The sequence below is a fragment of the Vicia villosa genome, linkage group LG2 (genome assembly GCF_029867415.1).
Source record: "Vicia villosa cultivar HV-30 ecotype Madison, WI linkage group LG2, Vvil1.0, whole genome shotgun sequence".
Taxonomy (NCBI): Eukaryota; Viridiplantae; Streptophyta; class Magnoliopsida; order Fabales; family Fabaceae; genus Vicia; species Vicia villosa.
Window position 1 is genome coordinate 219,110,309 of NC_081181.1, and position 55,764 is coordinate 219,166,072.

General features: G+C 39.1%; 4 protein-coding genes and 1 non-coding gene across 6 annotated transcripts; 1 reads left to right on the plus strand and 4 right to left on the minus strand.

Annotated features, from left to right (window-relative positions):
* The first annotated feature begins 2,749 nt into the window (after positions 1–2,749).
* Positions 2,750–15,412, plus strand: LOC131653975 (xanthine dehydrogenase 1-like). Its single transcript, XM_058924340.1, has 14 exons — positions 2,750–3,071; positions 4,300–4,399; positions 4,513–4,621; positions 4,768–6,276; positions 6,753–6,995; positions 7,822–8,136; positions 8,629–8,868; positions 10,285–10,569; positions 10,693–10,914; positions 11,828–11,989; positions 13,360–13,494; positions 13,708–13,944; positions 14,528–14,701; positions 14,935–15,412. The coding sequence occupies exons 1-14, from the start codon at positions 2,930–2,932 to the stop codon at positions 15,175–15,177; spliced, it is 4,116 nt and encodes a 1,371-aa protein (XP_058780323.1). The 5' UTR covers positions 2,750–2,929; the 3' UTR covers positions 15,178–15,412.
* Positions 15,413–15,757: 345 nt separating this feature from the next.
* On the minus strand, positions 15,758–17,769 carry LOC131653976 (extensin-2-like). Its single transcript, XM_058924341.1, has one exon. It carries the CDS (start codon positions 17,715–17,717, stop codon positions 15,915–15,917), a length of 1,803 nt encoding a protein of 600 aa, XP_058780324.1. The 5' UTR covers positions 17,718–17,769; the 3' UTR covers positions 15,758–15,914.
* Positions 17,770–18,102: 333 nt separating this feature from the next.
* Positions 18,103–18,175, minus strand: TRNAK-CUU (transfer RNA lysine (anticodon CUU)). Its single transcript has one exon. It is a non-coding gene; the product is annotated as a tRNA-Lys (tRNA).
* Positions 18,176–24,018: 5,843 nt separating this feature from the next.
* Positions 24,019–25,823, minus strand: LOC131653977 (ADP,ATP carrier protein, mitochondrial-like). The gene is made up of 3 exons (XM_058924342.1): positions 25,317–25,823; positions 24,860–25,231; positions 24,019–24,496 (listed from the first exon to the last, which is right to left on the minus strand). The coding sequence occupies exons 1-3, from the start codon at positions 25,683–25,685 to the stop codon at positions 24,200–24,202; spliced, it is 1,038 nt and encodes a 345-aa protein (XP_058780325.1). The 5' UTR covers positions 25,686–25,823; the 3' UTR covers positions 24,019–24,199.
* A 7,561-nt stretch (positions 25,824–33,384) lies between these two features.
* Positions 33,385–37,594, minus strand: LOC131653978 (uncharacterized). Of its 2 annotated transcripts, XM_058924344.1 has the most exons (3): positions 37,456–37,594; positions 35,961–37,315; positions 33,385–34,244 (listed from the first exon to the last, which is right to left on the minus strand). In XM_058924344.1, exon 2 carries the CDS (start codon positions 37,290–37,292, stop codon positions 35,967–35,969), a length of 1,326 nt encoding a protein of 441 aa, XP_058780327.1. In that variant the 5' UTR covers positions 37,293–37,315; positions 37,456–37,594; the 3' UTR covers positions 33,385–34,244; positions 35,961–35,966. The 2 variants fall into 2 exon arrangements, with proteins under 2 accessions (XP_058780327.1, XP_058780326.1); XM_058924343.1 differs by lacking the exon at positions 33,385–34,244 and having other exon boundaries at positions 35,762–37,315.
* Between the last annotated feature and the right edge of the window lie 18,170 nt (positions 37,595–55,764).

Consider the following 55,764-nt stretch of genomic DNA (forward strand, 5'->3'; position numbering starts at 1 on the left):
TGCGTAACCGACTTGTGTACCATTCTCTTGGTTGTGAGACCATCTGTTATCTGTGTTTGAGGTTTGATGTATATTTCCTTTCCCTTATCAAGATAAATAAAGTTCAGTGGTGACTCTGTTGTTTTTTCCCAGTAGCGACACCAATTGATTCACCGCCTCACGCTACTCTTTTGCAAGAACCTCCAGATCTTCAAAGTCGTTCACTCAATCGAATCCAATTGTGTAACTCTTGTCGAAACCCCCAAATTAACACCTTGATCATGGAGGAAAAACCCTCATCGTTTTTCCGATGAAAACCCCAAAGATTCTCAACCTAATACACTAGTTACACCAACATAAAGTGGACGTTATCGACCTAGCCTATATGACACCAAAGCAAAAAATGATTATGTGTAATTTGCTATTGTGTGTGCATAGATGAAAGGTTGAAGATGATGAACGATCTTTGTATGTATTTATAGTTTCATCAACTTTGAAATGATGCGTGTATGAAGTATTTATAGTAATGCAAGTTTGAGGCAAAAGGAATGCTTAGAAATTGAAAAGAAATGCAAATTTTCAGAAAAACACCTCCATGTGTCAACGCATATAAGTCATGTGTCGACACATATCAGGTCATGTGTCGACCTGTATGTAACATGTGTTACAGGTTTTAAAAATACAACGCATGTGTCGACTTGAAACACATATGGGTCAACACATAGGAGCAAATTTTGTAGCATGTGTCGACCTGTACCATGTTATATGTCAACTCATAGAAACAAACTCTATAGGATTTAATATTGAAGCACACGTGTCAACCTATACAATAAATGTGTTGACACATACACTTGTGTTTTTAGCAAAAATTGATCTTTAACACTTGCAACTGATTTTTAAAGCTATGAAGTTGATTTTTGATGCATGGTACCTTTTCCAAACTTGTTATAAGTGTATTTGAAGATCCCTAATGCAAAGGTGCACACGATGACTCAGAGATACCATCCTATGTACAGAAACGCTAAACCTTTCCTAGTTTTGACATCATGCAAAATATCTAACGAGCAAGTGCACTCACATCAGGTAACTGAGTAGAAGCTTGTGGTTGAGGACAAGGTTGTGCCTCTTCAGTTGCCTGACGACCAAATCTTTCAGTGGAGTCACTCTGATATGTAACACCTGGGGAATTGATTGTTCCTTACTTATGTTATGTTGCATATCTTTCCTTTGTTTTGGAGATGAACCATGTTTAATTTTGAAATTGTTGTTGAGGTCTTTAACGCCAAATAGTTTATAAAAATTTCCCGATGCGTATTGAAAGGTTTTATTAAAAAACAAATGGTTCATCTCTGGATGATGATTTTGTTTGAGTAACATCCTACTTAGAGAATTATGCGTTATTTTTGAATTATTTGAGTTAATTATTGAGTCGGGAAATAGGGTGTTACACAAGGCATCCATCTTAAAATTGGCTGCAACCGAGACTATTTATGGAGTTTGGAAGTATTAGAATGATAAGTGCTTTGTTAATAATGTGGATAATACAAAGATAGTGGATAATATTATAGATATGATAGTTTATAAAGTGTGGTATAATGAGAAATTAAGAACACATATAGTTCGATTGATGATGGGCTGGATCCTTGCAGATCGTTTTATCGGTTTGGTGGGCTGGATCCTTACGATCGCCTTGTATTAATCGTTTTTTAAATTAATGCAAAGTTTCTCTGATTCCAAAAAAAAATTAGCAACTTTTATATACTTAGATTAAAAATAAAATAGTAAAATAAAAAATAAATTTAATAAATTAAATTACTAAATCATTCTTCATTTTGACTTCAAAACTTTCTTGGCTAACTTAATGACTTTTATATATAGTATTTTTTTTATAGTATAAGATCTAATCATGTAACTATTTAACCTCTTTTCCCACTTTCTTTTTATTTAATTAGTAAATAATAATAATAATAATAAAATAATAATATAATTAACTTTACAAAATGGAAAAAATTATTAACACATGTAATAAATAATAATAATAAAATAATAATTATTAGCCATAAAATATGGCAAAATTTATTAAATAAACATTATCTGAGAAATATAAATAAACCACTTTTAACCTTTTTTTATTTTTCTTCAATTAACACGTGAATTAACAAGTAATTAAGAAGTAAATTATTATTTTTAATACTTTTATATAAATATTTCACACGTAAAATAATATTATCCCATATACCTTATGAATTTGTTATTAAATATAAAAATAATTTAATTCTGCTATATAGTTTTTTAAAATATAAAATAATTTGATAAATATTTAAAATATAAATTATTAAATTATTTTCACCACTATTGCTTTGTTTTTTTTTTTTAATAAGCAATTTGTATGTAACGAATTTCGAATCTAAGACTTTGAGAGGAAAACACTCTCAAGACCCAAACATTTATCAGAAAGTTATACCTCGTACCCTATAATTGCTTTGTGATGTATTTCTTTTATTCTAATTTTTTACTTTTATGTTTTCTCTTTTACTTCATTTATTGATAAATATTTATAATTTATTTACTAAATTTATAAATCAATTTTATTTTTTTTATCATCAATAATACTAATTCAATAACACATGCATTACCAAATTACCAAATAAAAATTATATGATTAGGTTACCGCCTTTTTATTCAATGGATTGTAACTAATCAATCTCAGTATCTCACTCTCTATCTTTGGATCGAGTAAGTTTGAGAGACATCCTTTTGACTAGAGACTTGGATTACGACTAGAACTCAACAAGATACCTTCTGACTTGGCTTCTTTCGTCTTCATCCTAAATAAAATAATCACACACAAATCACAACAGTTTATTATTTTCTATATCTGTCACTTATTTCCTATTTATCCATAACACCATAGATAAACAAACAGATAAAAAAAAAGAAAAAAAAGAAAATGGGATCATTGAAGAAGATCGATGAAGTTGAACACGATTTGCAGGTTTCTTCAAACGATTCTCCTATATTATACGTTAATGGAGTTCGTAGAGTTTTACCTGATGGATTGGCTCATTTGACCTTACTTGAGTATCTTAGAGGTATTCAATTTTACACAGCACTTCGTTTTCCTTTTCGTTTTCTTCAATTCAAATCAGCATGCTTAATCGGTTCGGATTTCTTCAGCTTTTACTTTAAAGAGATGATTTGAGCTAGTTTATGAATCTAATGAGTTCAAAGAATATTTGATTTAGCTTTTGGAAGATTCTAAAAGTTGAATTGATTTTGGAATCATTGGGAGGTGTTTGGATCTTGGTAGAATTGATTCTATTTTCGGAATTGATTCTACAAGCTTTTACATAAATAACTTTACATCCAACTCACTTTAACCAAAATCAATTCACTCATAATCATCACCGCGGAACCAAAGGCATGTATCCTATTTCTAGAGGTGATCAATTCACTCATAATCATCACCGCAGAACCAAAGGCATGTATCCTATTTCTAGAGATATAGAATTGATTCTGAAATGATATTGAGGTGTTTAGTTCTTCTAAATTAGAATTACTTCTGCTTCAAAATTGATTATACTTGAGCGATAATTTGTAGTTTTTGAGTTTAAATGTGATTTTTACATTGAAATTTGTTGTTCAACTCACTTTTACATAAATGTATCCAAACATAAATCACTTTACATCCAAATCACTTTTAATCATAATTAATTAACTCCGAACCAATTTTTCCCATCGCAGAACCAAACACACACAAAATTAATGATAATATATAGATAACTCAATTTCATATCAATCATTTCATGAAATTTACTTTTAAGCTGTATTTAGGGTTCTTTTTGAATTGGTTTATATGAACTTACCTTCTAATATAAGCATTGTTTGCGAGTTTATGCAAACAACCTATAACATGTCCATAAGTTTTTTTAGCTTATTTCGCTAAACTCTCGTCATAGTTTATGGAAACATCTGATAAGGACTATTTTATATCTGGTTATAGAAATAGTTTATAAATAATCATAGTTTATGGAAACATCTGATAAGGACTATTTTATCTCTGGTTATAGAAATAGTTATAAATAAGCACTTTATGTGATAAACACTTAATAAGATCATTTTTTTAGCTTAAGTTAAAGTCGTTTGGTTCATGAATTAGTTTAATGAGTTAATTGGCAAATTTTGTCTCGAACTAGTTTTGAGCTGATTTTGGTTGATTACCAGCCCTACATTTCAGGTTTTAATTTAAATTTTGTTTTTTCTTATCATATGTGTAGAAGCTAAACTGATTATAATTTTCTATTCTCTTTGGTGTAAAAGATGTAGGTCTTACAGGGACTAAACTAGGCTGCGGTGAAGGTGGTTGTGGGGCTTGCACTGTTATGGTCTCTCATTATGATACAAATTTGAGGAAAAGCTTGTAAGTTTTTCTTTCTCACGCTGTGCTTGTGTTTAATGCTCCTATTACTTTTGAAACGGTTCGTTCTTGTATTAAATCAAGCTTATGATTTTAGTTTGAAAACGTTCTTTCAGACACTATGCTGTCAATGCTTGCTTAGCACCTCTATATTCTGTTGAAGGGATGCATGTGATTACAGTGGAGGGACTTGGAAGCTGCAGACATGGATTGCACCCTATTCAGGTGATGCACTGCTATTGTTTAAAATATCTTTTATATGTTTGGTTCTCATGTTGTGATTATTTATTGGCTTTGCTTATTATCTTATTATTTTAAATTTATATTTAGTAATCAAGACTTTGAACATATTTGTGTGATATCCTCTCCAGGAATCTCTGGCTCGTACTCATGGTTCACAATGTGGATTTTGTACACCGGGTTTTGTTATGTCCATGTATGCATTATTGCGGTCAAATCAAACACCGCCTACTGAAGAACAAATAGAAGAATGTCTTGCTGGAAATTTATGCCGGTGCACCGGTTACAGAGCAATAATTGAAGCATTCCGCGTCTTTGCCAAAACTAGTGATATCTTATATACTGGCGTTTCTTCATTGAGCCTTCAAGAAGGCCAGTCTGTTTGCCCATCAACTGGGAAACCCTGTTCGTGTAATTTAAACAGTGTAAATGATAAATGTGTAGACAGTGTTAATGATAAATGTGTAGACAGTGTTGACAGACATAAACCTACTTCCTATAATGAAGTAGATGGGACCAAATATACAGAAAAGGAACTTATTTTTCCTCCTGAACTGTTGTTAAAGAAACCAACCTTCTTAAATTTGACTGGATTTGGCGGGCTAAAGTGGTATCGGCCTATAACACTTCAACACGTATTGGATTTAAAAGCCAAATATCCTAATGCAAAGTTGATAGTCGGTAATACTGAGGTAGGAATTGAGATGAGACTAAAAAGATTACAATATCAAGTTCTGGTTTCTGTAATGCATGTGCCAGAACTAAATGTTTTGGATGCTACAGATGATGGCATAGAAATAGGTGCTGCAGTGAGATTATCCACTCTGTTGAATTTTTTCAGGAAGGTTGTGACTGAGCGAGCTGCTCATGAAACTTCATCTTGTAAAGCTTTTATTGAGCAACTGAAATGGTTTGCTGGATCACAGATAAGAAATGTTTCATCAATTGGTGGGAATATATGTACTGCCAGCCCAATATCAGACTTGAATCCTCTCTGGATGGCAGCTAGAGCAAAGTTTCGAATTATTGACTCAAAAGGAAACATCAAAACAGTACTGGCAGAAAATTTCTTCCTGGGTTATCGCAAAGTGGATTTGGCGTATGATGAAATCTTGCTCTCAGTATTCTTGCCATGGAATAAGACCTTTGAGTTTGTGAAAGAATTTAAACAGTCCCATAGAAGGGATGATGATATTGCAATTGTAAATGCTGGTATTCGTGTTCATCTTCAGGAACATAGTGATAACTGGGTTGTTGCCGATGCATCAATTGTTTATGGTGGGGTGGCACCATGTTCACTTTCTGCCATTAAAACTAAGGAATTTCTCATTGATAAAATTTGGGACCAAGATCTGTTGAAAAATGCATTGAAAATTCTACAAAAAGATATAGTAATTAAGGATGATGCTCCTGGTGGAATGGTAGAGTTCCGGAAATCTTTGACTCTGAGTTTCTTTTTTAAATTTTTTCTATGGGTGTCACATCAAATGGATGGCATCAAAGAGTCTATACCGTTATCCCATCTATCTGCAGTGCACTCAGTCCACCGCCCACCAGTTACAGGATCTCAGGACTATGAAATCATGAAACAAGGGACATCCGTGGGTTCTCCTGAGGTTCATCTATCTTCAAGACTTCAGGTTCGTTGAGCTTATAATGGAAAATCACATCGCAAATTTGTTTATATTTTGTGATCGAGCATCATTACCAATGCTATTATATAGAGTGACGATAATCACGTAAATACACACACAAACACCAAATCTCATAATAAATATAGGCTGTCACAGATATGTATAAAAAGAAAGATATAATGGATGTTTTGTCCTAAAATAATGCTAATACATATATAGAGCACTGAGAAAATTCTAATCATATCAATCAAGGTTTTACTAGTTTTGTTACTTGCTGTACATATTAATTGCTTGCATCCTTTTTTACCTTCACTCTCTACCTCTCTCTGTGTCTGTCTCTCTCCCTCTCTCCCTATATGTCATGTTTTCAATTGGTATTCTCTATCTTTCAGTTAGGTTTGGCTTGCATGGTCACTTTATCAAATTGTCTTTTTCTTTTTAGTAGAATGCTTGGCTAAATGATTCTTACAACTTACATTCAGGTCACAGGAGAAGCTTTATATGCTGATGACATACCAATGCCTCCAAATGGCTTGCATGCTGTCTTAGTTTTGAGTAGAAAACCGCATGCCCGAATACTTTCAATTGATGATTCCGGGGCCAGGACTTCACCTGGATTTGTGGGCTTGTTTCTAGCGAAAGATGTACCAGGTGATAATATGATTGGAGCGGTTGTTGCCGATGAGGAGCTTTTTGCCGTGGAATATGTCACATGTGTGGGTCAGGTATCTAGCTTACTGAATATTCTGTCACTTCTGGTCTGTTTATTATAATTCTGAGCTTGATGGGAATGGAATTCTCCTGCTTCCTTTGTATGGCATTTGAAGTTTGAACCTGTTCTTAACGGATGGTGTCATGCTATCCGTTAAAGTCACTTTGCAAATGTTGCAAAGTCACTTACAAAAGAAAAGAAAAATAAAATATGCATTAGATGTCAATATATATTGTGTACATTCATAATTTAGGCTTGTCTTGCATGCTAGAGCTAGTGAGGAAACTTGTATTATTTTGGTATACAACACTTTACGGTCTATATATTAGAATTTTAATTCAGCATATACAAAGAACACCAGTATGTTACTACTTTTCCTTATTCAAGTGGTCCCAGTTCACGTCTCTTCATTTGTTGACTTCAATTGTCGCACATTTCACTTTTCTTTATTTGTTCACTGCACGCGCTGCCTACAATTCTTTTCACACAATTATATTCCTACAAAACCTGGTTGCTGAACAGAGTTGGAGCCTCTAGAATACTCTACACAATGATCTTATCAGCTAATTATACAACAAATTGTACTTTTAGTCTTAGATCTCGTAGTAAATAGTATCATGATGAATTTCTCAATTCATTGTGTCTACCTATTCTCATTCGTTCTGAATGCCTACTTGACCCCGTGCTAATAATTGTCTTTCATTTATGGTATATACATGAACAAATCTTGAAGTTGGTGGATGGCATATAACGTATTGGTTATGAATTCTTGTGGAATATCTAGTCTTGCATTAGCCTTTTGCCATTATTAATTGATTGGTTTTACATCTATTTTCCAGGCAATAGGAGTTGTTGTGGCTGATACTCATGAAAATGCAAAGATAGCTGCAAGAAAAGTTCACATTGAGTATGAAGAGCTCCCAGCTATCTTGTCAATACAGGATGCCATCAACGCTAGAAGTTTTCATCCCAACACAGAAAAGTATATGAATAAAGGTGATGTTGATCACTGTTTTCAGTCAGGCAAGTGTGACAGAATAATTGAAGGGGAAGTTCAGATAGGAGGTCAGGAACACTTTTATTTGGAGCCACACGGCAGTTTTGTTTGGACATTAGATGGTGGAAACGAAGTTCATATGATATCATCCACTCAAGTAAGTTACACAATTTTGTGGCGAATGCCTAAACTTTATAACATGTATCTTTTGGAAACTGAAGTTTTCTTAAATTTTTTTATGTTTCATTGTATCCATTGCATTATGAAAAGTTTAAGAGAGGCTGAAATGATGTTCAAGAAGTAAAAAATATTAATGGGCAAAGCTTTGTCGTTGGTGTAATTAATCTTTCTTAGCTACTGAATATTTTTTGCTTATGCTGTGCAACAGTAAATGTGGTACATAAAGGGAAATTTACTGAGATGGGTATTGAACAAAAGTTTTTATATCAGCAGTTATCTAAAACTCTTTGAACAGGGGAATAGAATTTTTCTTTGAAAAAACCATCTTATGAGGTGGTGGTCACAGGGATATTCATACTATATCTTATGATGACAACTTCACTGAAAAGGATTATCAAACTAGACAATTTGATAAACTCTGGCTTGAAAAAAGTTACTGCATTGTGTTAATATCATTGTGTTATTGCAGGCTCCTCAGAAGCACCAGAAATATGTTTCTCATGTTCTAGGTCTTCCCATGTCAAAAGTTGTTTGCAAAACAAAGCGAATTGGTGGTGGATTTGGGGGAAAGGAGACAAGATCAGCTTTTATTGCCGCAGCAGCTTCGATTCCATCTTATCTATTAAATCGACCAGTGAAAATCACACTGGATCGAGATGTAGACATGATGATATCTGGGCAACGCCATAGTTTCCTAGGGAAGTATAAGGTATTGCTTTAGTTACATAGATAGATTTAATTCATATTTTCCATCCTACATTAATATTTATTGTAACATTAATTTGATAATATCTTGATATTTCTGAGTGACGTTTGATATGGTGCACATAATAGACTGTCTAAAACCCTACTTTTTCAAGTAGTGACTCCCATTGGCCCTTGTTTTGCTTTCTTACAACAACCATGATTTATCCCACTACTTGGTGTTGAGATGAATGGGTTACTTTATCAGTCTTAAGCCCATTTGACTGTCTTTTTAGTACTTTCTCTTAATAATTACTTAGGTCTTTATTCACCCAATTTAAATGGATTGTCATCAATTTGATCCTTCATCATATGATCAAATTACCTGAGTGGAGTTTCCATAGTTTTCTCCCAAAGAAGTGCTACTCCAAATTTCTGTGTATAACATTGCCATCAACATCCTCATCACTTTGTTAGATATATCAAATATACCGAAACTATACAGGTTCTAGTATGATGATCTTATCAACCTTCACCTCCTAGTCCTACTAATCAAAATTCCTTTTATTCCAAAGCCTCTCAGCACGACTCAATTTAGATTTTCTACTATCAACTTGTTAACTAGGACTGTGACATCCCACAAAAATAAAGCATCTTGGCATTATAAAGAACCCACCGTGGTAGGATCCCGGAAGAGTTGTGTTAAGAGTCTCACATCAAACAATTTAGGACCTGAATATATGTTTATAAATGGTGACACACCTCACTTTACAAGTCAGTTTTGTTGGGTTGCTGGGATGAGTTATGCCAAACTCAAATTCTAAGATGATATCAAAACCAAGTTTAAGATCCATTTATCCACTTGCTATGCTATCGGGTCACCCACGCACCGAGCCCAATAGTGTTGAGCGTGAGGGAGTATGTTAAGAGTCTCACATCGGACAATGTACGATTTGAATATATATGTTTATAAATAGGGGCAAACTTCACCTTATAAGCTAGTTTTGTAAGAATGAGTTATGCCTAACTCAATTTCTAAGATGTTGAACCCATTGTAAGTCAGTTATAAATAGCCTTACCTCAGATTTTGTAAGAGTGTGATTCCGCAATTCGAACCTTTGCCGTGTAGTTACAGTGACAAGAAACTCCAACCGTTGGGCAAAATTTTCCCTGAATCCCACAAAAATAAAAAAAAATAAAAGTGAGGTGTAGCTTTTGCGTCTTAGGTGTTTGCATTTTTCTGAATAACAAAAAAGATTACAAGAATGAAATGTTGGAAAGTAAATTTGACACAGGAGAATTAATTGACCTTATTTTGTTTCTCCCACCCTTGATTTCTTACATCCAAATGTTCCTGCCCATTGTTTGAGGCCTTGAGTTGATTATCAACATTATTTATTGATGTGGTTGAGTAATTAAATAGAGACATTATTTGATTCAGATTGGATTTACAAATGAAGGGAAGCTGCTTGCATTGGATCTTGAAATTTATAACAATGCTGGAAATTCACTGGATTTGTCACTTGCTATCCTTGAACGTGCTATGTTTCATTCGGATAATGTGTATGAAATACCAAATGTGAGGATAATGGGAAGGGTTTGCTTCACTAATTTCCCTAGCAACACTGCTTTTCGTGGATTTGGTGGCCCTCAAGGCATGCTTATTACTGAAAACTGGATTAATAGGATTGCTGTGGAACTCAATATGAGCCCAGAAGTGATAAGGGTGAGATATACAATTTTGGTTTATTGTCAATTTATCATTTTTGAGTAACACTTGACATTTTACTGTCATCGTACATAATGTGGGATTTTCCTGTCAATCTTCTTAAACCAAGTTTCTTTTTAGGAAATTAATTTTCAAGGTGAAGGATCCATATTGCATTATGGTCAGATAGTTGAGCACTGCCCTCTATCCCGGCTATGGAGTGAATTGAAGTTATCCTGTGACTTTGTGAAGACACGTGAAGAAGTTGACCAATTCAATACTCACAACCGCTGGAGGAAGCGTGGCATTGCTATGATTCCTACTAAGTTTGGTATATCCTTTACGACGAAGCTTATGAACCAGGTAAATTCTGAATTCTATCATGTTATTTAATTAAAAGAAAGTGATTTCAACTGAAATTCTAGGTAATTCAGGGATGTTTAGAAGGAATTGTGTCAACTTTGTTTTATATGTTGATGTGGTAACAATTATCTGGCTTAAGATTGGGTAGCTGCTGTAAGGGATAGGTTCAGAGGTTATTTATCTGTTATAGATGTCTCCTAATTTGGTTTCAATATTTTTTCAATTCTTCAACTTTTCTGTCTTCAGTTTTATACTGTCCGTAATCAAGCTTTCTCGAATAAGTGTTTCATTTGAACTCTTGAGCACCGTGCCTTTTAAATAGGTTAAAACATTACCATATAGTGAAAATTTGTTTATTATTCCTTTAAGTACCAATATACTTTATCGCACCTCCCTTGATACCAAGAAAGTAGATAGGGAGAAACTTCTTAATAGTTATGATCAAGAGTAGGAAAAATTGTAGTATGAGGCAGAAAATAAAGATTCTGGGTTACATAACAATTCAAAATTGAAAATATAAAATATGACGGTTGAGTACACCATCGTTAGGGTAAGGGTTATATATGCTAGATTATTCTATCATACTAAGCTCAACCCTAAATAAAAACCCCATGATGATAGTAATGTGACTAAATACAATAAGATCTACGTTAAAATAACGTAGAATGTAAAGCAAAAAATAACCTGTAAACCAAAAAATGGTAAGAGCTTGATAGGTTAAATGCCACACTTCTATTATCTTTTGTTTCAAAATTCATTTGAAAGTGACTGGGTATTGATCTACATTACTTATAATTTTTGTTCTGCTTTTCCTTGAAGATATTGTTTTTATTCATATTCCTATTTTATTTATGAAATAATTGCATTTTTAGAACAGAGATAACATGCTTGCATGTTTTCTCAACAACTGTAGGCAGGAGCTTTGGTTAATGTCTATACAGATGGAACTGTCCTAGTTACCCATGGTGGTGTGGAAATGGGGCAAGGTTTACATACGAAAGTGGCTCAGATTGCGGCATCAGCTTTCAATATCCCCCTTAGTTCTGTCTTTATATCAGATACAAGTACTGATAAGGTACTAAGTTACTCTTAAAAAGATATTTTGAACTTTTCATGTGAAAGTTATGCACGCATGATTCTCTTCTCTTCATAAACATTCCAAATTTTTGATAGGGCTTATTATATTTAGGGCCCGGTTGAATTGGCTTATTGTTAGCTTACTTGAGCTTATCTACTACATAACCACTTGTAAGTGTGTTTGGTGAACTCATGAAAAATCTTTATGATTATCCCATAAGCTTACCATCTCTTCATAAACTCTGACCAATAGCTTACCTATTGGTTTGTGCGGACCTTATGCATGTCAGATGCATAACACACTTAACTGATCTGCGTTCAATCACGCCTTCCCTTTTTCACTGAAATTTTATTTCACAATTTTAAGCCCTACCCCATACTCCATAGGTGCTACTTTCTAGTGTATTCCAAGTTTCCAACAAATCCACTCCAACCCCTCTAATTTCCTTTAAGTGTGGACACATTCGTCTCTTCACCCAAATGCATCATGTAGTCTCAATTAAGGAAGCAGTCCTGTTCGTTCTATCCTAACACTGAAATAACTTTATTAATTCAATTTTTATTTATACCATGCGATATTGGCACACAGTGCTTGGAAAAGAAAAGTGTCATACATTTATGATATATTTATACATGTAATTATTAGTCTTTATTTAATCATTTCATTTTCTATATTTATTATTCTTTATGTATTTAGTTTGATTTGCAATGTTTTTGTTTAAATAATAATTTTGCATTATGGAGGTTGGTGATTATTTTTAAAAATAATACAATATATTATGGTATTTTATAAATTATTAGTATATTTTTGATTATGGTTTAATTTTCCTTTTTTTTTATGTTTAAAAATTATAGTATCTTATAACTGCTTATGTATTAACGATTCCAATTTTTTAAGTACTTTTCAATGTACATATCAAAACACAACTAGCCTATTCAATTAAGCACTTATGATATCAGCTATCATGTTCTAGACTATTGTGCTATAAACAATTAGATAAGTTGTGTAACAAAGATGAAAAAAAAGAGTACGTCTTTTGCATCCTTGCTGATTATATTTCAGAATTTTAATATAATATGATTCAATGTTTTTCTGTTTCATTCACTCGGAAGGTAATCAGACCCTATAGGTAGAGGAAGACTTAGAAAAACTATTAAGAAAGATTTCGACATAAATGAATTTGATAGAAACATGGTTTTCGTCTTGTTGATAGAACATTATGACGTAGTTTATCCATGTGATGTAGCCGACTCAACTTAGTGGGGAAAGGCTTGGTTGTGGTCATTGTTGTTACCCTTTATGGGATCTGGGGCTATTCTTTCTGATGCTAAATTGCTGTCATGTCTTCATGCTTGCCGTAAAATTAGGTTCCTAATTCTTCGCCAACAGCGGCTTCTGCAAGTTCTGATATGTATGGAGCAGCGGTTTTAGATGCATGTGAGCAAATAATGGCACGCATGGAACCTATTGCTTCCCAACATAAATTCAACACTTTTAGCGAGGTATTCTTGTATTTTCTGTTTTTGCTTCTCAGTCTATGAAGTGATCCACTCAATAAATGTCTATAACAGCACATTAGTCCATTCTATTACAGAAATGGCTTATGTATGTCAGACTGTGTGAGTGTGTAGCTTTTGTGATTGTCTCTGCTGTTACAAAGTGCATTGTGGTTGAATACTGCTGAAAACGTTTTGTTATGCTTTTGTTGTTTTCAGCTTGTTAATGCATGCTATGCAGAGCGAATTGACCTTTCTGCCCATGGATTTTATATTACACCTGATATTGGCTTTGATTGGATCACGGGTAAAGGAAAACCTTTTAGGTATTTCACTTACGGGGCTGCATTTGCCGAGGTTGAAATTGACACTTTGACTGGAGATTTTCACACCAGGGTGGCAGACATAATCTTGGATCTCGGTTATTCTCTGAATCCTGCAATAGATGTTGGACAGGTGCTTTTCTTTTATGATTGTTCATTATACTTTTTATTGATTTCTAAATAAGCGAGGAATTTTATTCAAGATGGAGAAACAAGAGAGGACAGGAATTCTACTAAACTAATTGAAGAATGTTGAAAGTAAATAACATATGGAAGTTTACTTATATTTTAATAATAAATGCATTTTTTCTAGCATCAATAATTTTTATTGTTGTATTCATCATTTTTTAATCAAGATGCTTGTGTTGACTTATAGTTGATTTGCAAGATATTACTTGACCAGGAATCCAGGATAACATAATGTTTGTTTGTATAAAGTTAGCTTTACTTCATGAGAATCGTAAAAATAAAAATCAAAAGCTGTTTTCTGGAAGTCTTTGTTGCTGGATGTTTGGTTCTGGATTCTTGGTTGTATGAACTTTTTTTGGGTAAAGATGAAAGTTGGCTTCCTGGTTGTAGAACATTCAAAACTCTCTAAACTTCTTTTGAATTACAATTTCCTACTTTCATTTTTTCCTCCCTATTTTTGGAAATTTTGTTTGATATATTATTGCAGAATATATTGATATTTAATTTATTGCTATTTATGCTCACAGATAGAAGGAGCTTTTATTCAAGGTTTGGGTTGGGTTGCTTTAGAGGAACTTAAATGGGGAGATGCAGCTCATAAATGGATCCCCTCTGGGTGGCTTAACACTTGTGGACCTGGAGCTTATAAAATTCCTTCTATAAACGACGTTCCCTTGAAATTTAACGTCTCACTTCTGAAGGTATATTCCTGAATCCTAAACATGTTTCGCTTCTTTCTTGAGGTAGCCATATGGGGCATGATAAGTGTGGGTGATACAAATTGAAGTGATTCCATTGTGCTATGTAGCCCGATGGCTCAGTGGAGTCATAGGTTAATGGGAATCACATTTTGATTGTTTGCCTATTCTGGTTGCGGAAATTGAAGATACCTACCTACATGTTCACTTATTTTGTTGTATGATCTAACTTGCAGGGTCATCCAAATGTAAAGGCAATCCATTCGTCTAAAGCAGTTGGCGAACCTCCGTTTTTCCTAGCATCAGCTGTGTTCTTTGCCATAAAGGATGCCATCCGAGCTTCAAGAGTTGAAATGGGGCGCGCTGACTGGTTTCCTCTTGATAGTCCAGCAACTCCTGAGAGAATTCGGATGGCTTGTTTAGATGAATTTACATCATCTTTTGTTAATTCAGATTTCCATCCCAAACTTAGTGTCTGATACTCTCTATTTATTCATTTGTCAAGTTTTTTGGCATATTAACAAATGAAACTTACAAAGAGAGCATCACATCACATGTACTTACACTTGATAGAAAATAAGTTATATATTATAGGGGCATGAGATCACCAATAATGGACTCAAGTCTAGAAACTGTCCAAACTCTCACACCTTGGTAAGATGTAGCATCTGCTGCACTGCAGCAAAGCAATGACAACATCCACTTGCATCGGTATGTTATCTGTTTGCTTTATAAATTTAAATTCCCTTCACCACTGTTCTTACCATTACAAATGCATTTTCATTTTTATACTGTCCCATGTGTGAATATGAAGCTTAAGATTTGCTTGATTAGATTACCATTATATATATTTCAATTTAAACTTTAAGACACACACACAAATAGTGTTTTCTAGTCATGAAAGGAATCACTTGAAATGTTTGGATTAGATTATTTTTTATGGGGAAAATTTTACTAAACATTAGATTTCTTTCGAAGGAGGGTGGTATTGATTATATCATGCAAATATGTAAGGATTAACAGAAATTACAAATAATTTAAAATATAATATGAAGAATGTTCAGGACAAAACAGACTTTTGAATTAACAATGAAACATAATGACACAACAGGTCTACATTCATAACAATGCTATTTGATGTAGACCCTGATATAAATGAAATAACAACAATGTATGGAATAATTTTATTGAAACAAATTAAGTTGATTCAGCTGCATTAATAGACTCTTGGAGGTGGTGGTGGAGAGTTGTAGAGGTAGGGAAGGTGATAAGCTGGATGCTTGTGGACATTAGGAGTGGGTGGTTTGTGGATATATGGTGGAAGATGGGAAGGTGGAGGAGGAGACTTGTACACATATGGAGGAGGTGGTGAAGGAGATGGTGGGGGAGGAGACTTGTAAATATATGGAGGTGGGGGTGACGGGGATGGTGGTGGTGGAGATTTGTAGATATATGGTGGAGGAGGTGAAGGAGATGGTGGTGGTGGAGACTTGTAAACATATGGAGGGGGAGGGGAAGAGGATGGAGGCGGTGGAGATTTGTAAACATATGGAGGTGGTGGTGAGGGGGAAGGCGGTGGTGGAGACTTGTACACATATGGGGGTGGCGGTGATGGAGAAGGTGGTGGTGGGGACTTGTAGACATATGGTGGAGGAGGTGAAGGGGACGGAGGAGGTGGAGACTTATACACATACGTAGGCGCTAGTGAATGAGAGGGAGGTGGAGGAGATTTGTAGACATATGGTGGGGGAGGTGAAGGAGAAGGTGGCGGTGGTGACTTGTAAACATATGGAGGTGGCGGTGATGGAGAAGGTGGTGGTGGGGACTTGTAGACATATGGTGGAGGAGGTGAAGGGGACGGAGGAGGTGGAGACTTATACACATACGTAGGCGCTGGTGAATGAGAGGGAGGTGGAGGAGATTTGTAGACATATGGTGGGGGAGGTGAAGGAGAAGGTGGCGGTGGTGACTTGTAAACATATGGAGGTGGCGGTGATGGAGAAGGTGGTGGTGGGGACTTGTAGACATATGGTGGAGGAGGTGAAGGGGATGGAGGAGGTGGAGACTTATACACATACGTAGAGGCTGGTGAATGAGAGGGAGGTGGAGGAGATTTGTAGACATATGGTGGGGGAGGTGAAGGAGAAGGTGGCGGTGGTGACTTGTAAACATATGGAGGTGGTGGTGTGGGGGAAGGCGGTGGTGGAGACTTGTACACATATGGAGGTGGCGGTGAAGGAGAAGGTGGTGGTGGGGACTTGTAGACATATGGTGGTGGAGGTGAAGGAGACGGAGGAGGTGGAGACTTATAGACATAGGGAGGCGGTGGTGATGGAGACGGAGGAGGAGGAGATTTGTAAACATATGGTGGGGGAGGTGGGGGAGAAGGTGGTGGTGGTGACTTGTAAACATATGGAGGGGGTGGTGATGGGGATGGTGGGGGTGGAGATTTGTACACATATGGAGGTGGTGGTGATGGAGAAGGTGGTGGTGGGGACCTGTAGACATATGGTGGAGGAGGTGAAGGGGACGGAGGAGGTGGAGACTTGTAGACATACGGAGGCGGAGGTGATGGAGAGGGAGGTGGAGGAGATTTGTAGACATATGGTGGGGGAGGTGAGGGAGAAGGTGGTGGTGGTGACTTATAAACATAAGGAGGGGGTGGTGATGGAGATGGTGGGGGTGGAGATTTGTAGATATATGGTGGAGGGGGTGAGGGAGAAGGTGGCGGTGGTGACTTATAAATATAAGGTGGAGGTGGTGGAGATTTGTATGTATATGATGGAGTTAATTTGTGATAATTGTGTGAGTGTTCTGCCTGCTGTGGGACTGTCTTTGAGGATGGATATTCTGCATGCTGTGGGACTTTTTGTGAGGATGGATATTCTGTATGCTTTGTAGGTGGTGAAGAGTAGTACTTTGGCTGAGTTGCATAATAAGGTTTATCAGCAGCAACATTAATATGAACACTGATAGCAATTAGGCAAAATGCCAATGCATAGGTGAGTGAAGTTATCATCTTCTCTTTGAAATGTGTTTGCTTTGAAATTTAAGTATGCATCATCCCCTTTATATAGTGTTAGCTTCTTTCAATTGTGGCCTTTAACATCCTTTGTTAATGCATCTTAAATCATATGTATGCTGCTCCACTACTCTTTTATTTAAAGCACATATGTATATTTTAAGTTGAAGACTTAAAAGTACTGGTTGTCCATTAAGGGAGTTCATATTTCTCAGTCTCACAAATATAGAAGAGAAAATTAACAAAGTCAAGGAAGAGGGTAGGTAATAGCATGGCTGGATATAAGCATTTGGCACATTACTTAATATTCTTAAGAAAATTATAGGAGTCAACTTTCATCATAATAAATGTACACGGTTATTTTTAATAAAAAATATTTAATCGCCCACCGTGGGGCTCGAACCCACGACCACAAGGTTAAGAGCCTTGCGCTCTACCAACTGAGCTAGACGGGCTAGTTGTGTTGATTGACTGCTTAAGTTTATTAATATATAGAAATCTATGTGTAAAACTGAGCTAGACGGGCTAGTTGTGATGGTTGTCTGCTTAAAGATAGAACTAGGAGATGAAGATCATTTGAAATTTAGATTTTTTTTTTGATGAAGAGTGAAAAAGTTGAGAAAAATATTGCAAGAGGTTGAAGTTATTCAGCTTCTGAGCTAATCAATGTGTTTTTTATGAAGAGTGAAAAAGTTGAGAAAAATATTGCAAAAGAGGTTGAGGTTATCCAACTTCTGGGCTAATCGATTGGTTAATTTGTGATGATGAATAAATTTTAGGCAATTTGATAATTTTCAGGTGATCTTGATATAGTTAATGTAGGACAAGGAAATTATAGAGTGTAGTTTAACGTGGGTGAAGAATGTGAGAATATTTTTGGCGAGGGATCTTGGATGATCTTATATCATTACTTTAAGGTTTGTGAATAGTCTCCAAACTTTGATCTAACATCAGAATATATAGTCTGCACAACGGTTTCTGTGTTAACTTAGACTATGCATAGAATTTTACGATGAAATCATTCTACTTACTTTAGGAGAAGCAGTGGGTCATCATGTGAATGTTGACATAAGAACAATGGATGCGTTTCAAGGTAAATTTGCGAGAATGAGTTGAGATGATTTGAGTTTCTTTATCGTTGGTCAACTATAGTTTTGGGACAATGGTTCCACGTCTAATACGTGAGCTTCCGCCTATTGTTTAAGAGTTGTAGAAAATATGGTCATGCTGCAAGAAATTTCACTCTGGCTGTACCGAAAATTAAAGTAAAATAAAGTCATGCGACGCAAGTGCAACAAATTTAACACGATGTTACCACTAATTTGAATGTAATCGAGGGTGACAAGGCATCTATCAAGAGAAAAATCAAGGAGAGATATTAATGGGGAAAATACTTATGGTGATATGCTTGTAGTTTCAATAAAAAAAAAAGTCAAACACATTTTAGTTATGGCACATGAAATATAACATACAAGAATAATATTATGAAAATAATACAAGATTTTGAATAATTTTTTTTCGTATTTTTGAATTAAAAAAATGAAACAACAGGTCAACTATGCTAATGGAGAACTTGGAGTGGTGCACCATCAATGTGAGAAAAAACATGAAAAACATAAACTTGCAGATAGTATAAAACGACAATGTAAAGAAAATATTATTGAGAAAAATACAACAACTACACATGATTTGTCTCAGCTCCGTATAGCTCTTAATTTATAAGTGAATTATTGTTTGTTCATGGTAAAAATATGAGGTCTAATAAGGTTTGTTCCATTTTAACCGTTGAGAATTAAATGTGAGGAAGAAATCTCACATTGGTTAGAAAATGAAAAAATGAATATTTTATAAGTGAAAGAATCCACATACCTATCATCTTAAGGTTTTTAGGTGGATAAGAGGTATTCAAATTTATGACATTGACTGGAAGAACATATTTTCTCTAATGACAAAAATTAATATTGTTCGGATATTATTTTCTCTTGTTGCTCACTATGGCCGGAAACTACGTCAATTTGATGTTGTTCCATTAAGAAACTAGAAATGGATGTAGTTGAAGAATTGATGATCTTGAAATGGCGGTGTTGATCTTCGTCATTGCGGTGTGGCATGGACCTACATGATTAACATTTCAACGTCCAAGTCAGTTCAAGATTCAAGATAGTGAAAAGTAACTGATTTTATACCTTGGATCAAATAGAATGAATTTGAGATGAATTGAGCCTTAATCATTTTGGTTTTTGGCCGACCCATAACATAATGTAAAAAGAATGCTTTCTTATTCCACCAACCTTTGGTCTAACTAGTGGAACTAACATTTTAAACAAGATCTTATATGGATTGAAACAATCACAACAAGTCTGGTTTTAGAAGATTAAAAAAGAACATGGTATTTTGGGGCTATAAGCAGAGTCAAGGATACTAGACTTTGTTCTTTAAAAATTTAGAAGAAGGAAAACTAATTTTACTTATTACTTATGTTAATGATATTATTGTTAACGATGATGATTTGATTGTGAGATAATCGCTCAAAGAAGAGTTTTTCTAGTGGAATTTGAAATGAAAGACTTTGGACAACTCAAATATTTCTTTGAATTTGGATAGTCTATTTAAAACAAGACATCTTTATCTCTTAGAGAAAATATGTGCTTAATTTTTTTTAGGAAATACAAATTTGGATGCAAGTCAACAAGTGTTCTCGAAAAAAAATCATAAGATAAGCCTTGAGGAGGAAAACTCTAAAGTTGACAAGTGTCATTATTAGAGATTAGTGTAAAGTTGACAAGTGTCATTATTAGAGATTAGTGGTAAAGTTGAATTGCTTGGCACTTACTAAGCTGAACTTGACATATGAAATTAGTGTGGCTGTCAATTTATGCATAATCCCAAGAAGAGACACTTACATGTTGTAAAACGCGTTCTATAATATTTCAAAGCCACTAAAAAATGACTCTTATTTAAAAGATATGAAAGTGTAACTATGAAAGCTTACACTAGTGTGATTATGCAGGTCTAATTAGGCATTGCAATAGTGCGGGTCGAAAACAGTTATTACCTTCCATAAACTCAAATTCTCAAATAATCCCCGTTCCTCGTCCAAAATCTAAACGAGAATGAGAAATTAAAACTCAAATCCGACCCAAACGGGTTAGGGTTGAGTTCAGGTATCCCTGCCCCGCCACCTTTCATTTTTTTAATAGAAATACTTATTTCTTCTAAAATCAAATTATATTATAAATAATAAAATAAAACAATTTCAAAAAATTCCATATATATATTTTAAATAATAAACCACATATTTAATATTCTAAGTTATATTTCACCATTATACTTAAAAAATTTAATATATCAAAACCTTATTTTACTTCTAATATACTAACAAGTGCTATATGACACATGTTATTATTTCCTTTAATTTAAATATTTTATCTATTAAATGTACCCCACTCTTGTGACCCATAAAGTTACTCCATTAAGTAGGTTTGTCTTTGGTCTATCTTAAAGTAAATTTGCAAAAGTTATTAGAGCAAGAGAAATCTACATGTCATCCCCTAAATTAAATATGGCATCCCTTCAAACCTATAAAAAGATTAAAATGTCCAACTAAATATCATTATTATATTTTTGCAAATTCACGTAGTCAATCAGATTTTTCAAATTTTCAGAGCATATCGGAAATTTCCTTTGCATACCGGAAATTTGACGAAATCAAGTTTTACAGTATTTTTTGTGAAATTTCTGGTACATTCATTTACTAATATTTATAACGGATTTTTAAAATTTATGGTACCTATAATCATATCGAAAATTTTGAAATTTCCGGTATTTCTATTTTTTTAAATTACTAATTTCTTGATATTTTTTAAATTCCGCAGTGAGGACCAGAGGCAGGGATGGTTCTATCGCGAGACGAACCACAGATAGAGTCGGTGCTCTTGTTAGAGCTGTTGATGAGGCGCCCACCTTAGAGTTACGTGTTGGATGCCTTCCTCCGACCAGTTTCTAACCGGAAACGGATGACGGAGCAGCAGGCAGAGAGGGGGTTCTGTGCACCTCGCCGTCGGACTGGTTGAGCATCCACTGCTGTGGAGGAGCAGGTGGTTCAGGTTGAGGTTGTTGAGTTTGAGGATGCGGTGCTTGAGTTTGGGGAGCAGGTAGCAGTGGTTCGGGAGCGGGTGACTGAGGTAGAGGAGCCGGTAGCTGTGGTTCGGGAGCTGGAGACTGAGGTAGAGGTTGAGGTGGTTGATGATCAGATAGGTCAGTAGTGGGTAAGGGTGTTCAAAACCAAACCAACCCAATAGAAAACCGCAAACCAAATCAAACCAAACCGAAACCGCAAAAAACTGCATTTGGTTCGGATTAGTTAGGGTCATGTTTTAACAAAACTGCACGGTTCGGTTCGGTTTGCGGTTTGTATTTTGTAAACCGAACCAAACCAAATCAAACCGCATTATGTTACAACCTAATTTTTACTTAACTCACATCCAACCCAAGCTTAAATCTATTATACCTTAGCCTTATGATTACGAACAATTTTCTCGTCCTTACACATATGGACCGATGCTTGAGCAGGTGAGGAGGATAGTTGAGGACTTCATATGATGGACTTTGCGGGATGCTCCCTGACGATGCTGGACGCGTCGCTGTTATCAGCTTTTGTTAAGAGGTGGCACCCGGAGACATCATTCTTCCATCTTCCATTTGGGGAGATGACGGTGAATTTGGATGATGTGGATGCCCTATTTCACCTTTCCATTGCTGGTACATTTTTTACACCAGTTCATAGGGACCATGTGGCTAGACATTTGCCTGAGAGGTGTTTATGCCAGTATGGTTATATACAGGGCATCCCACGTCTGGTCCTAGAGACTCCAGCAGGTGGCATTGATCGATGGTTTCAGAGTCACATCATCAGCCCCCCGTGAAATCACTGATAGAGCCGTTGAGGTTCAGCAGCCTGGACTGTGTTAGGATGGATACCTGGAGTGATTTCATAGTGTGTCACACCCTAGGGTCATACCACCTGGCGCAACATCTGATGTTACAGGACCTTCAGGTATCAGGGCTTCTTCCGATCCACCACAACCTCCACCTCCCGCAGGTGATCAGGACAGACGCCTAGAGTTCATCGCCGTTCACTTAGATAGCCTCATGAGTTTGGTGAACCCTGATGGTGAGGTTCATAGTATTTTAGCTAGGTTGAGTGATGTTGTCCGTGGAGGGCCTATGTAGATTTATTTTTTTATGATTATATTATATGTATATTTTGTACGGACATTTTTTATTGCATAATCTTTTTTGCTATTATATGTTTCAAGTAGATAAAAAATAACATCAATAACAAACAAACATAGTTAACATACTTCAGATGACAAACAACAAACATAAACAGTACTATGATACATGAAAAAACCTAGGCACTAACGGATGGCTCTTGGCGTTTCAGACACTTCATTATATCGTTCACAGATCTTTGAATTTACGCATCCAATTCGATCAGACCTTTAGTTATCCTACGGCGAAATGATTTCCACATGGCCTTCACATCGTCACCATTCTTTAACTTGATTAAGTTGTATTTCACCCTTCCATTTGTATCTATCCAATCCTCCCGAAATTCGATCTTTATCACCCTTCTGTTATCGGAATCAGGAAGCAAATTGTTCAACTTTTCTTTCAAGGTGACAAAGGATTCGGCGTCATCTGGAATCTTAGTTTCAACAATAGAGTTGCGGACATTGAAATACACAGATACTTTAATCAAATATTGAGGAAGAGACATTTTGTTGAGATATGCTATCCAATAACCCTAAGACTCCTATTTATATAAGTGGTGGTGCATTCTAGACCATACATATGTGTCGGTGCAACTCAGGACCCTCCAAAAGCGTCGGCAAAATCTCAACCGTTGAAAAAACCTAATATTAGAACATACCGGAAATTTCAGTTATAATGAAATTTCCGGTATTCCCTAGAAATTTGAAATATTCGGTATACCAGAAATTTCATTATAACGGAAATTTTCGATATGTTTCACCGGAAATTTTAGTATAACTGAAAAATCTGATATCTTTGTACCGAAAATTTGCAGGCTTTACTGGAGGTTTTAGTGGATATTTCGTATGGAAATTACTTGTATCTCAACAAAGGTAAAAGAAAAAGGAGGGTACCATGTATAAAAAATAGGGATGGCTCGTAGATTTCTCAAATAGTAATATAGATCAACTTATCAACATATTCTCTCAAACACATTTTTAACATGCTCTCAGTTCTTGATAAAAATATATATATATTCCATTCAATCATTCAATCATGTGAGTTTCATTCTTTATTTGGATACATAAAATCTAAGAAAATTTCAGCAAACCATAGAGTAAATTCTCAAAATAAATAAATAATGAATTTAACAGCCTAAACTGGTTTATTTATTGTTTTTTTCATCATTGTCTTCTACTTTATAGGTTCTCTCTTCTTGAAAACTAAGCTCCACCAGAACCATATTTCTTTCCCAACATAATCACCTGAAGTTTATCATAACTTGCAAGCACACCAGCACCAGCAACTGCTCTAAGTATGTTTGCACCAGCACCTTTGAAGAGAGATTTTGGACCTTCACTTTTCACAATTTGTTTGAAAGCATCCATTGAACTCTTGTACTTCACTGCTTCACCTGATGTCATCATCATTCTTCTACGAACCGTGTCGAAAGGGTAAGATGCAACACTAGCTCCAACTGTAACTACCCATCCTAGAACAAAGCTAGCAAGGAAATTATCCTGAAATATTGTAACAAATATGTTAGAGCCAGCCAGGGTCGTCTTAAGTTTTCAGAGACTCTGTGTAGGTTTTGTCCCGTTTTAAATGTGGCACCATAAATAAGGGCCCTATTTTTCCACGGTTTAATCGTGACAAAAATTTCAGAAGGCCCTTTTTAGCCATGGTTCAATTGTTCGACATTTTAGGCCATGTGCGGTAACCCGCCTTACACGCCCTCAAAGACGGTTTTGGTTATAGCAGTGAAGTTCGGCCAATTATATTAACGTCTTTGATATCAGAGTGACTATAGTAGTTTTCCGACACAATCTTTTAAGGAACATAGTTATAGTAATGAGAAATAAAATAAAGTGTGTCACTCTTACCTGAAATGATCCTACTAAGACCACTGGTTTAAGAGAATCATACATTCCGAAATACAATCCGCGGTAGACAGTAATTCCAACAATCGAAACGTTGAAACCGCGATAAAGGCCAACAATACCGTCTGATTGATATGTCTTCTTGTAGACATCAACCAGGCCATTGAACTGTCTCTCTCCGCCTTTCTTCACTGACTTCGCGTCACTTGAAAGACGCGTTCGGGCGTAATCCAATGAGTAAACAAATACGGAAGATGAAGCTCCTGCTGCTGCACCAGATGCAAGATTTCCCACAAACACTTTCCAATATCCATCTCTCTCTTGCTTGAAGTTAAATAGCTTCTTGAAGTAATCTTTGAATGCAAAGTTGAAGGCCTACAAATTATTAATCATGTTTCAATATGTTTCTTGTTTAGCAAGAAATAGATTCGTTTAAACGGATTCTCAAAAATCGACAAACCTGCGTTGGGAAATATCGGATAACATTGACCGTGTTTCCTCTCCAAAGCGAAGCAAACCCTTCGTCTTTGATTGTTCTACCGAAACAATCTCCAATTCCTTTGTAAGGTTCGGAAAGTCTACCAGCCTTGATCAACTCGTCTTGATTTTGAATCAGAAGCTTCACGCGTTCGATAGGAGCAGCTGCAGATTTCGAAACCGCTGCAGAAACTCCTCCCATCAGAAAATCAGTTGCAAAACTTGCAAAGTTTTTCTCTGATGGTGATGGAACAAACACTGCATTTGAGGATGAAAGGTTGGATCTTAGATGAAGTTGAGAACCAAACTTTTGTGCTAGTGTTGGATATTGGTGCCTCCTATTATCAGCCATCGCCAATGCTTTGATTGCTTAATAATGAAATAATTGAAAATGTTGAAGATTTATGAACTCTTGGAGACTTGAAAGCTGTTATTATAAAGCAAGCTTATGGTGCAAAAATTTGAATTGACTGGTTAGAATAGAAGTACAAAATTATTATTTTTAGTTTTCACAACCCGTATCCGGCTCACTGTATCCAGGGTTTTAAAAAGGTAACTGTCGCGTAAAAGTTTTTGCGATTTCGATCAGTACAGGTGTGATTGCGGTCGTCGCAGTGTGAACTAACCATAATTTATTCTTAAATATAAAAAACGGTGATAAACGTATCGGTATCGGCACTTGCAGAAACTGTTTTGTCGCGGTCGTTTTCGCGGTCGCGGACCGTTTTTTAAAACCCTGACTGTACCGCCTAATTTGATTTGGGGTCAGTTCTGATATCAAGTGGTTCCAACCTCGTCCCAAGCGACCAGTAGTTCTCCCTACCAAGTCCTGCGCCAATCACCACTGGACCATCTAACTATTCCTTACAAAAGTTAGTTTTCATTCCTTATAAAATGGAAAGGAAGTTCCATGGAAATTTGTAACAGTCTAGATTATTTTGACTTGGGACAAGTTTGGCTGCGCTTAACTTTCAATTATTGAATTCATTCGGGAAAAGTAATTGATACCAATCTTTGGATATTAGGGATAACCGGTAATACCCACTTCTAGAAGCAGAGGTCACAATAGAAAGAATGTAACCTGTTGATAATAGAAATAGCAGAGGAACAAGAATTGGGAAGAGAGAAATATAATTGATTGATAATGGTGTGTTTTCCTTTTCATTCATTCAACGGATATATAGAGACCATTGGTTACAATTACCACTCACATGTCACCACTACTAACAACTTGTGACAACTCACTTAATTGACAAAATAAGGAAAATGACAAAATAGATAAAATTGCTAATGAAATACTATAACAATACCCTCCCCTCAAGAACACACATGTCCTCATGGGTGAAAGTTAGGAAACTTTTTTAGCAAGTCATAATAAAACTCCCAAGTAGCTTTCTCCCTAGGAAGATCCTTCCATTGAACTAACACCTTAGTAGCAGCAATGCGCCCACGTTTCACCATTTTTCTGTCAAGAATTGCAACAGGGATTTTGGAAACGGCATGCGTTTCGACTGGAAGATGTTGCACAATTTGGCCTTGCGGGTTGGGGCACAGCTTCAGTTGAGAAACATGGAAAACATTATGAATGGAAGCAGATGGAGGGAGCTGTAGTTTGTATGCAGTAGCGCCAATGCGATCTTCCACGACAAAAGGACCGTAGAATTTCGGAAGTAATTTGTGAACACCATGAGCTTTCAAAGAAACTTGTCTATAAGGATGAAGCTTCAAATAAACATAGTCGCCAATAACAAACACACGGTCGCTGCGATGTTTGTTAGCCTGTTGCACCATTCTGTTTTGAGCTCGCTGGAGATGAAAATGAAGAAGTTTGATGGCTTCTTCCCTAGCCATCAATGATCTGTCAACATTCAAATTGGAAGAAGTGCCATGTAAGTAAGGTAAGTGAATTGGAGGGGGTTGTCCATACACTACTTCAAAGGGAGTGGTGCGAATGGCAGAATGGAAATTGGTGTTGTACCACCATTCGGCTAACGACAACCATTTGAACCAATGAGTCGGTTGGTCGGAACACATACACCGCAAGTAAGTCTCTAAACATTTGTTCACGATCTCCGTCTGCCCGTCTGATTGAGGGTGATACGCGGATGATTTGTGCAATGCGACTCCTTGGAGTTTGAAAAATTCTTGCCAAAAATTGCTAAGAAAAATCGGATCCCTGTCAGATGTAATAGTTTCAGGTAATCCATGGAGTTTGAACACTGAATCCAGGAAAACTTGCGCAACATCCAAAGCGGTATAAGGATGGGCCAAAGCCATAAAGTGAGCATACTTACTAAGGCGATCAACTACCACAAAGATGACTTGTCTGCCAGCTGACTGGGGTAATCCTTCCACAAAATCCATGCTGATTTGAGTCCATATTTGATTAGGAATAGGTAAAGGTTGTAATAACCCCGGGTACGCAGCGAGATCTGGTTTATTGCGTTGACAAATGCCACAATTCTTAACAAAAGTAATGATGTCTTTAGTCATGCCATGCCAATAAAAAATGGCTTTAACTCGACTTGCGGTGACATCTCGGCCAGAATGTCCACCTACAGCAGAGTTATGCAACCATTGTAAAATTTTTTCCTTGATTGTAGGATTAGCGCCAACAACTAACTTTCCTTTTCTTCTTAATTCATTTCTGACCCAAGTGAATTTAGCATGAGACTGTGGGTTCTGTTGAAGATCAGTTATGATTTTATTGAGGTGAGGATCCTGTTTCCAATCAATTTGGATAGATTCCCAAAGGTCATTGCTTGCATTAGTGAGAAGTAAGGCCAGCATTTCAGCACCTGCCTTTCTTGACAAAGCATCGGCAGCCATGTTGGAAGATCCCTCCTTATACAGAATTTCAAAATCAAAGCCCAACAATTTGGAAACCCACAACTGTTGAAAGGGAGTGTTAAGTTTCTGATCCCACATATATTTGATACTTTTTTGATCTGTCTTGATTGTGAACGGAGCATGTGCTAAGTAAGAACTCCATTTTTGGACTGCGTATACAATGGCTAATAGTTCCCTTTCATACACAGACATGGCCTGTTGCTTGGGGCCCAAAGCTTTACTAATGTATGCAATAGGATGCTGGTCCTGCATTAGTACAGCCCCAATTCCTGTGCCAGATGCATCAGTCTCAATAGTAAACCTCTTTTCAAAATTGGGTAGACTTAAAACAGGAGCACTAACCAATGCCTGTTTTAAAGTGTTAAAGGCTAGTGTAGCCTCATCCTTCCATACAAAACTATCCTTCTTCAATAAGTCAGTCAAAGGTTTTGCAATTTTGCCAAAATCCTTCACAAACCTACGATAGTAGCCAGCTAATCCTAAAAATCCTCGTAATTGTTTAAGATTAGTAGGAATATTCCAAGAAGTGACTGCCTGAATTTTGTGAGGATCAGTAGAAACACCCTCCTTAGTTATAAAATGGCCTAAGTACTCTACCCTAGGCAAAGCAAAACCACATTTAGGTTGATTCAGAAATAACTGATTTTCCCTAATGGTTTGAAAAATCAATTGTAAATGAGAAAAATGGTCCTCAAGGCACTGGCTGTATACTAGCAAATCATCAAAGAAAATAATAACAAATTTGCGAAGGAAAGGTTTGAAGACCTGATTCATGAGAGCTTGGAAAGAAGCGGGTGCGTTGGTTAAGCCAAAAGGCATTACCAAATACTCAAAGTGTCCGCTATGAGTTTTGAAGGCTGTTTTATACTCTTCACCGTGAGCCATACGCAGTTGGTGGTAACCTGATCTCATGTCGAGTTTAGAAAAAATGGTAGAACCATGTAACTCATCCATTAAGTCTTCAATTAATGGAATAGGAAAACGATCCTTGATTGTCAAATCGTTTAGTCTTCTAAAGTCAACACAGAGACGCCATGAGCCATCCTTCTTGCGGACCAGAATTGTTGGTGAAGAGAAAGGGCTATTGCTGTGTTGGACAATACCTTGATCCAGCATATCTTGAACAATTTTGTCAATCACATCTTTCTGTACCACTGAAAAACGATAGGGACGTAAGTTGAAAGGTTGGGATCCATCCTTAAAAGGAATCTTGTGATCAAAACCATTGCGAATAGGAGGTAAAGTAGTAGGTTCAGCAAAAATATCTGCATACTGATGAATTAGCTGAGCAATCGAAGCCGGTAAAGGACTTGGTTGATCTGAGGGTGCCATGGTATAACAAGTTGGTATGTCTAAGGAATAAGAGTCAGTGGTAGTGGATAAAAAACATAGTTCAGCACCTTTGTGGACTGCCTGTGCAAATGTTTTGTTATTGATGACCTTGAGATGTGGAGTTCTAGCACCTCTTAACACCAACTTCCTGCCACTTGTGGTGAATTCCATTTGAAGTTTATCAAAATCCCAAAGTATGGGGCCCAAGGATCTCAACCATTGAATACCCAAAATGAGGTCACAGCAAACAAGAGGTAACACAATTACATCAGTGGTGAATTGAACTTGTTGAAGCTTCCATTTAAAATCCCGACAGATAAAAGCAGCCTCTAATTTGTGGCCACCACCACCGGTTACAGATAAAGGAGAGATGGCTTCAAGCTTACACCCTAGGGACTTAGCAATTTCCAAGTCTAAAAAGTTGTGGGTGCTGCCGCTATCGAGGAGTATGTGTATCAGCTTCTTGTCATGTAAACCCGTAACACGCATCGTTTGAAAATTTGCAATTCCAGTAAGGGCCTGTAGAGATAGTTGAGGATTGTCAAAAACTAGAGAAGAATCATTTTCAACTACCGTTGTCTCATCAATAGAACCCTCCGTAGGGGACTCATCATCATCAATCTCAAGTACTAATAACTGAGAGCGTTTATGTTTGAGTTGGTGACCAGGGGTAAATTGTTCATCACAGAACATACAAAGGCCCTTAGCTCTACGTTCAGCCATCTCATGAGCAGAGTAAGTGCGAGTTTGGCGTTGGTTATTTGGTCTTTGGTTGGCATTTTGAGTCAGGGTAGGTAGTGTAGCAGGAGATGAAACAGTGGTTGTATTGGGTTTGCTCAAGATACCCTGGTTTTTTGTGAATAGTGAGAAACGAGAAGTAGGTTTATAAGGTGAAGAAAGGGAAGCTTCGTGGAGTTTCGCCAAGTTTGCAGCATGAGCAATTGTGGTGGGATTAAACATTCTAACGTGCATCTGTGTATGATAATCCAAACCAGCTAAGAAAATACTGAGAGAATGTTCAGGAATCAGAGTAACCTGAGTGAGAGCGAGTTCGAAATTGTCAATATACTCTTGAACTTTCCCAGTGTGTTTTACCTGGAGCAACGACGAAAGGGGGTCTTCATAGATATCGCCGAATCGAGCTGTAACATCGGTGATGTATTGTTGCCAAGAAGGATAGATGTCGAACTTCTGACGCATATAGTTTAGATGCCATTGCAAAGCTAACCCATCAAGGTGAATGGACGCCAATCGCACCATTGACGTTGCCGGAGTTTCGTCCAACAAAAAAAATTGGTCACACTTGTACAACCAGTCGCGTATGTTCTTCCCATCAAAGCGAGGAAACTCCACCTTCGAGATGCGAGTTGCATAAATGTTTGGGGCAGTGTTACGATTGTTGTGAGATCCTTGCCGAGTGTTAGATGTCGGTGAACCTTGATCTGCTTGAGCACGCAATAATGAGCGTAATTCTTCCATGTCCGCATTTCGCTGAAGTTGTAGCTGTGTAAGACGCTCTTCAAGGCGTTGCTCAAGTTCGTTCAAAGAGCTTGACGGAGACGCCATGGAGTACCGGACTGATACCAATTGATACCAATCTTTGGATATTAGGGATAACCGGTAATACCCACTTCTAGAAGCAGAGGTCACAATAGAAAGAATGTAACCTGTTGATAATAGAAATAGCAGAGGAACAAGAATTGGGAAGAGAGAAATATAATTGATTGATAATGGTGTGTTTTCCTTTTCATTCATTCAACGGATATATAGAGACCATTGGTTACAATTACCACTCACATGTCACCACTACTAACAACTTGTGACAACTCACTTAATTGACAAAATAAGGAAAATGACAAAATAGATAAAATTGCTAATGAAATACTATAACAGTAATTGTTCAATACATATTATTATATTATACTATTATTTTCAATGACATGGTGCTATTGTTAGTTTTGAGTTTTGACACGGCTCTTTGACTTTGCTTATAAGGAGAATGGTGACAGAAATATTGAGTTATCACACATAAAATTCACTACACATAAGTTTTAGAATAACTCAGAGCATAAATTACAATGAGTAAGAATGTAAAGAAATACATAGAAGATCTTGTTAATGTCATAATTCATAACATCGGATAGATAGTGACTTCAAGCAAAACATTCTTCTTAGTTCCATTACCCTTCTTTTTATGTTGCACTGAGTCGTTTCAAATTTTTGTGAGGCTGTGTGTAAGAAACCGAAGTAAGTTTCAATTGAGTAATGAAATTTTAAAAAAAAAATCTTATTTAACCGTAAATTAAATGTAGAATATATGTTTGGAGACCTTTTTTGCTGTAGTTTAATAATGAAAAAATGTGAAGTCATATGCTCTAAGCCGTCTTGCACACCTTCAAAGACGGTCTAAACGTTGTTCATATGAAAAACAACAGCATTGAAAAGGTTAGTGAGTTATAGAGGATATAACATAAATTTGAAGGTTAGAAAAACACAAGAAATAAGATGTTTACACCTTACATTGTGTTTGTTTCAAATGAAACTTTAAGTCACTACCAAATTTTAAAGAGATCAAAAAAGAGAGATTGACACAAAAAACTTATCTTGGTTCATCCTTACAACTTGGAGATATGTTGAGGCTCTCACACTTGCTAGATTTTTACTATAATTCAATTAATTATAATATCTCTAAGAGATTTCATAGTATAATTGACTTATATCTTATATTTCTCAAACATTATAATTGGATCTATTTGTCATCTAAAATAATTTGGCCAACATTTAGGCTATGTTTGCGAGTTTGGAGGGGAAGATTTTCGAAAAAGTAATTTTTTGAAAAAATGATTTTGTTTAGAACGATAAAAGAGTTATTATCATCACTAAATTTTTAATTTTCAGAATAGTATAATAACCTAAAAGATATTTGAAAATTTTATGTAAGCCCTCCAAAACCCTCCTTCAATACAATTTTTGAGTTGCCCCATTTTATGGTATTTTTGGTGTTATGAATAAAATCAAACCCTCCAAAACCCTCATATCCAAAATCTTTTTATTCTTTTCACACAATTTTTACTATTTTCCAAAAAGCTCTCCTCCCTTCCCCTCCAAACTCGCAAACAAAGTCTAACTCTTTTGAAAAAATAGAAGCAAGTAAATAGATGATTGATTGGGTGTTTAAAAATATCACTCAATACAAATGTTTAATCTTTCAATATAAAATGTATACAATAAAATCACTTTTCTTTAGGAACAACTTTTTCCCTAGATGCTCTTTCTTCCAAAATTCTTTTCTTTTTTCTCAAATATTTATTCAAAGTATTATTCAATGTTGTTTAGTGGGTGAATAAAACAATTAGATATCCAACCTTCATATAACTTCCTTTTTTCAACAAGTATGATACTTTTGAGAATAATTTAGAATATCACTTTGAAATGGCCCTTCTGAAGTGATATCCAATCTTTCTCTATAGTGAATAGTGCACGAATCACTTGATGAATGTCAATGGTTTTTTCAAAACCTTTAACAATAAATCTTCTACGACATTCAATCCTTGTAAACTTAGCAAGATACTTGATGAATATCAATGGTTTTTTCAAAACATTTAACAATAAATCTTCTACGACATTCAATCCTGCTAAACTTAGCAAGATCTTTTGCGTTTACTTTAATGTCGTTCGTTGATCAAAATATGTTTCTGAAGATAACGAGTACCGAAGACCAAGTGCTGAAAATTCTAAAGACGAAGTTCTGAAGACTTTGAAGACTTGAAGTTCTGATGATCCAAGGTTTATATTCTTTCTTCTAACTCATGCTCATCAGAAACCTCTGAAGTCCAAGAAGAATATAAGATAACGTTAATGTGGTACTTAATTCACTATAATCAACCTGATGACATATACCACAAAGACTACATATCAATGTCTTCTTGAGAAATTATGACTATACCCTAGTCTCTCAAGAAACACAATCAACTTACAAGTTGAAACACAAAGAGTGTGTTTACAAGATGCTTCTTAAAAGCGGATTACACAAATAAAATATAAAGATAACACAATAGTGTTAAGCAAGTTAATGAACAAAAGTTCCTTGCTTTTCACCCCAAATGAACAAAGTTTCAGCGTATTCAAAAAATCGTTCGTTTGTTCAATAATTCGTCGTTATTGCAATCTTCCAAATCTTTATTATATATGCATCAAAAGATCCGTTGGAGGGTGAAGTTAGAATTGTACAATCTCTTAGTTGTTTTCTCCATAACGGTCAATAGAGAGTGGTAGACAACATTGTACATTCGTACAGTCCTTGCGTCGCCGCACAACATGCGTAGTGGAAGGAATATCTAATTTGTACCATGTACTGTTTTGTCTCACGTAAAAACCTCTGATCTTATCTTCTAATCTTCAGAGGCATCAGAATGTAGAGTGGTGAAGCATGTTTAGAAGGATCAAATGTTGAAACGAAGTCTTTAGAATCTTTAGAACTAGTTCTCTAGAACCTTGTCTTCAGAGTCTTCAGAACTTATGCCAAAAATTAGATCTTGAGAGTCTTCAGAAGCTCCATTATTAGAGTCACAATCAAAAGCGATGACTTGCATTCTATCAGAAGCACAGTCAAAAGAGTGTTCCAGATCTTGGTTTATCTTTGTAAAGCACGCTTTGTATCTTTCCATAGTCAGAATGTGTTGATGCCAAAAACGGATGACGCCACGCGTCATACTATCAAAGTCAGAACCTGAAAGCAAAAGGTACACACTAGATAAAAAACCATTAGGGTACAAAATTATTCTCTAAGATATCATGAATTATTATCATCAAAACTAAAGGCCAGATGCAAAACCAAATTTTCTTCTTACATAAGGAGCTAAGGCCCAAACTGGTGTCAATTCACTCCAAATAACCTAAGGTATAAAAGTCATATCACGAGATATTCACTGTACACTTTATGATCTCCACTTTTCTCTATACTCATTTTGAATTTTGAACTAATTTGGATATTAGAGTGTTAACCTTGCAGATCCACCCCCACAACACCATATCGCAGATCAGCACCACCAGTTCATAATTCCACATAATCAACATACTCGTAATTCTGTTTCTTGAACAACAAAATTCATAAATTCTTTTTAACTTTTTACACTATTCATAAATTCTTTTTAACTTTTTACACTCACTTTTTCATTAGTATGACATGTTTCTATGCATAATCAAAATCACCCACTTCAAAAACTGTTCCTTGATTATAAATTCTAGGATCAGTTGTTTTGTCTGATATTTACTTCAAATTGAGATTTTATACACATTCATCATTTAATCTATATCTATCCATCCCAAAGGACTTTACATGACAATTATGTTTCGCCAAATATTTCTTTAAGTTTGCAACAATGACAAATTGAACATATATTGAATTTCATATAATATAACATTGTATAAATAAAGTTAATCAGGTATTGTGATTGATGAAGATATTGTTTACTAACATTGTATAAATGAAGGTATTGTAGCTTACCTTATACTTCCAAGTATATTATCAATTTCATTATCAATATCATATGTATAGAGATAGGCAAACTTGGATCATCCTGGTACAAGGAGCATGCTACCAATTCTATGGCGAGATTGACTTTATATTCAAACTGTTAGTGGACCTTTACTTGAACAATTTTTTCGATAAATTTTAAGACATGTTGTTTACACTAATCCTTGATTTAAAGAAATGAGAGAGCAAAATTAAAGAGAGATTTGTAAACATTTTGATTGAAGAGTAGAGTTAAGAGAGGATACTTAAGATTTGTAAACTTAGAGACAAAATACAAATAGTTTAGTTTCCTATTATTAAAGGAGAATATGATTAAGATTTAAGGAAATAAGAAAGTAAAGTTAAGTGAGGTTTGTAAGCATTTTAATGGAACAATTTATGTTAAATCAGGAAGATACTCGGGCACCTGCATGGGTAAATTTATTTGATACGGTATAAAGTATATTTAGATGTATATTTAAACTTGAAATAATTACTTATACATGATACATCTTTGAAAATTTATAAGCATTTTTCATATTTTTGATAAACAACAAATTTTGCTTTAAATGTTCCATATTTTGGTAAACATGAAGTTTGGATTTAGAAAGAGGCTACAACATAACATTCTTTATTCAACCAAAGAAAGTTTATATTCTTCTTCGTCCTAAAAATGTCAATTATTACTAAATCTACTTTTAAATTCATGGCAACAGTTCAAAGGGAAAATGTCAAGTGAACTTTTCATCCATATATAGTTCAAAATCCAAGAACAAATAAATACAGCATTCATTTTCAAGAGCAAGAACTTATATATATATAACTAACGTGCTAAATTAGTCTAACTGTTCTAACAAATTATGAAGCATCATAAGCAAAAGGGTTTCATTTCATACATTATTTATTTCTGCAACAATGATCTATCCTTACCGGGAGCTACTGCTGTCTAGCCAAGTTGATATGTTCTCTCCCTTGCTGCTTGTTGATACCGATGGTTGCAGCGTCTAAGGACATCTCGGACCTACTGAAATCTGCCTCCTGCTCTCTCTGCTTCAGTTTCAATATCCTGCGGTCATTTTCCAATTTCATTCGCTTGTTTTCCATCTTCATCTTCTCCATCTCCCTATCCTTCTTGCTGCAGTATCTTAACCACTTAAACCGTTGTTTCTGAAGCTCAAGAGCCTTGACTTGGTACTCTGCATTTTGCTCTTGAAGCTGCAACAGTTGTGCCTTAATCCATTCTCTTCGCTCCCACGGTGACTTTGCAGGGTCTTGAAAAACCTTTGCCATTTCAACCTCAAGTTTCTTCATCCTAATAGATGGCGGCCAAGAGTGGCCATGGCCATGGCCATCCTCCTCACTTAATTTATCTCGATCACGAAAAAACTCCTCCGTCCTCCTCCCTCCATCCCCATGAGCATTAATATTAATCTCATCATCCATCTCATCGTCCTCACTTTCATTGTTATCGTCATCATCATCCTCAGAGCCATCGTTATCTCTTGAGTCCTTCCCATGCTCCAACGAATAACCATGCAAGTCAAGATCGTGGCTACTCGGTACCCTTTGTCCATTATGGTAAGCACACATTTCCTTATAAAACAAATGTTTCGAACTCAATATCTTCCTAACATCATCTTTCGCCTTACCAGACAAATTCGTCATCGAATCCATCAACGCAGGATTCTCAACCACCTGACAACAAGTTCCCCTACCAAGTATCTCATTCAATCTCTTATACCTCTTATTCAAATCATTAAACTTATCCTCACACTGCTGCGGCGAAACATGACAACCCTTACTTATCATTATCTTCGAAACCGTTTTCCACTTACCCTTCTTCTGTAAAACAGCTGACTTCCTCTTAACACCATCTCCACCACCAATCGTCCCATCGTCACCAACGCAACTCACCACCGCTATAAGCAGCCCAACCACATCATCCGTCCACTTCATTCTCTGCCACGGAGACCCCTTTTTTCCTTTACCACCGTCAAAAAAATTCTCGCAATTCCCATCTTCCGCCTCATCGTCTTCGCTCATATCATTATCATTCGAGCTAACAATTGCTTTTCCTTTACCGAAATTCAACCCAACATTCAAATTTTTCACATCAATTAAACCATTTTTGTTATCATTTTGATTTTCCAAACCAGTCATGATATTCATATGGTGTTGTTTACCATGCCTATGAAATGGAGATTTAATGTCCAAAATACCCCCACCACTCAAAAAACCACCACCTAAACCTGAACCATTCATAACTGAAACACAATTCTGAAACCCTAATTCCCAAATTCCGAAATAGAATTAGAAACAGATACTGTTACTATGGTTAAGTATAAGTGAAAATCTACAACATAAATTAAAAGCAGAAATTAATGAACTAATGAGAAAAAGTTGTAGATCTGGTTTGAGATTTTACCTTGTTGAAAAGTGCTTACGATTAATCAGTGGTAGCATAGAAAAAGAGTGTGTTGGGGTTTTCCTTCATCTTCAAGTTCTACTTTTCCAAGTTCCAACACTCTCGTACTTGTCAAGAAAAGAAAAAGCTTTTTCATATAACATTGTTTTTTCAACAAATGAAAAAAAAAAAAAGAAAAAAAAGAAGCTGTTTTAGAAATTTAAATAAATATTTTATTTTGTTAAAAATATAAGTCATATAAATAAGTAAATTATTTTAAAACATTATGAGGATAGAAATATTACTACTTGAAGTATAATAATTTTAACATTTAATTTATAATTTAAATTAATTTTAGTACAAATGAATATAATTATAACAATCATAGTGAAAAATATGTAGATATTAAAATTTTAAAAGCACAATTATGAAAATTTTATTTCAAATCTCATCAGTGACGGTAGGTTTCGGAGTTATTCGCTCAGTTCCACGGCACGATACAACAACACCCACAATATTTCCACCTGAGATGCCAAGGATCCATCGTCTCTTCCTCAAAGCGGTGGAGAACAAGTCATGTTGGATTCTCCATCTACACTGTCACCTTACGACCCTGTCCAACCTAGGGCATCTCAAGGAGTTTTCAAACCTCTCTCATTCTTAGGATCTGCTCCATAATTTTAGTTAGGTGAACTTTCACTCTGGCCTCTAGTGTCATTGACGGTACCTAAATCAGAAGCACTCCTTGGTTTCCAACTAATGCAAGCTAACCTCAGCTTACAGTGTGATAACGAATTACTCCCTCCTTTTTTATTATAAGTCGTTTTGGAAAAAAAATTGTATTTAAATATAAGTCGTTTTACAATTCCAATGAATAGTTAATGCTACTTTTCCTATTATATCCTTAAATATTTATTATTCTCTCTCCTTTCAATTATATAAATTTATATTCCACATGTCATTAATGAAGGATAATTTTATAAAAACCTTCATAATTTATCATTTTCATACAACAATTATTATTTTTCTTAATCTGTGTGAAAAGTCTAAAACGACTTATAATAAAAAACGGAGGGAGTACTAAATAGTGTTTACAATATGGTTTATCAACATAATTCGCAAGCTTTAGAAGAAAGATTACTTCACATCAAAGAAAGCTTGTATCACAAAAATCCTGAAGGGGGAAGAGGCAGTCAAACTCCTCTCGAGGTCTGCCTCCCTCAAAAGGAGGAAGAACCAAAAGAGCGGCCTCCTATCAAAGGGAAAAATAAAAATCTACTCTCTGTTAGTTTTCTGGATAGCCAGATCCTGAAGTCGCTTGACAAACCTTCAAAGCTCTAGAGTTACGATGGAACTGGGGATTTGGATGAGCATGTGCAGCATGTAAACGATCATCTAGATTAATACCATGATGATGAAGTTGCAAAATGCAAACACTTTGCACTAGTTCTAACCGGGCCGGCTATGATTAAGTTCAAATCTCTGCCCGTGTGAGAGTTTCACAACTCTTTTTAACCGCGCGGAAGAGGCGGCCTACAATAATATTCATGCTCAACGGAATCACCCAGGGTAAGAAGGAAAGTTTACGGGTGATTAGTCACCGTTTTAATATGTTTTATCATCATTTTAATAGTATATTTGATATTTGATGTTTTGTCAGTCATGCATATTGGATTTATATGTTTTTTATAACTTTATCTATGGCATGAGGATTTCAACGTTTTAGAATGATCCATGTTTCAGATGATCTTTTGAGAAAGGGCTTACTCGTTTTATAAGTTACAAGAATAATAAGGAAAGTTAAAATGGACTAGGAATTCTACCTATACGCGTCTCCAAACACATCCAAACCTCCAGGCAAGCAAAAGTGAAGTTGCACTAGTGATATGTGTCCCTAGATATGTATGGATCTTCATGTGTGTCCCCAGATGTGTATGGACCTTCAGACGCATCCCCACATGTGTATGGGAATACAGGCAAGCATGAAGCCAAATGCATCATCAAACGCATATGAGTGGTTTTAGGCAAAACTCTACCTCTGCCCAGATGCGTCTCTAGACGCGTGTGGAGAAGTATAACTCCCTAGATGCATCTCTAAATGTGTATAGAATTGTGCACCATTTTAGACGCGTCCCCATACGCGTATGTAGTTGATCACTTTCTTAGCAAGGGTACTAATTCGGTCAAAGTAATACAAATAAATTCGTCTTCATATAGATTGCAAATTTAAACAAGGTTGTAATCATGTGATTAAAAAAATACTGGGGGTTTTTCGATTGAGTTTGTGGAAAATTAATTACACAAAAAGAATTGATAAAAGATACGATAATGCGAATGCACTTAGATCTTATTAGAATCCCATAATTTCCCTTATTTATGAATGTGTGTTAATTGAATATAAATTACTTTCTAATATTACGTTGAATTAACAATATCATTGTACTCAATTCCTTGGTATATAACTCACTAATTTAGACTACAACTCCCTAATTTCTTAGGTGAATTCAAAGTAAAACTAGGCAATCTACGTGCGTTAATTCTCGATCCATGATTTATAATTATTTATCCCTGGTAAATTAATAAATTGGGCAATTATTCTATTTCAGAGCGGTGGACTTACGCTCAATAATCCCTACTTATACATATTCCCTTTTCTCACTCGTCAATACACAATGAGCATTAAGAATAAAATAAAATGACTAATAATTATAAAGTAAAAAACATTCAAATAGCATCAAACATGAAGGTATGGAAAAACACAAGAAAGGAGGGGTTTGAATTGGGTTTTCAAAACTTTTCCCTTTAGAAACATTATTCGTATAAGATAAACAATAACGAGTGCAAAAGAGAGAAAGATGACACATTCAGTTATCCAGGTTCCCCGTAGAAAAAGTTAGTCCTGTCCATCCGCCAAAGTGATTTTGCCTTAGAAAAGGACTTAATTCACTAATCATTGAAATGATAACAATTGCACGGGCCAACTGTCGGTGACTAACAACCAAAGCAATTCTGTTAGTGATCTCTTAAGAATTATGATCCAACTGGTCTCCTGAGAGATAATGATCAACAAATCCCTTAAGAATTCTGACCCAACTGGTCCCCTGAAGAAGATTTCCCATGATGACAAACTCTCAAAGTCTTCTTGAGTGTATAAACTAAGACTAGTCACTCAAGGAACAATCAATAGAAATTGATTTACAAGTTCTGTTTACAAGATTGCTTCTACTAAGCAGATTACACAAATGTTTAAGTACAAATATAACACAAAAGTATTAAGCAAGATATTAGCAATAGCTCATTCCTTTTACATGATTCTACAAAGATGTATTTGATAGATGTTGGGTAGTATCTTGTAGTAATCTTCTTTCTTCATTATTTACCCTCTTTAGCTTCAGCATTCAAAATATTGCAATGGCTTCCGCTTTGCTTTGAATACTTGAGCTTCGACTTTGGTTATTGCAGCAATAACTAGAATTTTAATATTGAGCAACAAACCTTATCTGTTTTCCTGCACATTTTCTTCTGAAGTCTTGATCTTCTTTTATAGTCTTTAGAGAAAGAGACGTTGTGAGGATAAAATAGTCCTTTTTAAAAGCCAACGGTTACTTTCCAACGGATAGTATCAAGTGTAGATGTTGGATAGTACAACACATTACTTCCTTTTCCTATAGCTTCCAGCTTTAACATGGAAGACAACTTTCGAATAGTACGTACATCTTGGGAATAATGGAGTTGTTCAAGCATACCGTTGTATTGGAATCTTCTTGATAACCGTCAAGAGTTATCCACGCGCGAAGACCACGCGTCACGCAGCGGGGGATTCGGTCAACCATCTCCGAACCCTACGCTATGCTCATCCAGAACGTGGGTCACCTGCTGACTCAGCCCTAGCACAAGGACATTCTGGCAGTTTCCTAGCACGTGGGCCTCCAATTAGATTTGACCCAATTAGGAAACCTTGGCCCAGCGCTGGGGGCTATAAATACCCTCTTTCACCAGAGGGTCAGGTATTCTATTCTTCACTCTCAACCCTCATTCTCTGATAGCTACTAACTTAAGCATCGGAGAACCTTGCAGGTACCCCCCCATCTTGCTCTCCAAGCCAGATTCCGCTGCCTTGACGATTCTCCTGATCAGGTACGATCAGTGGCGCCGTCTGTGGGAATCTTGCTCCCCCTTCTTTAACAAAGATCAAAGCATAACCTTTCACGATCTTCATGGCTAACAACAACAACATCCCAAGCTCCGATCCCTTCCTCATGGAACATCTGATCGAAGATTCCACCCGCGAGGTGACGAATCGTCGTCGGCAAGAACCACAACATGCTTTTGCCAGACAGAGAAGGCCAAGACATGAGACCTCGCAACCTAGGAGGCAGCGGATCCAGAACATCCAGCAGCTGCAGGGCCTCCAACAGGTTCAGAATGTCGAACAAAACCCTCCCGAGGGACACGTTCAGAACGGGGAAGACGAGCAGGCCCGAACCCACAATGGGCCTGAACATCCCCAAAATGAGAATGAGACTGACGCTAGAGACGGGCACGCTGCTTCCTCATTCACCCACACCTCCGACAGGCAGAGAGCCCATCATGAAGAAGAGGAGGAACCGCTCAACATCCCCGAGGATACTGACCCCATCACTGTCCGCCTGCTCAAAGAACTGCAAAAGACGAACAGCCTCCTCCGACTTCAGGACGACCGTATCCACGAGCTGGAAAGGAAGCGACGACACCGCTCCCCTCCGCGGAGACATTACCGGTCGCGCTCCTATTCCTCCTTGCGCTCACCTCCGAGGAGACACCGACGCGTTCCCCATCTTCTTCACGCTCTCCGCCTAGAAGACATCACCGCCGGAGATCATATTCCCGCTCTCCACCAAGAAAGGGCAGGAAGAATCAGAGACCAGAGGCCACTGAAGCAAGAAGCCTCTCCCCCGAGCAGGGTCATCGGGGCCCTTCCAAGACTGTGCTGAGACCCCGCGAGTGTCCTTCTCCTCGGGACAATCGCGTCAGCCCCAACAATGACCAGGGAAGACCCCGGCGAGGCAGACATTCAACTTCACCAAGACCGAGTGACGAAGAGGACTTCCGCAGCCCTTTGTCCGAGAACATCCGAAGAGCCCGCCTCCCTCGAGGGATGGAAAAACCCCCGGCGTTGGACCAATATGATGGAACCATTGACCCCGACGATCATATTCGGAGCATCGAAGCGGTCATGGACTACCACGTCGTCAAGGGCTCTATCAAGTGCCGCATCTTCCCGACCACCCTCAGGAAGGGAGCAATGACTTGGTACAGAAACCTCCGTCCCAACTCCATCCACTCCTGGACCGACCTCAAGGAACTCTTCTTGAGCCATTTCACAGCCTCCCGACGACAACCGAAATCAGAGGCCAATCTCGAGGCCGTGATACAAGGGCCCAACGAACCTCTTCGGGATTACCTCGACAGGTTCAACAAGGAGGCCGTCCAAGTACAAACAGAAGACTACATGAAGAGATACCTCTTAGAACGAGGACTTCTCCCCGGCAGTGACTTTAAGAAGGCCATCAAGATTGAGAAGGTCCACTCCATGAACGCCCTCTTTCGCAAAGCTCAAGCTTTCATCGCATTCGAGGAAGGAGAGGCTGCTGCCATCAAAGCCTCGCGAGGCAGTGACGCCGCTCGCAGTTCAAACTATGAGCACCCAGGCTCGAAGCGAGGGCATGAAAAAAGGAAAGACGACAGATCTCTCGACATCAAAGAGCGTCGAGGACCATCTGGTCGCTTCAACGACTACACCCCTCTGAACACCTCGCGGGAGAGGATCCTGGCCGAATGCCAAAACACCGACTTCAAGAAATCAAACATCAGGCCCCCGAAGTCGAACCCCGCAAGGCCAGGAACCGACAAATCAAAGTACTGCAAATACCATAAAAGTCACGGCCGTCTGACCGAGGAATGCATCCATCTCAAAGATGCCATTGAAACACTGATCAAGGAGGGTCGCCTTTCGAGATACACAAAGAAAGGGGAACCTTCCCGAAGGGACGACCATAGAAACTCTGACGAAGGGAATTCCCCGGATAACAGGCCCCTACAAGTAGCACTGTCCGTCACCCGCCCAGAGGATTTCATGCCATCAGTCGGGATCCTTACCGCACTCAGCAAATGGGAAAATTTCCCATTCACCATGGTCGTCTCCAACGGCGGGGATCCAGGCTCCCTCACCATCAGTTCAGTCAAGAGAAAGTTCGATGAGTTGCTCAGCGCCAACGCGGACCTCGGCCCTACGCTGCGGAAGTTCCGGGGAAAGTCAGAACCAATCACTTTCTACCTGGAAGAACTGCCCGGCGGAGCTCCAAACGCCACAATTCCCCTGCTCGTCCGAGCTAGAATGGCGAATTTCGACGTCCGACGGGTCCTGGTCGACGAAGGAAGCTCGGTCGACATCATGTATTCCCACCTCTTCCAGACACTCCAGCTGGACGACTCACACCTCACTCCCTATGTGGGTTCGGACCTCTAAGGTTTCAACGGAGCTACCACCAAACCATGGGGTTACGTCGAGCTGATTGTCACCTTCGGAGAAGGGGAAGCCTCCAGGCAAGTCAAAACCAGATTCTTGGTGATCGACTGCAAAACCCTGTACAATTGCATTATCGGGCGCCCTACTCTAGCCGAGCTAACTGCCGTACCCTCCACTGTCCACCTAAAGATGAAGTTTTACACGAGGACAGGACGAGTGGCCACCATCAACGCCGATATCGAAGCTGCCAGGAGAATCTTCGACGCCTCCGTCAAGGGACTAGAACTGATCGCCCCTCCGACCAGCTCCAACAAAAAGCCAAGAGCCTAAGACAAACATCCTCGAGAAGACCAGCATCAGACAACCAACGTCAGCTCAGTCGACCTTGATGCACAATTTACAGAAGAAGAACTGAAGATCGGGGAAGAAACGCGATCAAAGGCACCTCATCCCGTCCGACCTATCCCCGACGGAGATTTCGAGCTGGTCCCATTGGGCGACAACCCCGACAAAGCGGTAAAGATCGGCAAGGGCATCCCAAATCTACCAAGGAAGCAGCTCATGGCCTGCCTTCGAGCCAATGCAGACTTGTTCACCTGGAGCGCCGCAGAAATGCCAGGACTCGACCCCGAGGTCGCCTGCCACCACCTCTCCATCGATCCAGCCGCGAAGGCCGTAGTTCAACGTAGGCGTCGGCAGTCTCCCGAGAAAGCGGAGGCTGCCGAGAAAGCTGTAAAAGACCTCCTAGAGGCAAATTTTATTTCCGAGGCCAAGTATTCAACTTGGGTCTCAAACGTTGTACTTGTTAAGAAATCTAATGGAAAATGGAGAATGTGTGTTGATTATACCGATGTTAACCGGGCATGTCCAAAAGACGCCTATCCTTTACCTAACATTGATAGACTGGTCGACAACTCGGTCGGCTATAAACTATTGTCTTTTATGGATGCTTATTCAGGTTACAACCAGATCCCCATGGCGAGGAGCGACAAGCAGTGCACAGCGTTTATGACAGAGTCGGGCAACTATTACTACAACGTAATGCCCTTCGGCCTCAAAAACGCTGGGTCCACGTATCAACGGATGATGAACAAAGTGTTCCGAGGAGAGATCGGCGACACCCTCGAGGTATATATGGACGACATGATCGTCAAATCTCGAGAAGACACCGACCACACCTCCCATCTCGAGCGGGTGTTTGAGCGGGCCAGATCCTGCAAGATGCGCTTCAACCCGGATAAGTGCACCTTCGGGGTCCGAGCAGGCAAATTCCTCGGTTTCTATCTGACCGAACGGGGAATAGAAGCCAACCCGGATAAATGTCGAGCATTCTCTGAACTCCCCACTCCTAACAATAAAAAATCCATCCAAGTCTTGAACGGGATGCTCACCACACTATCGCGTTTCGTCGCGAAATCCGCCCAACACACACTCCCTTTCTTTAAACTACTACGAAAAGAAGCGACCTTTGAATGGTCCGAAGAATGCGAGCGAGCACTTTCACACCTCAAACAAGTGCTCTCCAAACCGCCGGTCCTTTCTCGACCCGATAACAACGAGCCTCTATATCTGTACTTAGCCGTCTCAAACAAAGCAGTCAGCGCGGCTTTGATTCGAGAAACCGAAAACGGGCAAAAACCCGTATAATTCACCAGCAAAGCCCTGCAAGGGCCCGAGGTGCGATACCAGCAGATCGAGAAAGTCGCCATGGCCCTAGTGATAGCGGCCAGAAGGCTGTGGTACTATTTCCTCGCCCACACCATCTTCGTCCGAACAGACCAACCCATCAAGCAGCTCCTCAGCCGACCAGATATGGCCGGCAGAATGCTGAGATGGTCCCTTGAGCTATCGGAGTTCGACATACAGTACGAAAGCAGGAAGGCATTAAAAGCTCAGGCCTTAGCAGACTTCGTAGCAGAGATGACCTCGATGGCCGACTCCCTGGACCCGACCAGGAACAAATGGACCATTTACGTGGATGGCGCCTCAAGGAATTCGGGAAGCGGGGCAGAAATTATCTTAGAGAACGACGAAGGACTCATCATCGAAGTCTCTTTAGTCCTATCTTTCAACACGTCGAACAACCAGGCCGAGTACGAAGCCCTCCTTGCAGGCCTGAGACTTGCCGAGGATGTAGGCGCACGAGAGGTCAAGATCTACACAGACTCCCAACTCGTCGCATCCCACATCAGTGGCGATTACCAAGCCAAAAACGACGTACTCGCCGAGTACCTCACGTTCGTCAAGGATAAGATAAAAAAATTCATCAAAGCAGAAGTCGAACATATCCCCCGAGAACACAACTCGCGCGCCGACATATTATCCAAACTTGCGAGCACAAGAAAGAAAGGAGGAAACAAGTCGGTCATCCAGGAAATCCTACCCAGGCCAAGCATAGGCGAAAACGTGCAGGCTCTACAAATATTCGCTATCGGGGACGACCATTGCTGGATGACCCCAGTATATAACTTCCTCACGAAAGACGAACTTCCCGCTGAGGCGAAGGAAGCTTCAGCGATTAAAAGACGAGCTTGTTCGTATACTATAATCGAAAATAAACTATACCGACGAGGCTTCTCCATCCCTCTCCTTAAATGCATTGACGCTTCGCAAGCACTTGAGGTACTCCAAGAGCTTCACGAAGGAATCAACGGCCACCACCTCGGCGGACGATCACTGGCGAGGAAAGCCCTCAGAGCCGGCTACTATTGGTCGACCATGCAGCGAGATGCCAAAGAATACGTCCAGAAATGCGATAAATGTCAGCGACACGCCGACATGCACCTGGCGCCCCCGAACGAGCTCAAATCTCTCTCCTCGCCTTGGCCTTTCTCCACATGGGGAATGGACCTCCTCGGACCTTTCCCGGTCGGGTCTTACCAAAATAAATACCTAGTGGTCGCTGTGGATTACTTCACGAAATGGATAGAAGCTGAAGCGCTCGCCAAAATCACGTCCCAAAATGTACTCCGCTTTTATAAGCGGAACATACTCGCTCGGTTCGGGGTGCCACAGGCGATCATAACCGATAACGGCACCCAGTTCACGGACAAAAAATTCCAAGAGTTCGTAACCAAACTCGGGACGAAACAACACTTCACTTCAGTCGAACACCCTCAAACGAACGGACAAGCTGAAGCCGCCAACCGGGTCATTCTCCGTGGACTAAAGAGAAGGCTGGGCGAGGCGAAAAAGGCTTGGGTCGAAGAGCTACACAACGTCCTTTGGGCGTACAGGACGACCCCACATTCGACCACAGGCGAAACACCGTTCAAGTTAACCTATGGCACCGAAGCCGTGATCCCCGTGGAGATCCGAGAACCATCTCGTCGGACTGAGTCACCTCTCGAGGAGGAACTCAATGACGAAGCTATGAGAGAAGAGCTCGACATGGTCGAGGAAATCCGAACAGGATCTTCCCTCCGGGAAGCGAAACTGAAACAACAGATAGCCTTACGCCATAGCACTAAAGTCATCAAACGCGGATTCGAAATTGGAGACTTGGTTCTCCGCAGAAACATGAAAGATTCGCGTGACGGCAAACTAGCCCGGAACTGGGAAGGTCCGTACCGAGTCTACGATAAAACCGAAAACGGTGCATATTACCTCGAAAACCTTCTCGGCGAAAAACTTGCTCGACCTTGGAACGCTGAAAAACTCAGACGCTACTACAGTTAGAAACAACCTAACGCCACCCAGCCGCTCGTAGCGAACACGAGGAAAGACTAGGCAAGGACTCGCGCCATGGTACAAGCGCGTACGCTCCACGACAGCTACGGTCGGATAACCCCTGTCAGTAGGCAAAGCCGACTACGCGGCGGGCCTTACACACAGACCCTCCGCGGAAGTACCTGCAAGGCAGAACCCCAACTCGCGATGGGATCGTTCACGCCGCGAGCACCTGGCCCCGACCGCGGCCTCGAGCTCGCTTATAGCGCACACCTGCTTTGCGCACCCGGACCGTTCCCTACACGCCCGGGCTATAAACCTCGGCCGAGCACAAACATAAATATTCGACGATGAAAATTAGATAAGCACAAATAAACATTGGAGCATAAACGCAAAACAATATTAAAAACCGACCAAACTGGCCGGAGATATCCAAAAATTACAAAAATTATCCGGGCATCGCCCAACTAACTACTTTGGCACGCAGGCCACAAAACATTGGCACGCAGGCCACAAAACGATTGGCATGCAGGCCACTATCAAAAAGAAACTGGTTAGACGTCATCATCTTCCTCCTCGGCACCGTTGTCCTCACCCTGGGGCTCCTGCTCATCTTCCCAGTCTTCGAACTCCGGATTTGACTCAATCCGTCCGTCCATAACCTTATTATACGGACCGATGCCCTTCGTCACCAAGCGCGGATTGAGGACTTTCAGCTGATCCACCGTGGCTTTAAATCCAACCCCCAGAGTAGCGACACAGTCGACCTCCAGCTCCCTCACCTTGCCCAGAAGCTGGGAGCGGGTCACCAAGGCTTTCTCGTGTTCATCTTCCTCGGCAGCAGGGAGATGAGACCTCTCTAACTCAGCAATTCGCTCACGGAGCCTTTCTCCCTCGGCCTCCAAAGCCCTGACTTTGTTCCGCTCTTTGCAGAGGTCTTCAACAATGTCGCTCTGAACCTCATACTTATCCTTGTATTGTTCAAACTCGTGCTCTAGCTCATCATATTTGGTCTGCAGAGCATCACAGTCCTTCTGAGGGCAGACCCTTTGGGCATTGAGGGCCAAGGCCAGGGCGGCCACCCTCATCATCCCTTCGAGATCCTCGGACAAGTCCTTATCCCGGGCCGCCCGATCACGCCTGACTATATGCCTCACCTCCTCGCGCTCCAGCAGCACATTTCTCTTCGAGAAGACCCCCCTGTGCAAAGTACATGAGGGCAACACTATGTCATCCTCGGACGGGTTGTCATTGATAAGGGGGCGAAGTTCGGGGGTCCCCTCGTTCTTTTGTTTTTTCCCGGCCGGAGAACCTCCCGAAGTCGTCCCAACCGACAAAGGGGAGCCACCATCAGGCGCACCCGCAGTAGCCGCCTTGACCTCCTCGACCCGCGATCGCTTCACGGTCAGCTTGACGGGCCCCTTGGTCTTTGCCCTCATCTTCACAATCTTGTCATGCAGGTCGGCCATTTTTCCTGCAAAATAAAGAGTTAGAACCGAAAGGATATTATTCGAACAAGAAATAGTTATCTCACCTAACAAAATTATCGCATCCCCGTAACTCCCACACTCGAGGATGGCTTTTGTGTTGATATGCCGAGGCTCCAGCATAGGGCCTCCATCTTCCTCGACTAAGGGATCCCCGTTGGGATATGTACATACTGCCGGTCTAAACCCATCCACGAAAGAAGCGAGCCGCTGATACCCCCCCGTATCGCGCTCATTGAGATCCTCGTCCCGGAAGATGTAATAGTCGGTCCCATGCTCGAAGTGGTCAGGCTGCCACTCCAACGGGAACCGAGCAGCTGGGCCCACTCTCCTCACCCCATCCTCAATATACTCGCGTTCCTCGAACAAATGATTCTCGGCCTCAGGAGTAAGTGGCTTAATTATAAAATACCGACTCTTGAAATGCTTGATAGAGTCCTGGTAAATGGCGAACAGCTTCTTCGGTTGCTTAAAGGACACCCAACTCCACTTGCCGTCCGGATCGCGCAACCTCTGCAAATGAAACACTCTGAAGAAAAGAGGTAGGGTCGCTTCGACCTCCAGGTACCCACATACGACTTCGAAGGCTCTTAAGAACGCTAAAGCGTTGGGATGAAGCTGAGACGGGCACAAGCGCAACCAATTGAAGACACTCCGTTGCAAATGAGTGAAGGGAAGACGGAGACCAGCCTCCTTAAAGACGAACTCATACATTGCGAAACGAGGACCAGGAAATTGCGAGCAGATCCTCTGGTGAGATTTAGGCACAAAGGCGCCCCAAGAAGGCTCCTCGTCCTGGTCAAGGTCCTCGATGACGTTAAAGGCTTCCTTAGGACGCGTCGAGAAGCGCGACGCAATCGTCCTCAGAGCGACGGCCACCCATTCCTCAAGTTTCCTCGGGGAAGTCTCGACGACGGGAACACCCTCTTCCTGCGAGCAACCAACAGCTTCATCCCCGTCTGATATGTCGAAGACGACATCGTCTTTGTTCTCGTCGGCCATTTACCTGAAAAGTTGAGGAAACAGTGAATTCGACTGGTCAAATCCACCCTTCCACCGCAAGTCAAGTGAAAGGGCGAGGAAAAGAGACGAGGAAAGAATTCCACCCCCCATCGGATACCGACGAACCAAATTAGAAGCACCCGCAAAGTAAAGTCGCCACGTGCAGCGATGGACGGCAGGTGCATCTAGCTCCCCGGCAAACTCACACCCTAACTGAGGCATGCCGTCTCCTTCGCTCGTCTCATGCAAATTATTCTTTATTAAATCTAAAGCCTGGACGTCTAATTCAACTATTCCTGTCCCGCTCACTCAAATCTTACTCGGCAAACGCATGAAAGAAACAACGATCTCCTATGACTACTCGGCAAACTCATGAAGCTTGCTCGACACACTCATCAATCCTGCCCGCCGCACTCGAAGCTAAAACATAAAACTTAAATAAAAGCAAGGAGGAGACGAGGAACTTAATTGAAGAAGCGGAGGAAAGATGTGCGAGACGAAGAAGAGAGCTGTGAGCGAGTCTTGTAAGTTTGCAAAATGTTAAGTGACGAATGAATGGTCTTCTCGCTCCTTATATAGGGGAAGGAGGCCAAAGGGTGTCATGATAGCCTAGGCAGCCTAGGAGACGCCATCATTGATTACACCCCCAAGGCAGCTCCATCCACGAAAAGATGCCACGTCACGAAACAACTTTGGAAACCCAAGCGGCGCAGTCTGCATTTATGCCTAAAAACGGCGCTGCAATGATGACAGTCTCCACAACTGCCACCTGTCAGCCACACTGACAAGAAGCAACCAAAGGAATCAAGAGGAAACCAAGGGGCATCCATCTCCTCGGCTGGTCTTCGAGGACACCACCCGACCACCCTTGGCTCTTATACCCAGCAGCAACCTCTCTCCCCGCAGATTTAATCGTACGACGAGATCCCAGTTGACGACCAACATTCGTACTCTTGCTCGGCCAGCCTCTTGGCTAAAGTCATCACTCTCACGAGACTAATGACTTGGGGGGCTCCTGTTCTGGCCTAGGCCGAGCAGGCCCAGCTCTCCTCACTAGCCGAGCAGGCCCAAGTCATTGGGCCCATTTACTGGATAACCGTCAAGAGTTATCCACGCGCGAAGACCACGCGTCACGCAGCGGGGGATTCGGTCAACCATCTCCGAACCCTACGCTATGCTCATCCAGAACGTGGGTCACCTGCTGACTCAGCCCTAGCACAAGGACGTTCTGGCAGTTTCCTAGCACGTGGGCCTCCAATTAGATTTGGCCCAATTAGGAAACCTTGGCCCAGCGCTGGGGGCTATAAATACCTGTTAGAACAAGATTTGTTCTTATCAATTATCTTAGTTTTGATGATAACAATAATATGAATTTTGCTTAAGATAATATGGTACTCTAATCCAATGCAATTTCCCTTTCAGGAAATATATAAAGAGTACGCATAATTCAGCGCTCAGAAGTTGTGTCTCAAATGGTTCAGCATGCAACATCAGAACATGGTCTGGCAAGACATCAGAAGATGGTCGAAGCAGAATCAGAACATGGGTCTATGGAAGCATCAGAAGAACATGAGATCAGAAGCACTGAAGATCAGAAGATGGTATCACGCAACAGAAGCACTTCAAGGTCAGAAGATCAGAAGATGCTATGCACCAAGCTGTTTTGACTCTGATGATATTCAAACGTCGTATTCACAAACATCAGATCAGAAGGAAGTACAGGTGGCAGTCTACGCTGACTGACAAAAGGAACGTTAAAGCTACTAAAGGCTACGTCAGTAGACACAGCGTGAACAAGGCTCGAGGTAGTTGACAAAAGCGTATAACATTAAATGCAATGCTGTACGGAACACGCAAAGCATTAAATGCATTCAACGGTCATCTTCTCAACGCCTATAAATATGAAGTTCTGATAAGAAGCAAGGTTAACGATTCTGCACCAAAACAACTTATATCAAACTTGCTGAAACGCTATTCAAATCTAAACTCAGAATCTTCATCTTCATCAACTCACTACATTGCTGTTGTAATATCTTAGTGAGATTAAGCTTAAACGTTAAGAGAAATATCACAGTTGTGATTATCGCTTTTAAGAAGCATTTGTAAACTCTTAGAATTGATTACATTAAGTTGTAAGGAACTAGAGTGATCGTGTGATCAGTATACTCTAGGAAGTCTTAGCAGTTGGCTGAGCAGTTTGTAACTAGAGTGATCGTGTTGATCAGAATACTCTAGGGAAGTCTTAGGAGTGAACTAAGCCTAGAGTGATCGTGTTGATCAGTAGACTCTAGAAAAGTCTTAGAGGGTATCTAAGCAGTTGTTCCCGGAGTGATCAGTGTGTGATCAGAAGACTCTGGAAGACTTAGTTGCGGACTAAGTGGAAAACCATTGTAATCCGTGCGATTAGTGGATTAAATCCTCAGGTTGAGGTAAATCATCTCTGCGGGGGTGGACTGGAGTAGCTTCGTTAACAGCGAACCAGGATAAAAATAATTGTGCAATTTATTTTTATCGTCCAAGATTTAAAGTCACACTTATTCAATCCCCCCCCCCCTTTCTAAGTGTTTTTCTATCCTTCAATTGGTATCAGAGCGCCGGTTCTAAGGTGCAAGCACTTAACCGTGTTTAGAAAAGATTCAGGAAGAGAAAAACGCTTCAGTAAAAGATGGTTGATGAAAGTGAAAAGTCTACACCTACACCTGCATCTACATCTGGCTCTGCTGAGCAATACAACGGTAACAATGGTTATACTAGACCGCCGGTATTTGATGGTGAAAACTTTGAATACTGGAAAGATAAACTGGAAAGTTACTTTCTGGGTCTAGATGGTGATCTATGGGATCTTCTGATGGATGGTTACAAACATCCAGTAAATGCCAGTGGCGTAAAGCTGTCAAGGCAAGAAATGAATGATGATCAGAAGAAGCTTTTCAGGAATCATCATAAATGTAGAACTGTTTTGCTGAATGCTATCTCTCATGCTGAGTATGAGAAGATATCTAACAGGGAAACGGCCTATGACATATATGAGTCCTTGAAAATGACTCATGAAGGAAATGCTCAAGTCAAGGAGACTAAAGCTCTAGCCTTAATCCAGAAGTATGAAGCCTTCAAGATGGAGGATGATGAAGACATTGAAAAGATGTTTTCGAGATTTCAAACTCTGACTGCTGGATTGAGAGTTCTTGACAAAGGATACACCAAGGCTGATCATGTGAAGAAGATCATCAGAAGCTTACCCAGAAGATGGGGTCCGATGGTGACTGCATTCAAGATTGCAAAGAATCTGAATGAAGTTTCTCTGGAAGAGCTTATCAGTGCCTTGAGGAGTCATGAAATAGAGCTGGACGCAAATGAGCCTCAAAAGAAAGGTAAGTCTATTGCATTAAAATCCAATATCAAGAAATGCACTAACGCTTTTCAGGCTAGAGAAGAAGATCCTGAAGAATCAGAATCTGAAGAAGAAGATGAACTGTCCCTGATCTCCAGAAGGCTAAATCAACTCTGGAAGACCAAGCAAAGGAAGTTCAGAGGCTTCAGAAGTTCAAGGAAATTTGAACGTGGAGAATCTTCTGATGAAAGAAGATTTGACAAGAAGAAGGTCATGTGCTATGAATGCAATGAGCCTGGACACTACAAGAATGAATGTCCAAATCTTCAGAAGGAAAGTCCCAAGAAAAAGTTTCATAAGAAGAAAGGTCTTATGGCAACCTGGGATGAGTCAGAAGATGATTCAGAAGATGAGCAGGCCAACTGTGCGCTGATGGCGACAGAAGATGACGAATCAGAATCTACATCAGAATCAGATTCTGAAGAGGTATTTTCTGAACTTACTAGAGATGAGTTAGTTTCCGGTCTAACTGAACTTCTGGAACTCAAGTCTCAGATTAGTCTCAAATACAAAAAGCTGAAAAAGCTATTTGAATTTGAAACAAAGAAGCTTGAGTTGGAAAATTCTGAATTAAAAGAAAAACTTTTAAAATTATCCAATAATGTTGGATCTCCTTCTGATTCAGAAAAATCCACTCCTAGTCTAAACCATATTCTGAAAGAATATGATTTAAGTTTCAGGAAGTTCTTATCTAGAAGTATTGGCAGAAGTCAGCTAGCTTCTATGATATATGCTGTGTCTGGAAACAAAAGAGTCGGCATTGGTTTTGAGGGTGAAACCCCATACAAACTTGAACCTGTTGATGAAATGAAAATTACATACAAGCCATTGTATGATCAGTTCAAGTATGGCCACTCCCATGATATTAGGCACACTTCACATGCTCAAAGTTTTCACTTAACACACACCAAAAAGCATGTGACACAACCTAGGAAATATCATGACTCTCACATTAAAAATTATCATGCTATTCCTCCTATTGCTTATAATGTTAAACCCAAGTTCAATCAGAACTTGAGAAAATCTAACAAGAAAGGACCCAAAAAGATGTGGGTACCTAAGGATAAGATTATTCCTATTGCAGATATCCTTGGCTGCAAGAAGGACAAAGCACAACATGTCATGGTACCTGGACTCTGGATGCTCACGACACATGACAGGAAGAAGGTCTATGTTCCAAGACCTGGTGCTTAAGTCTGGAGGAGAAGTCAAGTTTGGAGGAGATCAGAAGGGCAAGATAATTGGCTCTGGAACTATAAAGTCTGGTAACTCTCCTTCCATTTCTAATGTACTTCTTGTAGAAGGATTAACTCATAACCTCTTATCTATCAGTCAATTAAGTGACAATGGTTATGATATAATCTTCAATCAAAAGTCTTGCAAGGCTGTAAATCAGAAGGATGGCTCAATCCTATTTACAGGCAAGAGGAAGAACAACATTTATAAGACAGATCTGCAAGATCTTATGAGTCAGAAGGTGACTTGTCTTATGTCTGTTTCTGAAGAGCAGTGGGTCTGGCACAGGAGATTAGGTCATGCTAGTTTGAGAAAGATCTCTCAGATTAACAAACTGAATCTTGTCAGAGGACTCCCTAATCTGAAATTCAAATCAGATGCTCTTTGTGAAGCATGTCAGAAGGGCAAGTTCTCCAAACCTGCATTCAAGTCTAAGAATGTTGTTTCTACCTCAAGGCCATTAGAACTCTTGCACATTGATCTGTTTGGACCAGTCAAAACAGCATCTGTCAGAGGAAAGAAATATGGATTAGTCATCGTAGATGATTATAGTCGCTGGACGTGGGTAAAATTCTTGAAACACAAGGATGAGACTCATTCAGTGTTCTTTGATTTCTGCATTCAGATTCAATCTGAAAAGGAGTGTAAAATCATAAAGGTCAGAAGTGATCATGGTGGTGAATTTGAGAACAGATCCTTTGAAGAGTTCTTCAAAGAAAATGGTATTGCCCATGATTTCTCTTGTCCTAGAACTCCACAGCAAAATGGGGTTGTAGAACGAAAGAATAGGACTCTGCAAGAAATGGCCAGAACCATGATCAATGAAACCAATATGGCTAAGCATTTCTGGGCAGAAGCAATAAACACTGCATGCTATATTCAGAATAGAATCTCTATCAGACCTATTCTAAATAAGACTCCCTATGAATTGTGGAAGAATAGAAAGCCCAACATTTCATATTTCCATCCTTTTGGATGTGTATGTTTTATTCTGAACACTAAAGATCATCTTGGTAAGTTTGATTCCAAAGCTCAAA

Bases quoted from the DNA above. Each gene is read 5' to 3' on its own strand.
- LOC131653975 (XM_058924340.1), top strand. From the start codon at position 2,930: ATGGGATCATTGAAGAAGATCGATGAAGTTGAACACGATTTGCAGGTT. The intron at 10,570-10,692 runs GTGAGATATACA...GTTTCTTTTTAG, and splicing joins TGAGCCCAGAAGTGATAAGG to GAAATTAATTTTCAAGGTGA. The intron at 10,915-11,827 runs GTAAATTCTGAA...CAACAACTGTAG, and splicing joins CGACGAAGCTTATGAACCAG to GCAGGAGCTTTGGTTAATGT.
- LOC131653976 (XM_058924341.1), bottom strand. From the start codon at position 17,717: ATGATAACTTCACTCACCTATGCATTGGCATTTTGCCTAATTGCTATC.
- LOC131653977 (XM_058924342.1), bottom strand. From the start codon at position 25,685: ATGGCTGATAATAGGAGGCACCAATATCCAACACTAGCACAAAAGTTT. The intron at 25,232-25,316 runs GTTTGTCGATTT...AATAATTTGTAG, and splicing joins TCCGATATTTCCCAACGCAG to GCCTTCAACTTTGCATTCAA. The intron at 24,497-24,859 runs GTAAGAGTGACA...ACAATATTTCAG, and splicing joins TCTTAGTAGGATCATTTCAG to GATAATTTCCTTGCTAGCTT.
- LOC131653978 (XM_058924344.1), bottom strand. From the start codon at position 37,292: ATGAATGGTTCAGGTTTAGGTGGTGGTTTTTTGAGTGGTGGGGGTATT.